At 37.7% G+C, this 72,089-nt stretch overlaps 1 protein-coding gene across 3 annotated transcripts; it reads left to right on the plus strand.

Annotated features, from left to right (window-relative positions):
• Nucleotides 1-5,165: 5,165 nt before the first annotated feature.
• On the plus strand, nt 5,166-48,652 carry LOC129744046 (protein TIS11-like). 3 transcript variants are annotated; one of them, XM_055736375.1, is made up of 4 exons: nt 5,166-5,662; nt 5,830-6,378; nt 34,173-34,846; nt 44,260-48,652. In XM_055736375.1, exons 2-4 carry the CDS (start codon nt 6,319-6,321, stop codon nt 44,987-44,989), a joined length of 1,464 nt encoding a protein of 487 aa, XP_055592350.1. In that variant the 5' UTR covers nt 5,166-5,662; nt 5,830-6,318; the 3' UTR covers nt 44,990-48,652. The 3 variants fall into 3 exon arrangements, with proteins under 3 accessions (XP_055592350.1, XP_055592351.1, XP_055592352.1); XM_055736376.1 differs by having other exon boundaries at nt 5,166-6,378; XM_055736377.1 differs by lacking the exons at nt 5,166-5,662; nt 5,830-6,378 and adding an exon at nt 32,978-33,282.
• The last annotated feature ends 23,437 nt before the right edge of the window (nt 48,653-72,089 follow it).

Raw genomic sequence — 72,089 nt, forward strand, 5'->3', positions numbered from 1 at the left:
TTTCATTGTTATCCAGTGAATCCCGCACAGGTACTCCTAGACTCCAATACACAGTATCTTAGCAGAGCTCGGCGATCGCTAACCACGTTTAATTTTTCTAGTAGTAACGGTTTGTCATTGGATACAAACAAATGAGCTTCAAATGTAGCTGACACAGGGATATCTTTTTCGGACGCGTATGTCTTCAGGGGACGATCTAAGCCTATATGGACGTTTAACATCTTTTTTTTTTCTCTGACAACCTGGTGAATTTTAGAGAGTACTGGTATTCCGGTGCCACCAAAATGTGAATTCTCATGAATGATTTGAAAATTTTTTTTCCATTCTTGCACACTGTTTCTTGGTTACGGATTTTCCTATGAGCTTCTTTGCTTCCCCGTTATTATCTATTCTGTGGATCCGAATTGTGTGTTGAAATTTCCTAGTAGCATTTTATTTCTGTACACCCGCTTTTCGTTGGCTTTGTCGGAAATGCCTCCGTCTACAACCTTTTAGATAGTTTTCAGTAACTCATCATGATAGGATTAATCCTCCTAAATGTGGACATTCTGTCATCAAGCGAACCACGCACTATCGCCATCGAGATCATCAAAGCCTGGAACTCCATGGCTTAGGTTCTGTACAATACATGTTTTCCACTTCTTTTGAACAAAAACTCAATTTTTCATCCTCAATTTTGACCTCCTAGGACTCCATCTGTAGAGCCTGAAAAGCCCATTACTTTTCGAAAGATTTTCACTCCAATGCATTGAAGGAGGTTTATGTATATCCTGGGGTACGAAAGTTGGCCCGTTGGATTCGAACTATTTCGATAGATCCAGCCAAAAGATCGTGTTGCTTCAACAGAGGAAGCAGATGTCCTTAGATCTCCCAGGTTTCAGTCCCGGTAGTCAGTAACAGGATGGTCCATTGCTCATGTAGCAGCAAATCGCTCTCCACATCGTGTCATTCTTGGCAAACTTTGAAAGTTTCTGCTTCCTTACTTTATTCGGAACATCAAACTGCAAGAAATTTGCCTTGATGTAAATCTTACCATGTAGGATAAGACAGTCGGTAGTCGTCAGAAACATAAAGATTACGCTTTCACAAAAAATAGGTTCGTGATTCTGAACACTAAAATAACATCTATTTCAACCGCATGCCTCCTTTCGTTTGCTGCTTAGACTAAATTCGCGACTTTGCTTTTCGGTGACGCCTATTTTTTTCAGTTTCCAAGGGAAAACACCCAATGGAATTCAGAATCAATAATCTGTTCCAGAGACAATTTTCCGCAATGGCGAAGAATTTGCATTTACGAAGAGAGATCGCCAAAGTCATAATTTAAACAGCCAGTAAAAGAACCACTTTTACTAGCTTCGATGAGTTGCTAACTTTCAGCTTCGATGATCGTTTGGTCTCCTGCTAAGTTTCGCTAACACATTAAGGCATATTTTTTCCAGTTCTCGGTGCTGCTGCGTCATCTTTCCTCATCCCGGTTGGTCGGCCGGCCAGCCGCACCTGCGCCCGATCATCGGCGTCGTCGCCTACTCGATTTCCGCACCAACGACTTCCATCCAAGCAAGCCAGCAAACGAGGAACGATCCAAGCAAACCCATCAGAACCAGAACCACAATCCTAAGTAACATCAACAACAACAGAAGCAGCAACACAGGTTCTTCTCGGGAGATTTCAAGTCCCGGCACACACAACAGAGAGCTGCTCGCTCAGGTACTTAAAATGCAAACTACTTCACGAAAAGATCCCATTAACTTTTAAGCAATCAATTCTCGCCACGACGCTCGCCGTTCCTCCGCTTCTCCTGGCTTCGTTTGTATGCTTATACTTTAGCTGGACGAGCGCCTCACCGCAGACAATCTTCACCACTCAAATGTGAAGCCACCACACCGGCGGTAGCAAGATGATGATAATGACAAAGCGAGCCCAGTCATCGCCGAGGAAGATCCTGGAAGCCATCGAAAGCCCAGGATTTTAGCATGTCGATGTCGAACTTTTGTTTTCGGACACCTCACAGGAGAGCGCACCACCGAACAGCAGCTCTCCTCAGTGGGAAATTTATCTTAATTTTCGACCACAATTATACAGCAATCGGAAGCCTGAAAAAAAAAATAAAGAACAAATTACTGAAAGTTCCAATAATGTGAAGAATCCGGTTCGAAGAGCCAGAGAATTAAAAGAAAATCCCAAATGAATATCAGATATTAAAAATAAAATTCAGATTCCAAATTCAGAACACAGAATTTAAATTAAATTTCAGAGTTATCAATACCAGATTCAGAATCAAAATTCAGATACACATTCAAAATTCAGAATTGGAATTCAGAGTCCACATTCAGAATTCAGAACCAAAATCACACATACACAGAATCAAAATTCGAATTCAGAATCAGATCGATAATAAAGATTCATACCAAGATTCTGACAAAAATTTAAAATTGGATTTCTGAATCCGGTTCGAAGGACCAGCCAACTTAATAAATTTCAAAGAAAACTAACACTAAAACTTTTTATTTTGGAATGGATATCGATGCTGAGAATCCAGATTCATAAATCAGAGTTTGAATTCAAAAATAGAATCCGGTTCGAAGGATCAGCCAATTCTCTCAATTGAGAAAAGTGGATTAAAATAAGCTCTATTGTTTGCATCGCCATCCCAGCAAACATTTATGAAGTTATAGCACAGGAACAACAGAATTATTCAAACAAATATACCAGATGGAAAGATTGTATTAAACTTACCAAAATAGCATATAGCTACAAAATTGGAGGCGATATATCTACAATGACAAGATTCCAACGATTAAATTTTCCCAAAAAAAGCAAAATAAACGAAAAAAAATTTCCCCGACCGAGATTTGAACTCCAGTCCTCCGAGTTGGCTGTCCGATATCTTACCACGATGCCAACTCATCAACTGATATGACCCACGCTATAGCTCTATGGGTGAGATTCTCTTTTTATGAGAGGAGACCAGAAAGAGTGTTAATTGAAGGACTGCCCATTTATCGTAAATCAGTTCACTCAAATCGTAAATGTTGAATTAGTATATTCTTAACGTTTTGTAGACATATTTACGAATTGACTAAACTTCTATCCGATTCAACTTTTTTTAGGCGAAGCTTGTCGTAAATGAATGATGGAAAATCACTCAATACCAACGTGTTTACGATGGTTATTGAAAATGTCTTAATATTCGATTTGAATTATCATTTCTATTACGACTTCATGTTGGCTGGGATCACCAGCATATCGTTGATGCCAGATTTGGATAAGTTCAATTACGTTCAACTGATCATTATCAACAATTAATGGCACTTATCAAAGAGAGTACACACATAATAACTACTGATTCAGTGGGTGGGATTGAGTGGGATTCAGTGTTCACATTCAGAATTTAGAGTTAAAATTGAAATTCAATATTCAGAATCACATAGATCACATAGAGATTAGAAATTCTTATTCAGATTTAGAATTAGCATTTAAAATTGGATTTATGAATCCGGTTCGAAGCACCAGCAAATTTAACAAATTTCCAAAAAAATAACACTAAAAGATTTTATTTTTGAACGGACATCAATGCAGAAAATCCAGATTCATAATTCAGAGTTTGAATTTAAAAATAGAATCCGGTTCGAAGGACCAGCCATTTCTCTTCATTGAGAAAAGTGGATTAAAATAAGCTCTATTGTTTACATCGCCATCACCAGCATATCGCTGATGCCAGATTTGAATAGGTTCAATTACGTTCGACTGATCGTTCTCAACAAATAATGGCACTTATCAAAGAGAGTACACACATAATAACTGCTATGGGATTCAGAGTTCACATTCAGAATTAAAATTGAAATTCAGAATTCAGAATCACATCGAGAATAAAGATTCTTATTCAGATTTAGAACTTGCATTTAAAATTGGATTTCTGAATCCGGTTCGAAGGACCAGCCAACTTAATAAGTTTCAAAGAAAAACTAACACTAAAACATTTTATTTTTGAACGGATATCAATGCTGAGAATCCGAGATTCATAATTCAGAGTTGAATTTAAAAATACAATCCGGTTCGAAGGACCAGCCATTTCTCTTCATTGAGAAAAGTGGATTAAAATAAGCTCTATTGTTTACATTGCCATCACCAGCATATCGCTGATGCCAGATTTGGATAGGTTCAATTACGTTGAACTGATCGTTATCAACAATTAATGGCACTTATCGAAGAGAGTACATAATAACTACTATGTAGAGGAATCAAGCTTCGGAAAGATCTCAAACCGCTTAAGACCGGCCTGGCCAATTCGCCCTCGAAAGAAAAGGAGAACCCAATCTCGCCATGCCAATAAAATAATAAACGATCAAAACACAAGAGGAGCAGAAAATACGCCAGCACAACACACCATAAAGATTTTAGAATCAACGACGTATGTACGAACATGCTGGTTGGTCGATTGTTTGGTGGCACGGTCGCCATATGAAAATAAAAAATAACAAACAAAATTGTGCTCTCTCTCGCTTGCTCGCTCGCTCTATCTGAGTCACGCCGTCGTCGTCGTCACTGCTGATTTTCAACGCATAGCGAGCGAATAACAACGCAACGCGACGACGTCCCATCGCGAAACAAAACAACCCTCTCGCGTCCCTTCTCATCCACAACGACGTCGTCATCATCGTAGCCGTCCATTCATTATCCATTCATCAACAAGCAACCAGAATAAGCTGAAAACCGGCTACCAATTCAGCATAAAGAACTAAACCACAGCCGCAGTCAGAATTTTGACGGAGGGGAAAAATGGCACAAACACAAAGTGTGCGACTCCCCACTCCAAACTGATACTCTTCAGCTAGGAGAGGCGCAAGTGAGTGTCGGCGAAAGGAAAGAGGCCAACATTTTGCACGGTTACCCGATCGACTCCGTTGAAGTTCTGTTCTGGCTCAAACGTGGTTTGGTTGAATCGAATGTTTTTTTCCAACTGGGCGATCGGTCGAAGTAGGTGATCGAGAGTTGTTTACACCGACTAAAGAGAGCAAAGAGAGCCTTCGGTAAAATCCGACGTCGGCGTCGCATTCTCTCGTTTTCCAGCAGTGCAGAGCGAGTTCGGTAAAATCTCCCCAGGCAAGAACCAGGCAGCCGGCAGTCTGTTGTTTTCTGGCGTTTGGCATATCGATGCGTCGTTCCAGCGCAGCTCGAATCAGTTTTGAATTGAACGGCGTACAGACTAGAAGGTAGCAAAGCAGCGAGCGCACATTCGCAGTCGTTTTTTATCGCTTGAAGCTAGCAGAAGTCAAAACAAGCACATATTGCTCCAAGTAGCTATAGTCATTCAAGAACAGAACACCAAATCAGGCAGAGAAGAGTTGGAGTGCGGTTCTTTCTTATAATTGTGTTACCGAGGAACTTCACTCAAAAAAAAAGCAAAGCCAACTCGAGCAGTTTTGTGTCCTAGCAATCCCTACGTTTTGCTACAGTTGAAGCAATAGACGGCTAACATCCCAGTCGCGATTTTTGACGAGCGTTTCGCGTTGCGGTCTTACTCAGTCAGTCAGTTCGAGCATTTGTGAAGAATTTGAGTTCTTTCGGACACGCGCGTCAGTCGAGAATTGTACCTGCCCTACTTCTCTTGTGGACGGTCAACTACGAAAGCGCAAACACGTACACACTTCGCTGAAACAAAGTAAGGAAGAGCGTTCTTGATTCAACTACGAAATAACCAACAACCAAGTGCCAGAGAACACGCCGTGAAGAATTCGCGCACGGTGCATAGTTCAAAACAGCATCAGCAAAAATCTTCCAAAAAAAAACCGTGATTTCTGATTTCTTTCTTTCTCTTTCTCTTTGCAGAAAAAGAAGAAAAGTGGTTCGTACAAGAGTTCAAATTCACGAAGAAATTGCCGAAAGTGCATGTGTGAGAAGAAGCAGAAGAGAAGAAAAAGTAAAATCCATCGAAAATAAATCAAAAGCAAGAAAATCATTCTTTGCAGTTTGGCAAAAGTTAGTGCATTTTCTGAAAAGCGTGCGAAGTAGAAGGTGAATGTTCTACTCGAAGATTTGAGATAACAGAAAAAAAAATTAGAAAATTAAACGAAACCAGTGCGAAACGAATTGCCTCGTAGCAAAATCGTATTCAATATTCGGAGAAAAAAGAGTCCACACACGAAGAAATTTGTAACGTGGAAGATCGTGGAACCGGTTGAAGAATAAAAAGTTTTCCAGCCAAAAAAAAAGTGTGCTCAAGTGTCTTTCCAACTAATCAAACCAGGAAAAAAAATTGCTCTGTGAAGTTGTTTGCAATCCCGAAGAAATTCGTGAAAACAATAACCAAGGCGAAGAATGTCGACAGCGATAATGCACACCGGGGCGTTTTACGATTTTGGTGATTTTACACTGAAGGTAAGTTTCCGGCGTTCGGTGCATTCAAATCACTTCCCAACTTTTAATTTAGGGAGAAAAAAAGCATGCCGCGGTCACCCCGACGAGTCACATGTTGTTCTCTGTTTATGCGCATGAGCAGAACGAACTTTTACGCGCCATCACCTGTTGATGCGCAGCAAACCCGAGAACATCCATCATGCTCATCTCTTCTGGTGGCATGTTTAAGTCTAACGTTTTTTGAAAAGGCAACAGATCTTAATTTGATTTTTCTGATTGACGAAGTAGGCACTGAAATTTGTTTTCTACTTTTTAAATATTCCAGAGTAAACTGTGAAACACAAAAAAAAGTTAATTTTGACCGTGTTATATTGTTAAAATCAAGAGAAGTAGGCGTTGACCTGGTTGCAAAACACGTGTTTTATATTTTTGCTGAAGACAATTATGTGAATGAGCAATCTCAATCAAGGGCAAATTGGTGAAAACTTTTGAAAATTGTTATGAAATAATGGCGTGACATACCTGAATCCAAACTTAGGACTTTATTCTCATTGTTGGATTCTCAATCCGAACTCTGAGCCAGATCCCAAATCTTAGATTCAGAATCTGAATTGCAATTCTTAATTCTGTTTCTGAACTTATATTTTGAATACTGGTTCTCACTTTTTATTCTGAGTTTTGAATTCTGGTTCTGCTTTTTGAATTCTGATTGTGGATACTGATTATGAATTCTGATTTTGAGTTCTAATTCAAAACTTTTCAATTCATTACTGGATTCTGAATCCTGATTCAATCCTGAATTATAATTTGGAAATCTGATTCTGATTCTAAATTTAATTCTTTTCATACGATTCTGATTATGAACTCCAAGTTTGAATTTAAAATCTTAAACCTGAATTCTTATTCTAAATCTTTATTTATTCTGAATTCTTTATTCACATTTTTAATTCTGAATGTGAATATTATTTTGAGATTTCGAAACGAATTCCAAATTCTGTTTCTGAATATTATTCTTCACGTTTTTTTTTTTATTTCTGATTTTTAAATTTACAGCTTATTCTTGGTTGCTGATTTTAAAATGTCGTAATTTTTGGATACCGCATCATAAATTTTGAATACAGATTACAAATTTTGATTTTAACTCTGGAGACCGATTGAGCCATTTGCCGTAATCATCAATTTTAGATAAATGATGCCAAACAAATCTGATTTAAATTTAATATTTTAAAGAATATTTTTTTAAAACTTTTTCTTATCTTAAGTAAACATGCAAAATTTCGATTTGAAGATCTGTTTCTGCCTAAGTCATGATTTTTATTTTTTATTTTGAAAATTTCACATTGAATTTGGAAGTTTGAAATTCTGTTCCCAATTCTAAAATCGGTGTGAGACCAAAAAAAAATTAAATTTATTCTATCTGTTTGTCACACATAGATGAAAAAAGGTCTCGAATTGGGCTGAGCTTGATCCATTCACAAATCTTCATGTTGAGCAATCTGACAGAAACAGGACCAAATTCGTACGATTGAAGAGAAAACTTTCCGAACAGGGAATCAGCAAAGTAGGCGTTGGCTTGTTTGTTGACACGTGTTTTTGAACATTCTTGATAGTTTTGTGTATTGTTTTTTGTTCTAATTGTAAATCTGTCGCAAGTGTTCGGGTAAAGATTGAATATTCCCTTTAGGACTGGCTTTATCTGTTTCGAATCATGTTGAGGTGTTTACCCCCTAAACCAACTTGAACTCGTAGGTAAGACTTAAAGTTCTCAAAACAAACTGGACAGGTAAATGCACACTGTTTTGATTGTTTCGAAACAGGCAGAACTAAATCGTTCGAAAAAATAGGTTCTGTTTAGTCTTCGCCGTTCACAAACCTGCGGCAGTCACTCTTACGCAGAGATTCACTAATGTCCGTCGATTGCCCCCGGACCACCAGAACTAATCCTTCGCGTGTGTAGCGACTTGTGTCCCCACATTAGTTACGGGGGAAGCCTCGTCTACCGTAATGCGCCGTGAAATTTAACTATTAGATCCAACTGACTGATGCTGAGCGCAATATTGTTCAAAAACAATCAGTTAAAGAACGATAAATGCTGTCAGTTTCGAATCAGTCTTGCTCTGTTTTTTTTTAAAACCCGGTGACAAATCAACCGTGAAGATTGAAAGATTGCAATAAGCAGTGGATTTCAGTTCAATTGACGCAATATCATCGATCGATGGTTTCGATTCGATCGAAAGCCACAGCTTCGAGAGAAGCCAACTAAGAGGGAGATTTTTAGTGGTTTTTGGAAATGTCAACCACCACCAATACTGACCGGGTAGTTAACCACCGCTGCCGTGCGATCCGGTCAGGCGGTTGTGGTTGTAGTTTTTGGTTGAGAGGCTAAAATTTGCATAATTTCACTGCCTTTTGGCTGTTATTTAACTGCTGATGTTGTTACCAAGAAAACAACAGACAATATCGGGGGCGATGGAAAGTAAAACTCTACCCAGGCGGCTACTGCTATTTTTGGCAACAGACGCCGCCATGTTTGTTATTACTTTTGCCTGGTGTCTGGTGTACTATTTTTAGCTCAGGATTAATGTTGTTTTTATTAACGACTACAATAACCGCTTGACAAGCGTGGGTGAAGAGTTATGCTGTCAGTTGGTTTTACAGACTTTCACTCTTCGAGAGCATCGCCTACTAGATAGTCAATCAGTGACTATCGTTTGCGAACCCCTATAGGAATCTTCCTGAGGACAACTGACAGCATTTTGCTTATATGGCTTAATTATAAAAGACACCGCCCATTTGAGTGAACTCCTAGGTTCGTAATCAACTAAAACAGGTTTTCTCACTTGATGGTAAAGCTCCTTTCGGGCTGGCTAAACAAGTTCTCTCGATAGAGACTTGCAAGTGCTATGCGAAGCTCATGTCACTTAATGTTACAAGATTCTGTATAGGCAGCTGGCATCCAGAACTAGCGACATTTGGAAAACGAAACCAAATCTTGTCCCATTAAACGGACATTGTCTAGTTCATAGATTGTTCCGCGATCGAGGATCTGCTCGATCGTCAACAACAACAACAAAAAAACTCCACAGCGAGGTCGTTCGAACAGCGATCGACCACCGTACAGCGCTCGCTCAGTTCGGCTCGAAACAACAAACTAGCCGCAATTGAGCTTGATGAAGACAAGTGGTGAAGAAAAGCGACCGCGACTGCGAGCCACTGGACTCGAACGGCTGGACCCAGTTTGAGAATTGAATTAAATGAGAAGAAATTGAGTCTTATTCAAAATCGCGTCAATTTCCTCGAGCCGGGCGCCCTCCTCACTTGCGATCGCCTTTCCTCACAAAGGCGACTATCCGGGGACCCGGAACTGTCGCTTGTCGTTTGGCGCAAGCGCCAACTGGCGATGGTTGTTACGAAGCCCGCAGTTCATGACTTCTTCGTCTTCTACGTCGCCATTCTCCCGGAGTGTGTTCCGTTGGGTCAGTTATTAATTGCTTTCTCGATCGCAAAACGCCACAAATCACACATGGCGACCGTCGTCGTCCGGTTGGCGCCATCTTGGTTGGTGCGCCGCCCCGAGTTCATTTAAATTTACACTCACTTATTACTTTAACAGCCAGCAGTGGTCCTCCGAACGAACGGGGAACTTTTCGATTCCGTTGACTCTTTTGCCAACATGCGACGAGCGATCGTCAAATGATTGTCATTCCCTGTTCAATTGAGGGGGAGGTTTACAGCATCCCCTCACTCCTCTTTGCGCGATCGACGCAGGGAGGGCTAATCGAGCAGCTGATTGCCGCAAATTTCAATTAGTTGTTGGGCTGAACGAAAGTGAAATTCTTATTTGCAACGGTTGCTTCCATATGACGCGAATGCTTCAGAGGTTAGGAAAAAAAAAACATTAATGTTTACAAGCGCACGAGCGTGTTTGTCATTTCAATACAACGAAAATGCAGTTCAGAATCATTGGTCCAAATTTCAATTCACTTTCGATCCAAAACGCTTATTTAATGAATGAAAAATGCACGAATTTTGAATTCAGAAAATCGGCACAAAATCGGTCGAAATTTAATTTTCTGAAAATATCTCGATCCAAAAATCCTCACTGGGAAGTTCCCAGTTGGGAAAATTGACCCGAAATTGATCTGAATATTGTCCGTTTTAATCGAATTTTAAGAAACGTCGCTGGTGAACTGACAGCAAATCGCAGACTTCCATAAGTACCCAGATCTAAAAATCGGACAAAAATCGGTCGTTTTTAGGTCCGGTCAACCCGTCAATCGGTCCGAAAATAGACCAGAAAACCAACCAATTTCGGACCAGTTCAGTCTACCGAAATCAATTTTGCCTGATTTGATACATTAATCGACTAAATGGGCTGTAAAAGGCAATCTAACTTATTACCATGAAACTCAGATAAGAAAGACAGACTCATGAATGGTAAACAAACATAGTTTGATAGCAAAATACCTAAATTGTAACCAATATATCTGGTCAAGCAAGTGATTAAAATTGAAGTTGGAAAACGAATCATTTTGTGGCCTTTTCCAACCCCCAGAATCTTTTCCTGACTGGGACACCGACCCAGTTCGGAAAATTGCAACGATTTTGGTGCATAAACAACAGACATCAACCTGATTGAAAAAACCTACATGGCTGAAAGAATTGTAGCTGGTCGATTTAAAATAAACAATAGAAATGCCTTATCCAGACATTTTCGATAACAACATTAAGCGTTTTTCCCCAACGGTCAGCGATTGAAAGATCTCGTGAAAGTTCCAACATTCCTTGGGAATCGAGACTTTCGGGAGAACTTGTTCAGGAATCACCCCACAACAACAACGTCATTGGAAGAATCAAGAGGAAAAAAAACCCGAGGGAAACAAAGATGGAAAGTGTTTTTTTTTTCGCTTATAAAGCTTGATAACAAATACATATTAAAAAAAAAAGTTTCAGAACCCAACGAAGCCTGACGAAAGAAGGCAGAACAACAACAACAACGTTGGGTTGAGTCAAGTTGAGAGTTGATGACGCTCGCAGGCAGGGTAAATCCACACTTGCGTGACTACCTCTTTGCTTGCGCCAGGTTTCGACAAGTGTGTTTAATTCATGTTTTATACCGGCACGGTAGCACGCAAAATAAACTAGTGTTACAGCTACACACAAAATTTTCGAGGCCGGAAATTAGCAAAATTTTGCTCAAATTTGACCAGCTAGAAACTTAGCAATCATTTTAGCAAATTTTTCGAGCTGAAATTTTAGCAAACGAGAGAAAAAATTAGCCGCCGCAATTTTTGCTCACTGTTTTTAGCAAAAACCGGTAGAAAAGATCTTATTGGATTTGAAATTCAATATTTTTTATTTTTTCGTTGGAAATTCGGGAGAAATATCTGTTTATAAAATAGAAAACCAAATGTTATTTTCACTTTTTTATTTGACAAATTATTTTTCAAATTTCACTACACTTTCTGCACTTGAGAAACAAAACAGCACTTGACCGCAGTAACTGGACCATCCGCCGAGCAGAAAACAGATGAGGCCAGATCGGCTTACTTCTTAAGTCGGTCATCCTGATGGCAGCAGCAACCTGTAGAAAAAAAAACAATGAATTTTTCAAATTCAAATCCGGACTTTCCATTGGCAAAATCGGTTCTTACCTGTCTGCTCCCGGTGTCAATCTTCATCCAATTGTCCATCACATGCAGCGATGTCGACCTGGCTTCCATTCCGTCGTTGTCAGCCCAGTCTTTGCAGGTTCCGCCAGCATCTAATTTGTTCAAAAGCACTGATTCGCGTCGAACTATTTTTTTCTCGAAGCCGGCGGCTGCTGTCTAAACGAAGCGGCTAGGTAGGCTGATTTTTTACTAGAACCAAGCAAAATAATTATTTTGCTATCGCGTTAGTAAAACAACTCTTTTTGCTAATCGAAAGTAACACAGTATTTTTGCTAAGTGGAGCCTCGAAAGTTTTGTGTGTAGGTAGTCAAGCCGTAAGAAGTTCGAAACCGAGAAGTTTCCACCGTTAAATTTATGCAATCTTTTGGCTTGGAAGAAGGCAAAAAACGCGGTAGCGATCAACCTCGTACAAGCTTGAGGCAATTAAACTCTTACTTTTTATTGGAGGCCTCTCTAACTTCAACTTCTAAAGGTTTGAGGCGAGAACTGTGCGGGGAGAAGATGTGGTTGAGTGCAGAAAAAATGAACAAACCACCAAGCAAGCCACTGAATTTTTGCGGAGCAAAACACTCCAAGCAAAAAAAAACTAACTTTTCGAGCAGCTACTCGATTCACTCGAATAAGAAGGGATAAAAGAGACGAAGCTGAATGAAATTAATATGGCTGCGATATTTTTTTTACGCCAAAGTAGCGAGAAGAGTGAATTGCGAAAAATACGTCCGACCGACCGACTACAGCTGAATCTAGGTTTTTTTATCTAATCGCGCATGGAAAAAATCGAGCTAGCTAGTTCGATCACTACTAAGCGACTAAAGCCGACAAATGACGGCTCAAGAAAATTATGCAATTTTTTGTGTGGTGGCACCACTGCGCTTTTAGACGGTAGAGGAAAACTAATTGAGGGGGGCCTCAATTCTGTTTCGGTTTCTCGTTTTCTTAACCGGTGCAGGGATTGCAAAAAAAGGTAGCAAGGCGCCTTTTTCGGGTCAACTCGAGCCATTCGACCCTTTTTTTTTTAGAAACCAATACCCTTCGAAGACAACTTCCTGCGTCTTTTGTCGATGGACACCTGTTTTCGAACTCTGAAGGAGGCATCTCCTTGCACAAATCACCGCATTTGTCATTCGAAACCGTTTTCCCTTATAGGAATTTTCCGAACTAGCATGTGTGTTTCGGCATTCTGGTTTCAATCGTGGGAAAGTGACACCCCTTGCAAGAAAATAACGAACCCACACATCTCCCCTTCAAGCAAAGCAACCAGTGAAAAGATAACAAACGACCAAAAAAAATGCAACCGGGTTCATCGAAGCAACCCGCATTTGCCGCGCCTACTGCTGTTGTGTGGAAAGCAGCGACCGAAAGAAAATACCCGCAGCATTTGTAACAGAATTTTCCCGCGTGTTTTCCCCCCTCAAAAATTTTGGGAAAGTAGCTAACGACAAACGACAAAATCGTAATCGAAATTCCAGCTTAGGGGAGCGAGTAGTAAACACACCCATCAATTCAAAGCCGCGGGTGAAGGTCGTAACCTTCAAAATGCGGGTCGAGTCGGCCCGGAAATGATTAAACCCAGCTTGAGCGACGGCGTGCGTATATTAAAATCGAACGGTCGAAGGGTCGACATTCCTTGACGGCGCGGCGCATCGCGTCAACCCTTGGAGAAAAATTAAAAAACCAAAACGTCCCCGCTTAAGTCCACCACTTGACAATATACATACATCGGTACTGCGGTGAGCCTCTGAATCATCAAAGTCAAGTTTTTCTGTGTTCAGTTGTTTGAATATTAATCATTCACCGATCGCCAGAACGCGGAACGCGTCACAATAACAGTGGCGAAATAAAAAAAAAATTGTTGAATTAATACCCACAACCGACTCGCAAAATAATGATAATGAGTGGCGCGCGCATTATTCGACTCACGGTCACGGACCGACTCACGACTGACAGCATTTTGCAAAGGCAAAGGCTCGCGGGTCAGCTGATTGACTTTTTTGAGTCACTTAATTAAGCCGGACTGACTCTCTTCCGCCTCTAGTGGCTTCTGTCGGTGACTTTTGTTTGCTTTCCCCAAACAAAAACAAAACAATTAAAAGATAAAACAAAACACACTGACTGACCGATCGGTGTCGTCGTCTCACTTCCTGCTGTGTGCTGTTTTTCCAATGTGACAGCTGTGAAAAGAGTGTCTGTGTGTGTGTTCGTTCAAGGTCGCGCGCGTTTTCGCGCGACAATCGAATAATCTGGAGGTGAAAAGGGGCGTATTTAGAATTTCATATTAACTAAGGCTACCTACCACTGACAGGCGTCGATCATCGATAAACATGAGTCAGGAAGCCGGCCGGCAATATCAGCAGCAGAAGCAGCAGTTTCTATTTTCAAAAACTGTCTCTAAACAGCCAACAACAACTGGTGGCGGTGGCTTCGAAAACAGAAACAAATAACAATTGCTCATTTGAGTTTCGTTCGACAGAGTTGGTTTTGGTTCCGAGTTTGATCTTGCTTGAGAATTTCGTTCAATCGAAGTTGGTCCGATTGAAACCAATTTTCCGAACTGGGTTGTTAAATCCCAGTTTGGAAAAGAGCTCGACTAGAACCGGTTGCCGTTAAGATTTTAACTACTGACCATACTGACATGAAACTTACAACAGAATTCCGTTCAATTTTTGGCTAGAAGCCTCCTACCGTCGACATTGCAGCAATTGGAGCATGCACTCAGCCGAAAAGAAAACGTTAAATTCACCTGGATTTTCACGTAGGCGCTCATTACGTGAATTTTTGCTTGACTTACATGAATCACTTAAACACTATTACAAATTCACTTGATCCGTACGTGAAATTCACATAGCCGTTTGCTGTCAAAACAAAGACACATTCAATTTACGTGAAAATCCAGTGATCCGCCAAGTACAAAGGGATTTGGTGCATTCTATGTGATGTTCACGTAGCTCTGAATAACTTATTCACGTAAAATTTATGTGAAAGAATTCAGTATCCAATATGGCGCGGATCCAATGGTTGGTGCTAGCAAAAAGAGAAATTATACGTGATTGAGATGCTGAATTAACGTGAGTAGTGAACATTTGTTTTTGTATTCGTCATTTAAATATTCTGCTATTTTTTACAGAATTTGGAATTGGGAGGACGGCCAAACAACTACTATGGAGCAACCCAAATACCAATTTCGCAACGATTTACTTTTTTTATATAGGTAAGTGAAGTTCAATAATAAGTGAAGTGCAAGTATTGTTTAAAATAATAATGGAAGTGCAAATTTTAAGTGAACATGAAAAGTGAATTTACTATTGGAAATAATAAAATGTCCTGCAACATCAACACATTTTTTTATTTATAAGATCCGAAAAGAACTCATAACGTTCATATTTAAATGAAATCTACGTGAATCGCACGTAGCAGAACGAATCCCTTTTCACATTCTATCTACGTTTTTTTCACATACAACTCATATGAAAGTTACGTGAATTCGTCTTGCTGCGCGAGCTCTGTTTGCTACCTGAAATTCACGTAGGTTCCACGTGATTTTCATGGTGGCAAAAATCCATGTACATTTTCACGTAGCGTTCATGTGAAAAGTTTTTTCGGTGTGGAAATTGGATTTAAAAATACCCTGTCGGAAAAAGCATGTTCTTCAGTCCGTTCGAGTAGAGTAAACTGATCGGTATTTATCAAATCTCTAATTTAATTTTCTAGCCGGTTTCTAGCCGATCGAAGCGCCACTAGTAGCGACATTACTCGATAATTTTCGAGCAGCCAAAAATCTAAATCGAGTGTGCAGGCCGTTCCGGATCTCAAAATCGGACAAAAATCGATCGGAATTCAGTTCGTCCAACCTGTGAATCGGTTCGAAAAAAATAACCCGAAATCGAAGCAAGTTCGAACCAATTCAGTGCCCTGGTAACAGAACTTTCTTGGCGGCGATACATTTTGACATTTTGACAATCGGTTCATTTCCAGACCAAAATTTATCCCTTTTCCGACTAAAATTGGTCCATTTTTCGAATAAAATTGATCCGTTTTCCGACCGAAATTGGTCAGTTTCCACACAAAAAACGGTCAGTTTTCGGACCAAATTTGGTCTGCTTCTAGAAAATGTTTTTTTTTATTTTTTTGTCAACAACAACCTTAAATCGTTTCAAACCGAGAACAATGTGTTTGAGATTGCTCAAAAACTCTTTATTGTACAAATATGTTTTATAGGTTTTCACCCAGATCGAAAAATCGGTCGGGTTTTGGTCCGTTCAACCCGTGAATCGGTCCGAATACAGACCAGAAAACCAATCAAATTCGGACCAATCCGTTGCCCTGGTGACACAAGTTTCCTGACGACGCGACGAGATGCCAAAAACAAACTGTCAAAACAATTGGTCTGGATTTCCAGTTCAAATTTGGTCCGATTCCAGACTAAAATTGGTCAGATCTCGGTCCGTTTCTAGGCGGTTTCCGGACCAAAATAGGTTCGTTTTCGGAATAAATTTATTTTATTTTACATCTACATTACACATAACTTAAGGCTCAAAATTGTAACCGGTAATCCCACTCGACAGAAAATAATGATTCAACGTTAAGTTCTTTAGATAAATTTGCGTAAAATACCAATTTCTTTATTAATTGCCTAACAAAAAAACTTTGAGATGCTGTTAGTTTTTTCAGACTATTTGCAAAATTTCCTACAAACTGACAGCATATATTTATACAAATTTGAAGTCTGACTATCGGTGCAGGTCCAACTGGTTTTTCATGCAATATTTAAAATCATAAATAAATCCACATTCCTGCATAGTTCTTTTACCAATTTCAACTGACAGCATTTCTAAGTGATCTCTCAAGGAAAGTTATTCAACGTTTTTCAACAAAAATCATTCTGAACGAGGTAAAAACCCGTAACCGGTTCATCGTTCGTCATCATTGTATATGACTTTTCATCCGAATCGGAGCAAAACTGTCCACGTTGGTTGTCGGAGATCCGTTCCTTTTTCAATGGAATGATTATTCCACAATATTTCCATATCCATAATTGTCGGCGGGTTGACTGACTAGCTAACTGATGCTAAGAGATTGTGTATACTCTGTCAAGTTGAACCCGGCTGACTAGTGGTGGAGGTGGTGGTGTTGGTGATAAATAGAGGTCGAACCACTCGCATTACTCCATACTGCATTCGGTTGTCGGTTCACCGACAGCATCATCTCAACGATCGATGGCATTGAAATCGAAACCCTCCTCCTGCTCCTCTTTCTCTTCAGCTTGAGATCCGTCGTCGTGGCTTACCCGAAACCGACCGGATGATCCAACAATCGGGCCTCATTTGACCCACATTTGTCACACACATTTTTATTACGACTTGCTGATGCGTATGATGTGAGTGGAAAAGCTCGAGGCTGTGGGTCTGCCCTGAACGCGAAACATAAGAAAACAAACGAACGAACGAACGAAAGAACGGAGGAGAAACACGAAACCTCGAGCAAAGTGCTCTCCTCGTCGACGTCGTCCTCGTCGTTTTATTTAAAGTTGGAAGAATGGAAGATTACGATGTGTGGCATTATAAATGGCTGCTTTTCATAACTCGTTGAAGTCTCACAGGGAACTCCTGCTGAAGTCGCAGCAAGTTAAGTAATAGTTTTTCTTTTGTCTCCTCGATCGACGAGGTTCTTTCAGAGCTCAAGTTTTGCTCTAACCTTTCGACAATTTGTAGGCACTTCAACAACCGCTTGAGAGGATTGCAAGGTGTGGTCAAGTTCTTTACAAACAGCCAGCCTCTCAGCGAGTACCTACCTAAATATTATGGTTCACCAAAAAGCTGGTGGGCGGCTGAACAATATTGCATAACTGAGTATCGTGCGCCGTGTTCCAAAAAAAAACCAGACAAATCGAACGCGATCCTGACTCATCCAACAACCCGCAGGTTTGTTTTTACATAACTACACAGCGCACTCCCAATTGAGGCTTACCGGCCGCTGACAGCTTTTGTAAGCGCGTCGTACACGCCAAAAACTGACAGCGTTGACAGCGAACGGAGGCGGGCGACTTCATGAAGATATACATTCTCAAGCGCAACTCCCGGTGCTTTGTGCGTGTATCGATCGATCGATCGATTGATCGCGCAAGAGTCATCCAACGCCGTATTTTATTGATTATTATTACCCGGCGATCCCGGCTTTAGGGTCTCTCTATTTGTTTCGCCAAACACCTACCCCGGGTACTAACAATAAAGTATCTCTACTTGTATACATCCGCTTGGATCTTTTTCTTCCTCGTACTGGTTTCTTTTTTCCTTCCATTTAATTAAATATAATACCTACGACTTTATTTCGTTTCCTCGGCGCGCGAGCGACGATTTATTTTCCGACTCGCGATCGCGCACCAATTTGCATTTAAACGGAGTGGCCAAGCCCCCACCCTTAACTTAAATACACTTGAATCTAGTCGGACCGTTTTCCGAACGGGGAAGCCGGCGGCTGGCTGCCGGGCGCAGCAGGCCATGGAAATAAGAAAATCGCACTTGATCGCGTGGAGAGTTTTCCCCCTGCTAGCTGCGCGCTGCGACACGATCACTGTTGCATACACATACGATCGAGAGCGGCAGCGTGATTCAGTTTTCAGTAATTTTCCGCCTCGAGCGTACGGAAAAGAGGTTTGTTTTTGTTTTTCCTTCGCTTTGCGTTCGTTCGCTTTTCGTATGGCGGGCGCGTTTTCCCCTTTCGATTTCCTGCAAACGCCATGATCGCCGCCGGTTTGTTTTGGTGATCTGGAGGTTGGGGAGTGCTCTACGGAGGTCTCTAGCCAAGCGTGGGACGGCCTTGCCGCTTTGTGAAAGTTTCTCACCGGCGGCGGCGGACAAAATACAAGACAATTGCACGGTTTGGCTGACATTTCCGCTTTTGCTTCTTTCATGTGCGACGAGATGCATTTCGGGCCGAACAACATTCTAACGAGCGTGAATCTGAGCGTCAATTAAATTGAACTCTTTGAACCCAGCAAAACAAACTGACTGCTAGTCGACTCAACGACGAGACGATGCTGTCAATTACTGCCTGTGGAAGAAACCGGATTGTGGTTTAATTGGAGGTTATTTTTCTCAACTTCTGCAATCAGCCTAGCGCTATAGTTACTCGTTAAACGACGAATCAGAATCCGTTTAATCGCACAGGCTCGGGTTTCCGCCCACTGGAATGAACTCAACATTACCCAACGCGTTTTTTTGTTTTGTTTTGACTCACATGACTCAACTCACCTCTCAAAAGGCTGTCTCTGTCATTAGGTCCCTTGTGATGATGATGATGATGAGCCATAGAATCACTTCCACAGTGTGCTGATTAGGTTTACTAAGTACATAACACACAAAGCCGTTCGTTGGTTGCACAATTTGACCACATTTGAGTCTCGACACCCAGCAGCAAAACCACACAGCACAGTCCCCGACTACCTTATCAATAATAAGTGTGGATTATTTTGCTGACTGGCTGACGACTAACCGGTTGACTAACCTATTGTGTTACACACATCGCATTGGTTAAAATGATCATAGCAACCTAAAAATATCAAATTAATAACTGACAGCATTTTTTCCCTGTAGGTTTTAAATTGGTTTAAAACAGAATTTTTTTCTGAAAAAAAATGTTTCAACCGCGCCCGGTTTTGTGCCCCAGACTTTGTTTATTTTCTCTGCTTGAGAAATTCTTCGTATGCCTGGGCGCTTCCCTGATACGAGTTGAGTGTTCAACAATTTATAACGTTCTTTATGTAGTTTTTTTTTTGTTCGACTTCCTACAAACAGGGAATCCACACACTTACTCGCGAGCGACTGCTGCTGTTATCGGTTCATTTCCGGGCTCCGGACCGTTGAATTGAGTTGTTGTCGTTCGGGTTGGTGGAAAATTTTCCCGTTCGAGCGAATACAACAATGCTGGTAGTGCTGCGTGGTTTGGGAAAAACGAAACAATTTGTATGGAAATGTTTTTCAACCGAGAACTAATTTTATTATCGTGGGTTGACACTAACTTCTGAATAGAAAATGCTGTGTTCTGTTGAAAGAATTCATCCTTATTGAGTTAGACAAACTCAAAATAGAAGAAATTGAACTGAAATTGTTTCCAGCTGTTTTCGTTGTCTAATCAAAACATAAATTAGGAATTTTCTATTTTAGTACAAAAACGAATAAGTATCGATCCATTTATCATTATTTTTGACGGATAATCTTATTTGACAAAGCTTCGAATGAACTTTAAAAAAATTAAAGCCCACTTTCACGATTTGTGTTTTTCAGTGTAAAATTTTCTTTTATTTTTACTAAATAAACTTTAAACGGACTGAATAAATGTTTTAATCGTTTTTAACTACATTACAACCGATTTTCTCGACTGGGAATAGTCGTATACATTACCCAGATTGGAAAATCGGTCCGGATTCGGTCCGGAATTGGTCCGAGTGCAACAAGTAAACCGGGCCAACATTGGCCGGTATATGGGCTCTGTTGAGACAATATACCGGACAACTATTGGCAAAATCATCGGTTTATTCATGGACAAAAATCGGTTTGTACTCGAACTACAACTGGGTTTTTGGGCCGAAACAGATGACCTGGCAAAAAAAAACTGATCGAACTCGAACCAAATCTTAACCGATCAGGGATGCAAAATCATAAAACATTAAAACCAATCAGTTCCGAAAAAAATATGTTGTTTTTGACTATTGAGTCAAGCTAGTCAGAAAATGGTCAAGCTTTGGACCGTTCTCAGCTGATTCTCTGACTGACATCTAAACAAATAAGGGTTTGTTTATCGGGAATGTATAAACACAGATCGAAAAGTCGGACAAAAATCGGACAAAATTCGGTTCGTTCAACCCGTAAATCGGTTCGAAATCCGACCAGGAAACGAACAAAATTCGGACCAATTCAGTGCCCTGGTGACACATTTTTCCGGACGGAATCCGAACGTGCTGCCATTCATACAGATGCTTCTATTAATATTAAAAATGTCATAATTAAAAAAAAACAGAACTTATCGTTTCATTGGTTTCATCGGTCAAGAAAAACTAACCGAATTCGAACTGTTCGATTTCTGTCATTTTTACACGGGAAAATGCACCGGAAAATCGACAGAAAACAGATAAAATCGAACAGATTAAAACTGACAACCATTATTTTAACAGTAATCGGTCCTTTTTTGAGGCTCGCTCCGATCCGGGAACACGAGAACAGCGTGAAACGAATCGGTTGAAAAATACCAAGTTTTGATTGTTTTGAATCCATTTTTCTGACTGCGAGTTGTACACACTTAAGAAAAATAAGTCATCATAGTAAAACAACTAAGCTAAATTTTAAAATGTAAAGCTGCCTTCGAACAAACGGCTACAAAATGAAGCTTTAACTTCATTATAACTATTTCCCATCAACAAACGGCTAATGGCATGAGTTTTAACTGCGACTACTTTACGATTCGCTACACTACCCCCGACCAACCTAATGTAAACTCAGCCGACTCGACCGTTCCAATCTGCATGAAGCGGCGAGCTTTCATATCGGTCGGTGGTCGGTAATGAACCTTGCCCGATTACGCAGCGCATGAAATACGCCACGCACATTAACTACCACCACGAGCGATGCCATTCAACGAAGAAATATGACGACGTCAAGCTAAATGAGACTCAATTATTGTATGTACCATGATTCTAGCAAGCTGATGCTGCTCAGTTACAACAGATGACGAGTGTCCCGGCATAGGCAGCCAACCAGCGTTTGTCCAGCAGCCTGATGTCAGTGTTGTGCTGTTGCTGATGCGGGGGCGTCTATATTTAGCACTATCAACCATTAACCGAACTCGAGTTGTGCTGCTATTTAGCTGCTAGCTAGCAAGTATAATAGAAACGACAAAAGTGTCGTTTGCTTCTAGCGAGAGTGAGTGCACAAAGCCATTCGAGCGATAATCATCATCGTTCATGTGTCATCACTTTTACGCCAAACTGTGCAAGTGCATTGATCCTAGTTGGCTCGAGTACCTTTTCGAGTCTTGCGAAACATGTTGTCAAACTCATTCACGCGCGCCAATCGAGTAGGCCTTGCTTATGATGTCGACTCATTTGAAAGTCGACTTTCCTTCTTTCGTTAAGAACCGATTGATGAACCGATTTACACGCTGATAACGATGATCGATTACACCCGGAACTGTTTCGTCTGTTTACTTTTACTCTAGTGGAGAATGTTTGTTACGAACATATGTAAGAAGAAAAACACTTCCAAGTCAGGCGAATCTCTACGACGATGAGGAAGCTTTTTTTTATTTAGCACTGCGCTGAATGGAATCAAACAAAACCCAGCCAACGTCGACGCTCACAAAGACAAGAAACAAAGACCGAATCGCGAATGGTTGAGGACTCGTGTGAGTAGTTTGCTTGTTTTTTTTATGCCTTCTCGTCTATATGTTATATTACCGGTCCCGGGTGCCAACCCGAGACAAAGAAATTAACTTTGACGCGTCTCTCTTGCCTCTCGCCACCATCTTTTGGTCCACCACCTCCATCATGCATGCGCCATACGCGAGGCAACTATTACCGAAATAATAATAATATAATAACACAACACAAGAGTCAAAAGAGTTGCGACCCCCGACATAGAAGAACAACGAGCATTGAGTCGAGTGATGCTGGCTGAGGAGGAATCGGGTAAACGCGACTAGGCGGACTGCCCGTTTCTGTGGAATATGGCGAAAACAGACACAGTTTTTTGGGGCTCGTCGCAGAAATCCGGTTGTGAAGTCGTTGTGAGTTGAGTTGAGTGTATACGCGACGACGACGACGACGACCAATGACTGAGCGCGTTTCGTCCAAGGTCACCAAACAACAACGAGCCGGCACTACTTAATTTGAGAAACGAACGAAAAAAAAACTGCCAACAGCGAAGCACACGATGGAGTTCCACCTGCGGTCTCAAGATGGCGCAACGCAGTCACACTTCTGTTTTCAGCTGGGGTTTTTTAATGGGTTGGAACACAATCGCCGGCTTTGGAATTAGAAGTACGTACTGCTTCAAGACCTCGACACGTCATGGCGCGGCGGCTTTCTGGCTGACACGATGAGGAGGGCATCTTGTAGAAGAATTCGGTTGAAATTGGAGAAATCCCCAAGCCTAGCCGATTTGACCGGGTCTTTCGTGCCGCACGGCAGCACGTTCCAGGGTCGCCACCGCCGAGAAATCCTTGATTGCATCGTACAAGCCTGAGTTGGTTGAGCTGCACTGCGGCAAGTGCTTTTCACTCACCAATCGATCACGATGCCTTCGGAAGGTTAGGCCGAAGGATTTTAAGCCTTTTAAACCGATTGGCTTGTTCGACATTGATCAACGTTCGAATTGGAGAGCCGTTTTTCGGTTGATTTTCCTGTCTGGGATAAAGTCCCAGTCAGGAAAATCTGCACAAAAATCGAACATCGAGCCGATTTTCCTTACTGGGATATACTCCCAGTCAGGAAAATCGGCCGAAAACTGCACAAAAATCGCTCAGATCGGTAGCGATTGTTCCATCGGACCGATAAATGTCAAAATAGAGGTTGTAATTACAATTAGGTTCGGTTTTAATTCGAAATCGGTCAGTTTTTCTTGACAGGGCTTCCGTTGTCCCAAAAAGTGTTTCATTTTCGCGCGATTTCGGACCGATCCTTCTGATGAACGGAAGAAAATCGAACCGATTTTCATCCTTTTTTCCGATCTGGGCGGTCATTGATCTCCATCCAAAATCCTGCTCGACAAAAAAAAATTGCTAGTGTGCCTAAAATTCTGATAATGCTCGTTTTTTTAAATCAGTTTAGTAGAATCGAATCACAAGTTGTTTTTCTTTCTTTTTCAATTTACTGTTTTGCCAAAAAATTAACCTTCTCAAAGCATTAATATTTAACGGTTTCAAAAACACTAAGTGTAATCATTCGGTCAAAATGAGTTGCATGTTCTGGTAAAATATGCAAGATCTGATTTTAAGGTTTCTCAATCTTCTGAGGCTCAGATCGAGCCAATTCCCTCGTGGGCGCAACTTAATTTGAATAGAATGTCAAAAAATGCAGACGATCAGCGTCGATCAGTTCGTTACAATATAATCGGTTGACTGATATTTCCACACGTGGATGTAATGCTAACCAGTTATGGGTGGGTTGTGGTTTACACAACAATAACCCAACAGGCTCTATCGTTGTGTTCTGATGTGTACCGGGAGGAAAAAAAATCGAGGAAGGTTCCCAAATTTATGGAGGAGACCTATTCAATTGTAACCAGCCCGAAAAATAAAACGATAATGCTCGAACCGTACCAAATATATGTACCATCATCTGTTTTTGTGTGTGGTAGGGACTTGTAAAAAAATTGTGCGGACGCGCGCGCACACCCGCAATAATTGCGCCTCTAGACACAATCGACCGCCGAGGTGTCTCAACTGTTGCGTGACTCTTCTAATTATGGGTGAGCCCCCCTTCATTGTCCTTCCTTCCCTTTTTCCCAGAACGAGTGACTAAGCAGCCAGCGGCCACAGATCATAAACTTCGTCATCGGAACTTGTCCCATGCACGTCGTTTACTGACCACTAATAGTAATCAACCGCAGCTTTATCATAATTGGGCAGGAATTTACGCTTTACTCTGCTGGTCAGGTTCAGCAACGATCGCGCCAATTTGAATGGCTGGACGAGTGTTTTTTTTTTTAATAACTGTGGTTTATTCATTTGGTGAGGTCTGTTTTGATGGATGAGTGACTGTTTTTCGGTAACAGGTTTCGATTTCCAATTGTGGACTTCTACTAGAAAACTCACGTGAATGGAAGCTTCGGATGTGCGCTTTTTTACTTCTAGTATTTCCAACCTTCGATGAATATATGCTATATGTGAATATATCCTAAGATTTAAACTCAACTGTTGTGAAGTATTCACAAAAACAACACCTAAAAAAATAAAGTGAATCGGTTGAACATTTACACGATCAGAGACGATTACTCTAATTTGAGTGATTTCACCCGAAAAATTGTTTTAAGTTAGTAAATTTGAGTTGTTGTTTCCGGTTGTGTTAACAAGTCGCTGAAAACTGCTCGAAAAATCATATGAAACTTTACGGACGAAGGTCATTACAATTTTCGATTGAAAATTGGGCCGATTGGCGAAACTGCTGAATGTTTTTAAATAAATTCAATTCCATTTCTAATTTCTTTTCCATTCAAACGCAGCTGAGCGTATGCATACGAGCTGTTGTAGACCAGTGGGCTGTCAATCAACTTTGTTTTCGAATCGCAACGTCCAGCTAGTAGTGCAAACCACCAATCGTTCACCACCTCGAGCAGATCTGGGCAAGGCGTTAGTAAATGATTTGTTTTGTTTTTTTTTTCCACAAACCGATTCGTTATTTAAATTATAAATACACGACTGAGAAACCAGCCGATTATAGTCTCGGAGGATAAACAAAAGTTTCCATAATAAATGGGCGCAAAGAAGTCGCAAACGACGGACGGTTTCCATTCAGATTCATGTTCTCGGCGGAAGTACGCTTACGCGTCCGATCGAGACGACTTTTATTTTCATTCATCGATCTGCTGGCACGATCAGCAACAACAACAACCACAATAAGGGTAAAAGCAATAACAACAATCGCGCGCCGATCGATGGGAAACCCGAGAAACATAGGGCGCGGAAAGTTCCGCGGGACCTGGCACGCAGGGGTGGCTCAGTAATTAATGCTGCCATACATAGTCAAAGCAAAAACAAACGTAAACGATCATCATCAGGCAGGAGTAGATTGTTGTTTTGCTGCGTGGCTGTTTTTGTTTGAGAGAAGAAAAACAAGAGACCTCTTGCTGCGCGACTTCTATGTACTACTAACGAAATCGAGGAGTGTGGGCACGTTACGGCTCACAGAGCTGCCAGAATAGAACGGGCATGGCAGCCAGCGTGTTTTTAGCCATTCGTATGCGATGGTGGCAATTAAAAGTACGGTTTTAGTACACTGGTTCCTAAACTAATCCTATTATCCGCTGTAATGAATTCCTAGGTTAAATTTATGAGTATGAATATTTCATTACCATTGTAATAAAAACATCTGCAAACTTTAACCAGCTTCAGCTGACTGTTTTCGAGCTGTTACAATATTTTCGAGCAGTTACACTATGAATTTTTAGAAAGAATGTTGAACTAGAATTTTCATGTAGTTTTCAGCGTTTGATTGAAGATCTTACAACGGCGGGCAGAAATGAAATCATTGGTATTACGTGAAATATCGGAATCGGATCTACAAAATGCATCAATCGTTGTGTCGAGTGTAAAATCGGGTGAGATTTTACGAAGGTCAACTTTACCCGACAAGCCGGTGACAATTGTTGATCGCAATCGGTTCCGAATCGGTTAGTTATTTTGAAACTATCTGTCATCCTCAGTTTATGAAAACTCAACCCAATGGAAAGAACCCAAAATTTGTGCGTTCACGAAAATTGGCAAACCACACCGCGACTGCTAATGAAGTGCGAAATATCGCACTTTGCTGATAACCATTATGAAAAATCAACTTCAGACAGAGAGAGAGAGAGTGAGCAAAAAAAAGGTGTAGCAACGGCTTCGACGCACCTGTATCTACAACGCGGTATCAGTTCGCAATAAATATATGCGAAAAACAATTGCATGCGATGTAATCACGCCGCTCTCGAGGAGCAGCAACAGCAGGGCTCAGTTCAATCAGTCACTGGCATTTGTTATCAGCCGGCAGCAGATTGATTTGTTGTACTCTGGGTACCTATATCTCACATGTTCCCTGTGCGATCACCACAGGCCTCCTCCTCATCGGTTATTTGACAACGTCGTCGTCAACCGGTCTTAGAAACAGCAGTAGGAGGTAGTGAAGATGATATTCCCATCCCATCTAGTTAGAGTTTACTTTCGATTTACGTGAGGCGCACCTTCACAGCACATCACCCCGGGGGGCTTATATTCTCAATCTTTTTGTTACGACATCTAATCGATACGGTGACGACGGTAGCGACAGCGGCACTTGGGATGGCGCACATCACCGACATCTTCTTGAGATTGACGTGATGATCTCATCAACTAACTCATTGCTTGGTCTTCTATAAATTGAGGATCGTCTCTCTCGTCGAAACAGTGTGGTCATGTAGTTGCTGCGGCACCCAATAAAGGTGGAATATCGCTGCTGTTCCTTTTCAGATTTCATTCGAAATTTGAAAGAATACCTTTTTAAACTAACGAGTATATAAGCTTGATAGTAAATTGAGCTTATATTCAAATTTCGTGGATTATTACCAATATTTGTTAAATAACATTGAAAACTTTTCTTTTTGTAATAAGTTTGTAAACTTTTCAGAAAATCTGTTCACATGGAAATTAAAACTACTTAACTTTGAGTAGTTTTGTTTCTCAGTGTACAACAAAATGCCACACACACAGTAAACGAAAATTACCGAGTTCGGTAATTTTTTTACCGAAATCCTAACATGTGTAAATCGTTAAACTGTTCGGTAATTTTTTCGGTAAAAAATAAACGAACATCGGTAAATCGATTCTTCATTTACCGATGTTCGTTTATTTTTTACCGAAAAAATTACCGAATAGTTTAACGATTAACACATGTTAGGATTTCGGTAAAAAAATTACCGAACTCGGTAATTTTCGTTTACTGTGCAACGTAAAAAACACTGACCACACTGACTTGACTCTTAGAACAAAAATTCAACTATTTTCTGTCTATTTTTTTGTTGTCAGCTTTTGCAGGTTCGCAATACCGACGGCAGGTGGCGAACATGAAAAATTGGACAAAAATGCCCTGTAGGAAAAATGGTCCTGTTTAGCCCGATTTTATCGTAGAAATTGCGTGTTTTATTTTTAAAGTTGGGTGGCATTTCCTAACTGGGATAGCATTTCTTCAAATCGATCGATGCTCACTCTGGAATCGACATTGCGTACTGTTGGAAAAATGTTTTTTTTTGTTTTTTTTTTTCTGGAAAAATTATCCAGAAAACGAAATCGTGTGTCCAGTCAGTATGGTCAGTGGTAAAAATGCACTCTCTGTAATGTTTTTCTAGAAAAATATTAACTGTTTTAAATAGATTGTCCCATTGAAACATGGATTAGTAGGTTCTCATCTGCTTGCAATCATCAGTATCTTTCGTACAGGAAGATTCCGATAGTAAATTTTAAAATCTATGATTAGAAACACTCACCTCCTTCATGTTGCAATCAATCGAAATCCACTATACTTCAGGAGTCACTTTTGTTAATCGCCATTCTTGTACACATCCGGCAACTATTTGGTCTCAATTTTTGGACACTTTGAAACAAATAACTATTGCAAATTATGTATTGAAATTATTGAATATTTGCAGAGACATGAAAATAAAACACGTGCGATGCCATTAGGTCAACGCCTACTTTTCCAGATTACGCGAACAACCCGCTCAGCGAAAAAACGGGTAAATTTTGTCTAGTACAGTGAAAATGCAATTTTACCAACAAAAAATTATTTTCTCACAAAAGCATAAATCTACTCAAACTAACTTTATGTTAAAATTTTCAAAGATTACTAATATAAAAAAAAGCTTGGAATCAAAATAATAAAGCAATTCTCGCTCTAATAAGATATTTAGGTCGATTTTTCAACAACCAAAAGACAGGTACAATTCCCAAACAATACGAAAAGCCCCTTTGGAGCTTATGAAAGTTTCCAACGGTAGTTATCGCTGAAATCTCAACTTTTTCAACCACCAACTACCGATTGTGTGGATTTGGCATTTCCATACCGGGGTCCAAATGGGCTAGGGCTTTACATCTGCGATCGCATCGGACCGTCTTCAGCTGGCTTGCATAATCCAACGTTCACGGCGTGACCGCGCATTCACGCGTTCCAAGAGACCTTGGAATGAAACTGGAGAAGCCGCTGCCAAATCGGCGAACCGGTGGTGCAGCGCACTAATCATTCAGGTTTTTTCGCTACTGCTGTGTACCTATATTTATTTATAGTGCGACAACGCCAGCTCTAGCTGACGACCTGATTTGTGATTATCTCACGTCCATCATCATCTGCGGCCTCTGGAGTGTGGCAGTAGTAATATGTAGTAGTAGTAGCGCCATCAAAACGTCGTCGTCGTGCTCCGTAATAATTAGTTCGCCTCGATCAGCGCGCAGCCTCCAAAAAGCTCCGGCGACGCGATCATTCCACTTTTCGCACTCACTTACCACGGCGACAGTTCAACGACAGCAGCGGGAATCGACGGCCTGAACGTTGTTGGATGTGGAACCGGTTCCGAGGCCGTTCACCAATAACAACGTGGTTGTTGTCCAAAAAAGGGGGACACAAACAAAGGCGCGAAACGCGGCCAACAGTCCCTCAATCGCGTCGATCGCTCTAAGGCCGGAGGAGAGTAGGTACTACTCTCACGTGGTGTGCCCCTTTCACGCGAACCGGTGATTATACAATATTGCAGCTTTTTTTTAAACTTTTTTTTTTTGGCGGCTGAGATCGCCCCCCAAAACTAGGACACTTTCATTCCGCTACCACAACTTCGTCGCTTCGCTTATAGCTTGGGAAACCCCCTGGTGAAGATCGTTGGCGTCCTTCAGCAAGGTTGCCGCCATGAGGTGGCCTGCTGGTGTGGTTGTTGTTTACGTTTTTGGGCAATGGCCGCAGCTGCCAGCAGTGGCCAGGGAGTATGACATAACCACGGCTTGATCACGGTCGGCTGGTAGGGTAGCAAGACTGGGTCGCTGTCCGCTGAAAAAAGTGGCACAAAGCCGTTTTTATAGCATTTTGTTGTTGCTGTTTTCGTACACCACCACCAGATGATGGCAGTCGCGCAGCATCAATCGAGGTCATTGAAAGCGAGAGTCCACCGTCCATTCGTAAATACAAGCAGAGATTGCAATTTTGCTGTGTTTTGCTCGCGGTCGAACGATCGACGACGATGTGGGCTTTCGACTCAATGCACTTTTTCGCTTTTTGTCTCTATTTCATATGATCGATGATTTGTTTTGGTTGGGCTTCGCTAGACAGACGATGAAGGGGTGCACCACGTGGTGAGCCAGTAATCGCCGCTTTTGGGCTTGTTTGGGAAATTGTGTGTACCTAAACGGCGCAGCGCGATTTTCGGTTGGATGGTTTTCAGTCGATCGCCGCCGCGCTCGTTTGCCGACGACGAGGTCTTGTTTTTCCACCACTGACCCAGATATAGGTGGGAAATTACGAAAATTGGTCAACCGGCCTTCAAATTGAAATTGAATGGTTTTTGCGAAAACACAAAAAATGCCACTATTACATTATCATAAGCAGCAGTGCGTATCTTGATTTGATTCATGCTAACGGCGATTAAGGCTTAAAAATTGCAAGGTAATTAATGTATAACATCTACATTTTTTCAAAATTAAACAAATTGAGGCAAATGAATTGTTTCTAAACTCACACTGAATCGTCACATAGTCGTTTAAGAGTAGCGCATGGTTCAAATCCAGTTCGAAGGACCAAATGTTCGAGGTTTTGTTTTATTACTCCTGGACGAAATCAACGATTAGTTCCATTTACTTGAATCTCTTCTCTTAAGATTATTCTGTACAATTTGCGCAGTATGTATTTGTCTACAATTTCTAGTGTTATCGCTTTTTTTTACACGTGTTCGACCGGTGAATTTTTTTTTAACTCGAATGGACTTGATTTAAGAAAGCTTTAAAGTTTCTGTTGTTTTGGCCTTAAAAATCATCTCAAACATCATCAATAATTTGTTGGTGGCACGACATCGAGCACATTGTTTGGTATAGTGTGAAGACCATCTTGTCGCCAGAGCGAACTTCGAGCCAGAGGGAAACCATCCAACATTCCAGTGAGGGATGTTTTTGTTGTGATAGACATGGCCTACATGTTCGAAATCTATCTTTTCCAAAAAAAACTATTGATCTTCGTCTATTATTCTTCTTATTTTTCATATTTCCCTATCTATCTTCTTTTTTTGACACTAAATTTAATGCCTCTTATGAAAAACATAAACAAATCCCGCATGCTAAAAAACCATATCTCAAACAGTCTGTACGATACATCTACGGCTTTAGAAATAGTGATTGTATCTATAAACGTAGCTCTACTTCTAAACTTTACTTCACCAACGATAAGAACGAAATATGAACGTTAATGTGAAAACGTGATGGTATGAACGATTTCCTTCAATTTTTCTATAATCGTAAAACCGAATTTAAACCGTTACACGTACCGTTCATCCCTTCTGTCATTCACGTCAAAATGAACGAAACGCCAGGTCAAAGATGCCAGATGGTTTTGTACAAAAATCAGTACACATTTATGAAAATAGTTTTAAATTTTTTCACTATCATCATACAAAACGAGGGTCATAGCTCTTTGATTTACAAGATGCTTTTGACAATGGTTAACGCTTTATGCAAGATAATGCAATAAAAAAAAAGAAAACTTTCTTCTCGAATCTATGGAACTCATTACGATTTTATGTCATTTGTCATTGAATAAAATGCATGTTTAAAAACCACCAGCAAACACAAATTTGATGTGTTACATGTGAACGGGCGACATAGAAACATCAAAGTTATAAATCTTTTTTATTTTCACATTTTAATTTCATATCGGTAAAATTTTGAAAAGTCGTTTTGGTCGGCACCACTGCCGACAACTGGAAGAGAAGAAAACAAAGAAAAAACAACTCTTCGTTTTTTGCGTTCCACATAGTAACTTCACACCAGCAGAGCAACAAAAGTCCCCTCAGATTGGGGTCCGACGGACGGACAAGGATTTTACCGAAAGAAGGACACCAGCGATGTTCGCAACAGGTAAGTTTCATGAACATTATATGTATACGGATTCAAATATACGAAAAAGTTTTTTTTATTGCAGCAACGCGGGAGCTGGAGGAGCGAACTCGTCAGGCTTTCAAGAATAATGTCCGGTGCGACTTCTGGATCCAGCTGTGACCAGGACCTACGTCAATATCCCGCCCGTGTGTTCTGAATTTGTGTGTTCCTGATGAAGGAGCTAATTATAATGCAAGTGAATAAAATGAAAATTGATAAAATTTAATAACGAGTTTATTTTTGGAAGAAAATTTTCTTTTGTGTGTGTGCGTGCTACATTCCCTTACTATTCAGAATACGATATGAATAACGTCGGAAGAACGTTTTATCGAAACGTTTTACAACTATTACTGTGAATGTTCAGTTACAAGAGAACTTTAAGAATAACTGTAACAAAAACAGTTTTATGGCCAGAATACGTTTTCCATTAGCGGTTTTTGAACGTTATCTTAACTGTTTGTAAAACAGTTCTTCCATATAAGTGTTTTAACAGTTTTAAACAGTAACATAACTTAACGCCATATTCAACAGACCGTCGTTTTGGAATTCACAATTAGTGGAATGTTTTTTACGATGTCAGTTATCATTTTCTAAAAGTTTTTTTACGCTGTTCTGAATAATTGTGTGACTATTATAGTTACTGTTTGGTAACAATATTTTTTTATTCGGGATGATTTCAATCATTTCAATTTTTTTTAAACTTTTCCTTTTCAATGTTTATTTTGTCGTTTTTTTTAAATTTTAATTATAGGTAATTGTTACTTTTATTTGTAAATTTTACCATTTTTTCGATAAATTCTCTACCCAAATCCGGAACCTAAATTAACCTTTCTAACTGGTTGTTTCGTTGTTAAAAAAATCAGTATGTTACCGTACTTTTTCCATTTCCGAGACGATTTCCGACGTTTGAAAATTTTCTACAGTAGCGGCCCCTCCTCAGTGATGACGTCACCGATCCCGATCGGAGAGCTCGCCTTGCGCGAGAGAGAATTTGCAACGAAACGAGAGATCGCGCGCGTAATTTCCGAAACAAAACGGTACTTTTCGTAATCCCCAACACGCATAAACAAACACCTACAGGCAAGTGCTCCATCCCCTCATCCAAGCAAACCATGAGGAACCTCCAAAGGATAACGAACCGAGTAGATGTGACAGATTAGAGAAAATTTTCGATGATTGCGGTTCAGTTTTTTTTTCGGTTTTCTACCCCGTTTCGTTTTGTTTTGTTTTTTTTTTGGGCAAACCAAATTTCTAGTTTTCCGATCCGTGCCGATACACCTGATCCCGTTGGAAAAGTTAAAATTTTACGGAAGAAGTGCATTTCAAAATTGGTTCGTGTTAAAATTATACCGTTAGAAAGATGCCTGCGTCGGAGCTTGTGGAGAAGGACCCAGCGGAATGTCCTCCGATGGTAAGTGAGAATCGACCTCAGCGAAAGTGCCAAATTCGAATGTCTTATTATTTCCAATAAACGCAGTTTTTTTTCTCTTCATTTTGAGTTCAAGCGAAAAGTAGTTCACTTTCTTTATCAGCGAGGTGGCAATTATAATTCTTATCGAACCCCTTCTGAGAACGGTCATCTTCCGCGGGGCGAGGAACAGAAACAATAAAACGCTGATAACGGCACCCGCCCGGGGTACATTCAATGAAGCTTGAAGCTGGTCCCAGACGAACTGGCCAAGATTACTACCGTGTGTACTGAAGTAGGGATGTAGAAGATAGGGGGAGAAAATAACAATTTTGAAGCTCGAAGCTTTCCGAAGTCCTCTGGTTGATAAGATAGGGCCAGCCGTTCAGGTCTTTTACTCATAATCATCGAAATGATAACGACCCGGCCTCAGCAGACGAGACGGATGTTAATGAATGGGCGAAATTTCCCTGCTGATCGAGGCTTTTTTGTGTAAACTAAAATCTTCGAACGGCGGGTTATAGGTCAAACCAGATTGCGATACAATGTTTTATTCCTCACGGCAAAGTCTCACAACAGCTGCAACGCTTCAATATTCATTAGGATCTTTGCTTCGGTCCCACCGGATGGGTAACAAACTGAACAACTGTGACAAACCGGGTATCCGACACACGATTAGAATTTTAAACACTACGAGGTTATTGCTCGGGTTGATCTGTCCCGATTGATTTCGGAATCGGAAATAGGGCCACCTATTTTACTATTCGTCCCGATTTGTACCGTTTGTTGAATTTTATTTTCAAGAGTTTTTACCTATTTGATTTTCTATTTTAAGACCTTTTTTGAAATTATAAATGTGTTGACCCCCTATTTTTTCCTCTCTTCCCTTCCAGAGTCAGACAAATTCCCGAAGCAACAGCACAAACAGCACCAGTAGTTCAGTCAGCAGCACCAGCAGCAATGCCTCGTCCACCAGTAGCAGCAACAGCGGCGCCAGCAGTCCCTTAATCAGCAGTCTAAGTCACCATCATAATGGCACCGGCTCCAATGGCAACGGTCCCATTCTGTTGCAGCAGAACTTCAACGTTGTGACCCACCAGCAACAGCAGCAACACAACCACCATCAGCACCACCACCACCACCAATCGAGCAAGCAGCAGCAACACCATCAACATCTGCAGCACCACAGCATCCAGCAACATCAGCAGCACGCCAACCGACAGCTGCTAATCCACAATGCCCTCACCAGGACCACCTCCCATCCGGTGTCGTCGTCGACGTCCTCTTCTAGTAATAGCGAACGTTCAACGACGACGACGACGGCCGCCACCATGGAATCGCTGATGGAGCTGCTGCGGATGAGCCAGGCGGCTTCGGTCCTGGCGCAGACACGTGCCTCGGCATCGACGCTGGTCCTGCCGGGTAGCAGTGGTGCGGCGACGGCGGCTGCAGTGGCAGCGGCTAATCACGTGGTTGCCGGTGGGGGAGCTGGTGGTGGTGGCGGTGGCCACCGGAAGCTGGAGCGGACCCAGTCCGAACCGTTGCCGCAGCAGGTTAACACTTCGAGGTGAGTTTTTTTTTTGCTTATCCATTTTAATGCTGAACCCTTGATTGACTCATCTGGTTTCATTCAAATTCTTATCGTCAATTTCGGATTTTAAATCGAACGCCGATTGTTGTCGATTCACAGTTCTGGCTTATCAGATTCTTCAGACTCTTAAAATTAGTCATATATTGATTTGCCTTTGAGAAATCTGGTCAAAAATTCCTAGACAGATTGACCGTAACTTCTTGATATGGTTCGGATGCTGTGTTCATCCCGAAAGCTTAAGAAACTCATGCCCCGATTAGTCTGTAAAGTATACGCAATAGACGGAATTCTGAATAAGTACACAATTACGTCATTCGGTAATTTAACTTTTTGGTAGATTCGTGGCTCTCTAATTCAGTAAGATGTTCGTCAACTAACTTCTCGCAACGCAAGAAATATGGAAATATTCGAATAATCAACTTCAAAACACTCTTAGGGTTGTTTAACCCACTATTCTCAAGTATACAAAGTACTTTCTCAGGCCCACTCTGGACGAACCTTCCGTTTGAGCACTTAATCTCGTCGCCACTGAAATATTCTATGAACAGGTTTATAAATGTTCTAAGCACTCAACAAGTGCTATGTAGAAAGGATTTCACAAGATAATTAACTCACTATAAGTTTGAAATAAAACAGCTTTTAGTAGACTCCACTTTTGCCCGTGGTAAAGATTCAATTGAACCTCTTTATTTTAAACATAGCGATCAACACTCTCTCTTATGCGTAGGAAATCAATCTTTGGACCTTTTTTTTAAAGGGATTTTAACTCCGCAGGAGGCATTCGTCCCTAGATCGAACGTTTCACTTTTAGGTTTTACAGTTGATGGAGTAGTTTTGTGTTTCGCAGGAATACTAATATTTTTTTCTCTTCATTGGGACAGTTACTCAGGATTTCCCGTAGATTATTTGCAAGGTGGGACTGGGGTTTATACGTAGGCGCGTCAGGGCTCTTCTTTCGATGTTGTTGTTCCTATCGGTCCATTTCTCTGTAGAGTTTTTCTCCTCTCTCAGCTTAGACTCGTGGTTTAGAGGTCTCATTTGATGCTCCATGACAGTTGAAGCAAATTTCGGACGAATTTCGAGGCGTCTATATTTCTTATAGGCGTTTATATTTCTACGAAGTGCTATTTTGGCTATTTGTGGGATCCAGGGGTGTTTAGTGTTACCTGCTGATAAAGCATTTAGCACGCTGGCAGAATCGGAGAATATGATGGAGCTGGGTTTGATGGATTGTGTAGCCCTCAAGTATGGCGTATGCTTCACAGCTGAAAACAGAGCATTCAGGTGGAAGAGAGAGGCTTTTGTTTTGAATATTGTTACCGCCGTATATTCCGCACCCTGCTTTGTCGGTGTCCGTCTTGGAACCATCAGTATAAACGTGTGGGTGTGTTTTGTATTTTTGGGCTGTCAGTTCCATAAAGTGGGGCAGAATGATGTTGGGATGGTCTCCAGCCTTTATTTTTAGTAGCAGGCTCAAGTCAACTTTCGGGATTCTGTCGTTCCAGGGTCTTGTACAGGGGTTTTGTCTGGGACAAATTGGTGGCAAGTTTTGGTCTGTTAGGTCGTACAGGAGGGAATCGGTTCTCATTACCGATGGTGATTCTTTTGGTTCCCCGTTGGCGAGCGCTCGTATGGCTTTTGTGGAGAGCCATCTAGCGACAAGGTAGGTGAAGGGTTCCTGACCACTCTCGGCCATCAGAGAAGTAGTTGGACTAGTGTGGTAAGCTGAACTAATGGTTCTTACACCTTGGTTGTAGAGAGGCTCCAGTTTATTGATGAGATCTACCTTGGCTCGGCTGATAAAATGTAGTCCGTAAAGAACCGATGGAAGTAACCAACCGTGTAGAAAGCGGAATAGCGAATCTCGATGGGCCATGCTTGTATGGTTGGAAAGAATTCGTAGGATGTTCATTTTGTTTGTGGCATTTTTACGAACGTTGTTGAAATGCGATTTGAAATTTAGGCGGTCGTCTAGTCAGACTCTCAGGAGACGGGTAGAGTGTACCTACTAATGGGATTTTTTGACTATACATTAAGAGCGGATGTAGTCTGCCGAGTCTCCTTCTGTTGGGTCCAAATGGAGAAGACTGGATTTCTTGGGAGAAAACTGGAAACCCATACTATTTAGGTGCCCAGTCAGCTACTATGTTTACGACTCGCTGCAGCTTTCTTCTGGCCATCTTAGGAAAAGAGGATGTTGAGAGGAAGAGAATGTCGTCGGCATAGGTCATTATTTGGATGTCGTTAGGTATGGCCTGAAAAATTGAATTCATAGCAACCAGGTACAATGTTGGGGATGATCCTGACTGATCCTTGTGGGACTCCGCAGATTACAGGTCGGATGTTAGAGCGGGTGTCATTGATTAGGACTTGGATGTATCTATCAGAGATAGGAAGTCTTGGACGTACCGCAACATTCGCCCTTGAATTCCCCATTTGGTAAAGGTGTTGAGAATAGCGGTGCGATCAACCCGATCGAAGGCCTTGGAAAGGCGAGTGATAAGCATTCCACATGTCGGTGATTGCTAAGTGTCAAGAGTTCTTTCGAGTAACTCGGAGTAGTCATCGGTGGATCTTCCGGGTCGGAAGCCAAACTGCCGGTTGTCGATAAGGGTTTCTTATTTGAGGACGTCGTGTAGTCGGCGATTCACCATCCTTTCCAGTATTTTGCCTGCGCAGTCTAGGAGAGTGATGGGCCTGTATTTATCGAGGAGCAAAGGATTTTGCTTGGGTTTGGCTATGGAATGACTAATCCGAGCTTCCAACATTCGGGAATTCCGCCTTCGATCCATATTATATTGAATGTCTTCAGGAGCGTAAGTTTCCCAAGCAGTGAAAGGTTTTTAAAGAATGGATATCCAAGATCGTCTGGTCCTGCAGAGTAGCCGCTCGCTTTTCGGAGGCAAAATTCCAGTTCTGCCAGAGTAAATTCTTTATTGTACTTTTGGTTGTTTGAAGTTGTGTCGTTAGAGGCAAGTGTAATCGTTGATTGAGGATGGGGCATGGAGATGGAATAGAAGTGCCCTCAAAAAGAGTCAGCCAGAGTTGAAGGAGTCTTTACGGGGTTCCCCATTCAGCCTTTTCAGTTTCTCCCACAGAACGTTAGAAGAGGTGATAGGATGGATCTCTTCTGGGAACTTCAGCCAACTATTTGCTTTCTTTTTTTTTTAAACGAACACACACATATAGGATCTCAGTGAAACTTCATGTTTCTTTGAAGAGATCTAATTTACTTAACTCTAAGGCGTACATCTTTCAAGGATATTATGGCTAGTATCTTACAAATGATAAAACCACCAGACCACAGAAAGAGTACTATGTGTGCCGGATATACTGACTCGTGCAATAGTTAAGAAACTCTTCACTCTTCAAATGGTGGTCCATTATCGCTTCTTATTGTTTGGGGGTAAGACTGGTCATAGGAAACATCATCAAGGGCTTCAATCGTCTTGCTAGCATTGGTACTTTTCCTTTTCTACCACTTTGATATACCGACTAATGTAGTAGTCTACGATGACGAGGAGAAAAGTTGCGCACTCCTTGGCTGAGAAAAGTCGATGGCAATTTCTTGCCAAGCATGATCTGGCATCTGCTTGCGATTCTTCGGATCCGACGGCCCTTAAGTGCTGGCTGCAGCACATCCGGAACATTCTTGAGCTTTTTCTATGACATCTCGGTCGATATTTGGCCATATTTATATTTCTCTCAAATTCCTCCTCATTGTAAAAACACCGGGGTGACCCCGATGGGCTATGTTGGAAGCCTTTAGACTGGACTTCACATAACCGAGACAAAACATCAGAAATGTTAGAAACACCAGGAATATGTTTCACCGAAAAGTTTTAGGGTTTAATGAAGGCGTAAGGCCCATACTTCTGCTCAAGAGCAAGCTCTTTTCCCGTGCTGATGTTTGCCTCCATAGATAAATTTCCGAGTGTTGTGGTCTGTGAAGATAGTGAAAGTAGCTCCGAAAAGATAAGGGTAAATTTTTTCAAACGGACCAAACCTCACGTTGGATTTCTAGACAGACTCTTTCTGCCTTTGTCAATCCTTTGGAAGCAAAACTAATAATTCGGGCCGTACCAGATGCATTTCTTTGGGTGAGTACCGCTACTAACCCTACAGAAGATGCGTCATCATATAATTCGATTGCATCTTTTGGATCGAAAAATTCTAAACAACGAACAGTATTTACCAATGAAATGTCCCACACAGTTCACAAGACCTAGGAAGCTGCGAACCTCCTCGATTAATTCTGATTTACGGAAGTTTTGGAACCTTCTCTTCCGATGGATTTATTCATATCCTGCTGAACTCACTTTGTATCCAAGTATTTCCAGCTCAGGAACGGCAATTGAGAATTTTTCATTATTTTAAGTAGCGTTCAGCTTGGTCTTTTCCAGCCACAACGACGCCATCAAACTACAACCCCTTCATTCCAGCTAAAATTTCAGACATTACCCGCTGAAATATTTCGGGGGCACAGTTAAGGCCGAAGGTCAGACGCTTGAATCGCATAAGGCTTCTACCGGTCATAAATGTAGTCACTCCTCGCGAGTAGGGATGTAATTCTTTGTGGTGGATAGATGACTTGATATCGAGTTTAGAAAAACATTTTGATCCTCTAGGCCATAGGTCGGCAACCTGCGGCTCGCGAGCCGCATGCGGCTCTTTAGATATCAAACTGCGGCTCTTTAGCTCACTGCGCAAATACCATGCGCCAGTATATATTTTTGAATGAAATATTTGAGAAATCGTGCAAAACCAATAATTTATTCTTGTGACCTGCTGACACTAGAATTTTCATAGGTCAAGAATAAAATTTTAAAAATGCATCTGCTGTAGGAACTAACGGAAAGGACCAAATGGCAAAATAGCATTTTAAGAAGTCTAATTTTAAATTGTAAGCTTTTCACTGTTTTTGAAGCCTCAGCATAGATATCAAGATTTATTTTATCACTAATCGTAAATGCAAAGAATAACTGTTGTTTTCAAATAACACAAATTAAAATCAAATAAAAAACAATATGTTTATATCCAAAAAGCGTGAATTTTTTTTAATCAATCGAACACAAAAGTTGAGCTGAGCAGGATAATAAAAGTTTATCATTAACAATAAAGAAGTTCTTAGATAGCCTCTGATTTGTTATTAAACAACGTAACCCACAGAAAATTTTATATTAAAGCACTCGCAATCACTTTTTTGTATATTTAAAACTTTCACGTGTAACAAAATAAAAATATTGGATAGACTACCTCAATCCAAGCCTATTTATTTGAAGGTGAAAACTATAATTTAATGTATCTGAATATAGATACCTCATAAGCATTCCAGATTGCTCGATTTCATCCGGGCTTGCCCGGATTGCCTAAGAAAAAAATGGGAAATGCCCGATCCGGTTGCACGGAGGAAAAACGCCAGATTTTCTCCCAGATAATTCACAACTTTTACGAACTTCCACAATTTCAACTTGTTTTAGCGAACATAAATTCGAATGCATTTTTTGAAATTGTTAGATAAGATTTTACCTATTCTCAATCTCATTCTCAAATCAAACTAAACTAAAAAACAAATTGTGTTGTTTTTTTTTTTAATTTTATTTCATTGAAATGAAAGCCTTAAAACGATTTAGAATCTCCTGATTCTAAATTTTGATAATTTTTTTTCAAGTTTTTTCTTGATTTTTGTAATCACTGGGTTTAATCCAAATTTGCCCAGATATTGTACGAATTTTGGTCGACAATTTTGATATCAAATGCCTGGATTTTGCCAGGTTTGTAGATAAAATAGCTCGGATATGTCCGGCCCGGATGCAAGCTGAAAGTTTTTTGAATTCCTTAGCAAAATATTTGAAATTAATAACCAAATTGAAACTAAGTTGAAACAACAAATTTCAAGTTTTGTTAACGAATATGACCTACTTCATAAATTCCAGTCTGGTTTTCGCGCACACCACAGTACAGAAACAGCATTAATTAAAGTTCACGACGATATTGCTAGATGCATCGATAAGAAAGGAGTGGCAACCATGTTACTTATAGATTTTTCGAAAGCGTTCGATCGAGTGTCTCACTCAAAACTGTACCTTAAATTATTATCTTACTATGACTTCAGTTCATCTGCCGCAAATCTTATAAAATCCTATCTTAATGAACGTAAACAAGCTGTTTTTCATGCTGATACATTATCGAAATTTTCAACAATCACATCTGGTCTTCCGCAAGGATCGGTTTTGGGACCCCTTTTATTTTCAATGTTTATCAACGATCTTCCACTGGTCTTAGATTTTTGTCAAGTCCACATGTTTGCTGATGATGTACAAATATATTTTTGCAATACTGGTGAATATGATCGTTTTTTGGTAGCTGACAAAGTGAACAATGATCTATCGAAACTTTCTGAGTGGTCCGCTAACAACATTTTACCGATAAATTCATCAAAAACTAATGCCATCTTCTTTTCAAAAAGTAAGTTAGATTTGGGGCCTCCCGTTCTATTCGTAAATAATGAAGAAATTAAATTCACTGATAAAGTCAACAATCTAGGAGTCATATTCGAAAAAACTCTCTGTTGGAATTCACAGATTAAACAGCAAACTTCAAAAATCTATTCTACTTTAAAAAGACTGAACATAAGCACTAGACACTTAGATTCCACCATGAAACTCAAACTGTTCAAAACTTTCCTTCTACCTCACTTTACTTATAACTGTTTTACATTCTCCAACTCGGATGTATATCATTTGAATCGCATCAAAATAGCGTTAAACGCTTGTGTAAGATATGTCTACGGTCTCAATCGTTTTTCTAGTGTAACTTTTCTTCAAAAGCATCTCCTTGGTTGTAGTTATGCAAATTTTTACCACTTTCGCAATTGTATGATGATTTTTAAAATTATCAATAGTAAAAAACCTCCTTATTTGTATTCATTGCTAACTCCCTAACGTAGTTCACGCTCTTCCAATTTTCTCATCCCACAGCATTCATCATTGTACTATGGTAATTCTTTCATAATTAGGAGTATAAAAAATTGGAACCAGCTCCCGACGCGTATTAAGGTCAATTTTTCAAAAAAGGGATTCAAAGAGAATTTACTGGCTTTACTAAACGAAAGTGCATAAAACCTAGAATAGTATTGTTTCATGCTACATAACTTCAGGAATAGTTAAATCAGTTTGAATACGGTTGATCTTATAAAAACAAAATTGTAACGATTAAAAAGATCTTTGATCTTATGTTACATGGAAATAATAAATAAATAAATAAATAAATAAATAAATTAACCTTTACACCCCGAGCCAGATTTTTTTTAAATAATTAAATTTAAGTATTAAAAAAATATACCTTTGAGTCTTTAAACACATTAAAAATTTCAAGTGTTGCAGCCTAGATTTACCAAGGCCACACAAATTTTGTTCGATGTTTCAGTAAAGGACCTATTTTTTTTTATTTTTGTTTAAGAGTTAGGTAATAACCGTTGGTATATTTTTATTTATTTTTGTTCCGTAACTTTAAAAGAATCCTTGAACTGATCTTGCCAGTTAAAATGTACTGTTTCTTTATTATTTTTCTCAATTTTCCAATGGAAGCTACAAAATCACAATATTATAGATTCATACTGGTTTCAACCACTGTTTTTATTCCAGTAATCTGAGCTTAAGCAAGCATTGATGAATAATCTACAATGTGTTGAATTACGTTCTTCATTCAATTGGACCTACAATACTGAAGAATAGCATGTGACATAAAATGAGATTTTTTTTTTATTTTTCCTGATGCATACAATTTGGAACGTTCGAATTTTGAAAATTCTAAATTTGAAATGACATATGTAACCAGTTATCAGGAGCATAAGTTTTGAAGATTTACATTTTTGGCTTCATTTTTATCAGTTTAATTTTACCTCGTTCTTTTAGATGTTCAAAAATATTAGCTAAATCTGGAAAAATTGTCATAAACAAGTTTGACAATTTTAAGAAAAGCTATTCCCCCTTACTTTGTTTTTTTAAAAGCTCTTCTTTGCCGAAGAAATTTTAAATATTCTGTTTATATTAAATGTTAAAATCTTTCACTTTAACACTATACAAAGTATTCATTTAAGCTTGATAAGAGTATTAAATTTTCATGACCCGATGTTTGAAAAACGCATTAAAATTTATAAAAAAAACACCGTGTTAGAAGAGTTGACGATTTAGAAGAGAATCCGTATACTTAATGATAGTCAGAAACAAATTTAAAAAATTCAAAGTATTAGAAAAAACTCTAACGATGTTAAAGTTTTTTTTCGTAAAACTTATGTGCATGGATCATTCATTTATTTTGTTTTTATTTTAAACATAAATAATAAATCTTTAATGTGGCTCTTTAAACTAGGAAATTTTGAAAATTTTAAGTTTTTGGCTCTTCTGACTCAAAAGGTTGCCGACCTCTGCTCTAGGCCTATTTGAAAGAGTATCAATCAACGGAAGCGGAAAATGTTCCCATTGAATGGCCTGGTTGGGATTGTTGACGCACAACCTAATGTCATTCTTTCCCTTCGGTACAACTACCATGGGTGAAATCCAGTCTTCGTTCTTCGTTCAGCATTTGTTGAATTTTTCGATCAACTTTTTCTTCTAACGCATGAGCTATTTTCCTTGGCTGAACGGATGGGTCTATGGCTAGCTTAATCAAAACAATGGGGAACTTGAGAAACGGGGTTTGTTCCATTCCAATATTTTGTACGTCCAAACCCACTTTCAAGAACGTGAGATCTTCTGCAGTTCTTTTCCCGAGTAATGTTTTTTGAGCATCCCTAATAACAAAAAACTCCATGTAGTTTCTTCACTTAAATGTTTGTCATTAAGGTATGAAACGGGCCTGTGCGAAATAATGTAAGCTAGCGTGGATTTTTAATATGTCATGTACTAGTAAATAATTACAATTGCTACAAGATTTGGGTTTTGATTATTTGTGTTGTGTGACACACTGGAAAGTCAGTGGTGCTCAACCTGTTTCAAGATTTGGTGATGTAACTATTCAATTTCGGATGATATTACGCACCTCGTATTAAAAAAAAGGGTGAACTTTCGGGATCCTGTCGTTCCAGAGTCTCATTTAGGGGTTTTGCAGAGGAAAACTAGGTGGCAGGTTTTGACCTATGAGATCGTACAGAAGGAAATCGGGTCTCATTACTGATGGTGATTCTTGTTGAGAGAAATCTATAGCATTAAGATAGGTAAAGGGTACCTGGCCGCTCTCGGGCATCAGAACACTGCGATTCTTAAGTTTGGTTTAAGGGTATCGACCCTTATCCTTCATTCCGAAGGCTTCCCCCTTCCTTTTCAAAATGTATATCACCAGCTACAACGAAACACCCCTTTTCTTTCTCTCTCTCTCGCCATTTGCAGGTACAAGACGGAACTGTGCCGACCGTTCGAGGAGGCCGGTGAATGCAAGTATGGCGACAAGTGCCAGTTCGCGCACGGCATCCAGGAGCTGCGCAACCTGCAGCGTCACCCGAAGTACAAAACCGAACTGTGCCGCACGTTCCACAGCGTCGGATTCTGCCCGTACGGGCCGCGGTGCCACTTTGTGCACAACGCCGAGGAAGCACGCAACCACAACCGTTCGGTGGCTGCCTACCATCAGGCTCAGCTTCTGGCTGCGGCCGCAGCTGCCTCAGGTAAGGGAGGAGCTTCGTCGCGAGAGGGTGGTCAGCTGCAGCAACAGCACCAGCTCCCACTGAGCCCGGCACTCTCGATGTCGACGGGCTCGGATCGGGCTTCACCGATCGGATCGTGTCTTTCGCTCTCGCCTACGACCTCGATGGCCAGCTTCTTCCCGGAGCAGGGAAGTCCCACCTTTGCGCCACCTTCGTCTGCGAACGGTATGCAGGGAGGCACGGCCTTCAATTTCCCGGCTTCGCCGCCGGCCAGCCCCGTCGACGGAGGCCTATCGCCCATGGCTGGAACTCCTCCACCCTCGTCCCCGGGACTTGTGGCCGCCATGCAGCATGGAGCCGGAAGCAACAAGACGACTGTAGCATCAACGCTAGCCGGCGGTGATGGCGATGCCCGACTTCCGGTGTTCAACCGGATCAGCTCAACGGTGGACGCTTTCACCAATCTCATGATCTAAGCAATAGTTTAAGCTAGGTTTTTGCGGGGTCCCTTCGTAGACGAAAGATGGAAAAAAAGCGTTTGATTTTCAAGCACTGTGCGTTCGTGTTCCGGTGAGAGTTGAATGTTCCCTTTTTTCTGTACGCACGCACCCCAAACATCACCCCAAAGTTGGTGGTATCTCTCTCACTCGTATGAGCATTGAAAGTAGAGAAAAAGAACGCAAAATTGCTTGAAACAAATGGATGCACTCAAAGAAAGTCTCAAGACACAAACACACATTGAAAAGGAAGGAATCCCCCCGGAAATTGGTTGCTGATGAGGAGCGCAGAAGTAAGCATAACGTTTGATGGTGATGATCAAGCACAACAGATATTTATTTTTCAAAACCAACAACAACAACCGCACTCTGGACTGCACACAGAAAACTGCGATAAACCCCCCACTCCCCTGGCTAGTTTGCTAAGCTAACTAACTAGCTAGCTAGTTGCTTGTGTTATATATATTTTTGTATAAAATTTTTTCCGTGGGTTTTTCGCAGAGACTAGGTATGTAGTAGTACTAGTTTTCAATTACGCTCGCGAGCGCGCTGGGTATGGATGCAATGCAGGCACATGTTATAGGAACAAACTAAAAAAAATATGTATATCAAATCGTATATGTATCGTACACAAGACGCCTAACACACATACAAGTAAAAAAATCGTAGGAATGAAAATGCGAAACAAACGAAAACAGCAAACAAGCAAGCAACAAGGACACTAGAAAGAGAGACAAACGAAAAGGTGAAAAACTTATTTAATCTTATTTATTTTTTATCGACTATGATTGTAATTTTATTTAAAAAAAAAAAACAAATCAACAAATTCAAACGTACGACTAATAGAAGAAGAAGAAGAACGTTGAATGAATTCATAATTAATCAAGCACAAATCAATAAGTTCCAAGAGAATGTTGGCAGGTCTCGAAATGAAAGAAGAAAAAAAATGAAAAATCAGCAATCGCAAAAATACACAAAACTCTTAATGATAGTTTTTGGACTGGAATATCACGTATTTTTTCTGTTTTGTTTTTCCTTCTGTGTATTCGAGATATTTATATATATTCTGATGAACTTTGTTCGTTGTTATGTTACTAAACCCACTACACATATTTGATCAAACTGCTTGTGAGGGACCTGACCAATAGATTGCGATCTAGAGCGAGAAAGGGACAGTTGTCGGCTAGGAAGAAGGAAAGTGTAATTTATTTAGAAAAGAAAGTACCGAAGAGCTTCCAGTGAGAATGAATTTCGATTTCAGTTAACTAATTAGTGAAACATATAAAAAAACACACGCGGATCATCTTATTTAATTAACTTTTTGAGTAGTCAAACGCGAAACAAACAAACCACACGCGAGACATTTCTCTCCTTTGTGTTTCAACTCTACGTAAAAACAAGTAAGCTTATTATTATTATTATAATTATTATTATGATTATTGTCAAACCCCTATCATTATTATTTCTTAATTTATTTTATTTATTTTTCTTCCACTGCTTTACTTTTTTCTCAAAAAAAAAAACCAATGCGATACAAATATACGACTATTGAAACAAGCAAGCAAACGTTAGGTTTCCTACCCCCCTTTATTTTAAAATACAATCAATAAATGTAACGTTTTTGCATAATCACTCAACTATTTAAATAACTAATTAACAAAAAGAAAACATGAAAAGTACACACGAACACACGCTTAAAACAAACAACCAATCAATCGACCCCTTTTTAATCCAATCCAAAACGGGAAGGTGGGTAGAAGACAATTTCTGTTTAGCTCTTAAGAAGGAAAATTTCGTGAGGAAAAAACACTAGTTAGCCTACCCCCTGTATCTATCTATCAATCTATTTGTGTATGTATAGTTTAGTAATTTATATTCAGTCGCCTAAATTTGCAGATATTTCTCTTGATGATTATTATACCTAATTTAACGGTTTTTTTTTCGAGATAGTCACACCCCGGGAATCGATTTGTTCCGGAGGTTTTCTCCGGCTGTCCTTTTTTTCCCGCGGTTGTTGGTCGTCACCAGCTAGTGCCTTAATAGTTTTCGAGACTATACCTAGAGTTCAGTAGTTTAGTAGCTTTTGTGGGAATAGAGTAGCAGATAGAACTACTGCCCTTCTTCAGTAGGGAAAAGAAACGACGTGTAGAAGATGTATTTCTCTCAGCTTTGCTACACACGCGCGTTTCCAGTCATGTACAGTCGAGTAATCCGTTTACAATTCACGTGTTTTTTTTTTTGTCAGTGTTTAACTTTTCCCACGCTTAACACCCCCACATCTCCCTTTTTCATAGTTTATTCTTATCTCCCGAGTGTTCAGATTTGTGAGTGAGAGTACTGGGGAAAAAATCAGAACACAACTCTGAAACTTTGGACTAAATCTGAACAGACTTTATTGACACTCGTATCATTAAAAACATACAAAAAGAGGATGGTAAACCGCAATTTTGAAAGCTTTCTTCCAATCAAAACTATTCTTCCATTTTATACTGTGTTAAGCACGCATTCAAACTGCGAATAAAAAAAATGTCAATCAACGAATGTGTTGAAACAAGTTGTAAAAATACAGAGATGATTTTAAGGTGCCGTCTTACGGCACAGACGAACACAGGAGAACCGTCCCTCGGGTCCTTTGCAATGTGCATCTTAAATTCTTGTCTTCGTAATTTACCATAATTGTTTCCCGATGAAACAAAATTAAAGACCAATCGTCTAAAATCAACATTGAATTTTTTTCTCAGTGTAGACGTCAAAATTGCTTTCTACACTCAGGAAAAAATCATCTGAAAACATTGTTGCATTTTTTAGCTGACAATTCTTGGCTCAAAAATGGACCATTGCTTGCTTATTATCATTTAAACAGAGAAAAAATAGTTTTCGGTAACAAAAAACATTTAAATTCAGACAGGTATGCACATGTGAATGGGAACACGGGGACGGATCCCGGAAAAAACTGCTTTAATTTCCCATTGTGAGGTTAGATTGTAAGGCATAAAAGACACATATTATAAAAACAATAAACGACGGAAAGAAAAATCCAATCTATCTATCTATCTATATATATCGCTTCTATATATTTTTTTCCTTCTATAATATTTTTGTATAAATCGAACATCGACGACGAAATGATGAACGTAACGTAAAAAAACACTCAATCTTCCATTAGATTTAAGGAAACTGAAAACAAATGATTATTATATATGGCATAATTATTATTATTATATTATCGTAATTACTATTATTATTATTGCTACTATTATTACTACAATCAAAGGTGAAAAAAACCGTAATCAAACACAACATGAAAATTATCCAATAGCTTTTGTATATCTTATTTTTCCCCTCAACCACAATGATGAAACCAACAAAACAATCAACACAAGCTATTATTTGTGCTTCAAAACAGTTCCACTCTTTTTAATATAAACACAACAACACATGATCAATCTATCAACTCGTCTATCTATCTATTTTTTTTTTTTTTTTTTGTATGTGTCAACAAACAGCTAACATTAATTTAATTGAAAAAAATATGATTTTCTTGTGATTTTAGTACGTATAGTAAGCAACAACAACAACAAACAAATCAACAAAACACTTGAATAAAAAGTCATTTTGTGTAGTAAAAAGTAATAATCAAAATTTTGTCGTCTTTTTTTTCGCGATGGAACAAAAAAGAAAATTCTTTGTGCAGTGTTTTAGTTTCATTTTGTTGGGCCCTTTTCAAATGCTGCGGAGTGTTGTTAAGAGACATGAAAAAAAAGATACAGGTAAGTTTTATGGTTTTTAAAATATTTTTTTTTTAATTTAGACATTGAATCAAAACTATCGTACTTGAACTTATTTTTCAAATAAATTTGGTAATTTTCGTTACCAAGCTTTCGAGACAGCCGATGTCCCGAAAAAAAGTGGAATTTTGAAAAAAAAAAATTCCAAGATAACACCAGTTCTCGACGTTTCCTGCATTTCTAAGTCATTCACAGTAAACGCAAATTGCCAAATTCGGTAATTTTTAACTACTTAAAAATTGAGCTGAAAAGAAGTTGTATTAGCATACTCGATTAAGCTGGTCAAACCTGATAGGAAATGTTTTCCGAACTTTTGGTTGCTTGGGTTTGGCCTCAACATTAAAATTTCGATTTTCGGAGATTTCTTTGAACGACGCTTCGGAGGTTTTTTAATTTTTTCAGTCGATTTTTGACCACGTTTTGCGCATTTTTAAGTCATTTCAGGCTTCATTTTTTTCGATTTCCTTTAATCCTCCCTTAGATGATTTTGAGGGTCTAAAAACCGAAGCTTTGAGCCCCACCTTAAATCATGTCCGATTGAACTGAAATTTAGCACAGGCTTACAGGTTTTGCACAATTCGATCATGTAATTTTTCCCGTATATCCATTGTCACAGTTCTATGCAGTAGCAAACTAGAAAATTTTCATCATTCGTACTCTGCCACGAAAGAAGAAGTCGTAATAAATATTTTCAGTCAACATTTTCCTTGTTTCACTAATCGAAGAGCCCCCTCTTACTTACCCACCCTTATTCTCGTTTTCGATCGAATGACATTCGTTCGAAAGTTTTGCTATTTCTTATTCTTGTTTTCGTTCGAAAGAATGGAAACAGTTCGATCTTTCGAACATAGTTCGTACGAACAAAACGTAGCATTCCGGTTTTCGATCGAACGTATTTTTACTACCTACCACTTAACAAACGCAAGTCTACTGCTTCGAATGCCAGGCGTTTTATGCTAAAAGGATCCTTTACTACCAATAAAATTAATGAAAAGTAGAAAAGTACCGTTGGGCAATGTTAAAGAATGAAAATAAACGATTTTTAAAACCATTTTTTTAGATTTATGCACAATTATTTTTATTCCAAATGTTTCTTTTTACATTGGATTTCTGCCTTTATTTCTAATACTCAAATCTCCTTCGGTGGGGCAGCTTTTTTTTCATCAAGGGATTTTAAGCATCCATGGCTTATTCTTCCCGATATGGGGCAGGTTTTCAGAAGCAGCAGCGACTGCACACCTACCACCGATTGGAATCAACTCCGCTTCGTTAAACAATCGAAGCTCAAATTTGACCGCTGCGAAATTTTTCTGGGCCAGAACCGATGGCTGTAAAATGTCCTAGTTTCTCCGATCCGGTCTAGCCTGCCAGGGTTTGTTCAGCTCCATATTCTTCTGAACTTCTGACTTCAAATGACGAAGGATGATTCTGATTTTTCGTGTCCGCCCGTTTCCTATTCAGTTCAGCACTTTAGCCGCCAAAGCCTTCAAGACAGCGGAACAAATATTGGAGCACCTATTCCGAATCGTTCGTCATAGTTGCCTTTTCTTAGGAGTGGATCAATTCAACTGATCAGGATTTGGAGACCGGCCCGATGGATCGAAAGTGAGACTTGAGTATTCCGCTTCATACAGATTACAAATCCGACCTCCCTAAATTTTACTGAACTACAAAAATAAACAGTTGTTTACGTTGTGTTGTCATGGCGAAATTTGTTTGTTGACACATTTCTGTTCTTCGAAATTTCTAGTTCGATCTGGTAACACCAACATCGAACGTATCGCGTTCGAACGAAAACAAGAATACCTTTTTCGAATTCGATCGAAAGTATCCGTTCGAACGAACGACAGATACGTCGTAAACAAGAATAAGGGTGACCAAAAAATACTCCCGGCACTTAAAAATTTTATAAGAAATCCATTTGTAAATTAAATTTAAAAAAAAGCTTATCGAAGAATACAACACACCCATTTGGCTCTGAGGGGCTCATTTGTCATAATTTTTACACACAAATCATTCTTGTATGTACTATAACTTTCTCTCTCTCTCTCTCTCTGGAGCCACCTTGGAATAATAAATGTATTCGAAAAAATGCAACACTTTTTTTGTAAAACTTTTGAATCTACATTGTACATGTGCAAATTTTTGTGACGTTCGGTCCAGTGATTTTTTAAACAGTGCCATTTAAGAAGTTTCTCGTCTTCATTTTTTGGGCCCCGCTTGGGCCATCTATACTGTATACTAGGAATACCCTTTTTTCAAATCAAGGTATTTTTAGTACCGTTTTTGGTTTTGCTGAAGCCTGACCACACCCATGTAACTTATCGATGATTCTTTCTATACGCTCAGTGCTGCTCCCTTCTGAGAAGAGGGATCATAACAGGCGACTAAAATAGCTTGTACACCCTCCATGGGGGTCAATAGTAAAGCCCTAAAAGGGGCTGTAGGGCTTTAGTCAATAGGGCGTTTGCTACACACACATACAAGAGGTCTGTTAGTTGGGCACACATTAGAGGTTTTTATATGCGAAAAAAGCAAAATTCAACCAAAATGTTGGTTTTCCCTTAAATGAATGCTCAATTTCTCTAAAAAAAACATTCAAAGAGTATATTTCGGATCATTTGCTAACATGTGGAAACGATTCTGCGATTATTTTATTGGATATCAGTGGGAAACCAAGCAAAACAAAAAAAGAAAAACATTGTAAAGCACATTAAACGGTTCCCCCGGATCCTTTGTTCGCGTTTTTAGGTCTATTATATAAAATTTAGAACCAGGAGGATGATGTTAAGAGTTTTCGTCACGAAATTGATTAATAAGCTTGAGCAATATTTGTCCTGCTTTCACTAAAAACGCTCATATCTTGTACAAAGTCTTCATTTTTGTTAAAGAAATTCACTCAAAATTAGAAAAAAAATCACAAACGAGTCAAAAAATGATCTAGCTTTTGAAAAATGTGTTGTACATAAGAAACTTTTCAATAGTTTTCATTAATTCTTCAAAAATATCTTTCTTTAATCGAGTTGCATTCATTTAACATGGGGCTGTCACATTTGTTTGCCCAACGGCTTACTTATACTAATGCACTGTGCAAACGCCCTATGGTTTGAGTATTCAACAATTTTCCAGTGAGAGATGTGCTGGGTGTGAGAGACTTGGACTACATGTTCGAAATATATCTTTTCCTAAAAGCTATTGATCTTCGTCTATAATTTCTTCTTATTTTCATATTTCCCTATCTATCTTCTTTTTTCTTTAAAAGTGATCTAGATATAAGCACACAATTGTTATCAAACAAAACGAGTTTGGCTCCTTAAAGCCTAAAGGTATGAGCCGTTTCAAATAAAGAATTTACAAAAAAAAAAAAAAAAAAGTATTCAACAACGTCAACGTCAGATAACAAACAAAATTATCAAAGCAAGCGTTGTTCGTATACGCACTGTTGGTATCAATTTTAACATGCTTGTTTTTATGAGCGAAAAAAATCCCAATTGAGCATTCAATAGATGATTTCTTCTCGAACACAGTAAAATAAGAAAAACTGAGTTTCGGTTTTATTCAAATTCAAATCAAGTGTTTCCGGATGGCAGAATAAGGTTAATAATTCGTCCAAAAGATCAACCAAAATATATTTTCACCATTTAAAGCATTGTAGATGGCTCTGCAGTACTCACTTCCAACAGATATACTTTTAAAGCTGATTTGTTTTTCCAAGCCACACATTATTGCGCTTAACCTCAATCGAATGAGCCGTGTAAACGCAGGGTCAAAAATAGTTATGAAATTTCGGATAATATGTATGAGATTTGAAACGAAATTACAATTTATGGAAAATTGAGGGGTCCTATTGCTCAAATAAGTAATCAGTCGCATTCTTTAAAATAACTTGTGTAGCAATTAGTAAAATTTATGCTCAAAAGCAATCAATATTCTGATTACGAGACAGTTTTTTTTTGGCAATTTAGCAGTATTTCAGCCTGTTGTGGTATGAGCCTACATGGTTGAATGATTCAACTGAATCAAAGCAATCGAAAGATTCCTTTTAATTCAACCACGGTAAATGAAAAGTTCATATACCAGTATTTCGATAGCAACTTACTACCTTCATCATTCGAAAACGTTCACTGAAGAAGGTAGTAAGTTGCTATCGAAATACTGGTATATGAACTTTTCATTTACCGTGGTTGAATTAAAAGGAATCTTTCGATTGCTTTGATTCAGTATTTCAGCAAAATGTTAGAATTTCCTAAAGCATTTTTTTTTTCAAATGTAGTTGTAAAAATATGCTGAAAAATGACTTGTTACAAATTGTAATTAATGCTACTTTATTTTAGATCCAACAAAATTTAAAAAAAAATCAGCTGTAAGGAATTTAGCAAAATGCTATTTTTGTAACTCAATAGAAAAAAAATTACTTATTAGATACTTTGGCAGGCGCGGTCCTATTGGGGGGGTGATCGGGGTGATCACCCCCCCCAAGCGACAAAAAACCGTTACAAAATACCCATAAATGCTCGAATTTCTTCAAAAATTTTGAACTTCCCCTAGTAGATGTGCTTTTGATTTTTTTAAAATTTTCCACTCCGTGGGGGTGTTTAATCAACGAAAAACTATGCTTATAACTTAAAAGCTCAAAATTGAAGAAATTTCGGTCTACCAAACTCAAGCAACTGTTACTTGCAATTCTCTGGACCGAATTATACCAATCAACTTCTGTTGAATTACTTTGAGTGTTGACTTTGAATTTGTTAACCTTTTATCTATTTAATATTTTAGTAAGGTAATGAAATGTAGGGAAATTTTATTTAATTGTCAATAATATCCCTCATATGCCTAAATTTACATGAGCAAATTGTTATAACTCAAAGCAGACATTTTTCAAGCATCATAGTTCACATGGTTGTTGATTTTCCTTCATCGTCACGTTTCAAATCTCATTTGACTACTAATCAAGCTTCAAGGGACTAGAAAAAGCTTTACTATCGTCATGGATTTCTGTTCACGTGACGGATGTTATTTTTCAAACGACGGTTGTCAAGCAAGTTGACGGCGTCGGTTCAAAGCATTTTATGTACGATTCGAAAAATTTTGTGTATTTGGATTGTTTGTTGGGCGATTTGCCAGTGTCAAAAACAAATAAAATTCGGATTCAAAAAATACTACCAATTGCGGAATTACAATATTGTAAAGGAATTTTTATATAGATAATTATGAAAGGCAATTTTTTTGCGCATAGTCGATATTGTCCTTCTAGTCCCTAGCGAATTCTCATCGGTTGTGACAGTTGATGTTACGTTCGAAAATGTCCCGGTCCCGAACTATCCTGGACTGATCTTCAAAAACTGAAACGATGATCGTTGTTTTCAAATTTTTTTCAGCCATGAACATAAAGAAACTAGTGTTTTTCGGCGTCGTCATAAGATGTTTTTTTTATCTGAACATTATTCCGTCACAGTCAAAAAGACGACGACGGGCTGAAGGCGACTATGTTTTTACCGACGCTTCATTTGACTGAAGGTTGAGGCGAGATTGTTTGCTTGGTTACTCATTTGAAGGCGTCTGTTATGAATGCGACTGCTTTAACTTTTTTCACAGTCACAGTTTTATGACAGATGACGGTGAATTTTGTATGCTCTGCATGGTTATAACACTGAAATACTTGAATAATTTTTCTTCTGAAGTCATACATTGATTGCCTTTAGATTGGCAATTTCCTTTAAATTTCAGAAATTAAATTGTCTTATTACCTAGTAAGAAATTTAAATTGTAGTCAAATCCTCAATTGGAGTGATCAGATTTCCAGTAGACACTTAAGAAACGTGTGCCTTCAATTAACTGTCTTTGGTACCTTCTAAGAGCAAACGCACCAATACGGGAGTATACGCGGCCCGATTTTGCTCATTTCAGCGGACCGATTTTGGTATACACACTCATTCGCGCACCGGGCGGAAGCATTATTATTTTTGAATTGTACATTGCACTGAGAAAACTTTTGCAGAAAATCTTAAACTAAATTTATACTGATCGTGCAAATTTTAGGAGTCGATAGTTTTTTCGCTTTAATTTTGATTATTATCGTAACTATTAATAATTTTTATAATGCGTGGTGATTGTTGGAGGTTATTCGACGGGTTAACTACTATCCGTTACGTGACGTCAAAGTCGACATGTTGGTTGAACATGCCATACAGCAGCAACAGAGCCAAGCAGCTCGAGCGACCAGCAACCGGGCCCGGTGCCGGAGGCAGCAAGAACTTCTGGGAAGTAGCAGCCGGAATCATCCGAATGTCAGCGGAACTTGTGCAAAATATGCCAGCTGCTGTGAAGTTCCACCATCAAGCAGGAGGTTTTCCGCCGCTGGTCCCAAGACTTCACCCTAAAAGAGTCGGAACCGTTTGCCCTGGTGCAGCGCAGCGAGAAGGAGGACTTCATGCATCATTGCCCCGGTTCAAACCTATCTGCTAAAAATACTGCTCATGGACCCAGCTACAGTTTCAGCGACTTGACGACCGATAAGTGCAAAACGTTACTCATACGGTCTCTGTCAGATTCAGATGAAGTGTGGAACGACTAAATACCGGATTGTGAATCTTCACCACCGGCCCAGGTTAGATTATTCCAATCGTATCTATTCTAAAAGAAGAACCATTTCGAGTTAAGCTACATTTTAACGTTCATACGATAATACACCATTTTTATTCTAAAAGTTCTCGTCTTTATTTGAATCTTTTTTTTTTCTCTTGACACTTCTATTCGTAATTTATTGCTGCAGCTAACGTACTGCCAAATCTAGGAGGTATCCGTGGAATTGAATCTGAAAAAAAAGGAAGAATGAATAAGATTTTTGCTTTGCTTTTGTCAATCGAATTTACATTTTTTTTTGTTAAAAACAAAACTAATATATACAACGACTGAACTTTGAGCTTTTCGTAGTGGGCGGATAAAGCTCGAAGGCTCACACCTATGAATGAGACCGCGGTGCCAGCTGAGTCGGTGGAAGTCTTTTCAAATTCGATCCTCAAAAACATCACCGCTTCCGGTGGCAGTACGTTTGGTCAGCGAACGTTTCCTGAAAAAGAACAATATCGTCATTTTTAATTGAAAATAGACAAGAAACATCCTTACCCAGCTCCTTTTTTGCCCGGAATGACTGGCTCCGGTTTCTAAGCCTGTGTTGAAGTTGGTCACTGTTTCGTGTCATTGGCCTTAGCCGAAAGAAAGCCACTATCAGATATCCGCTCCAGCCCTGCGAACTGCTTCACGGCTTTTTTCATGAGCGTATCCAAATAGGAGAGAGTTTCCACCAGCCGTTTGCGTTTGAACGGCCAACATTGGGAGACGGATGAAGGCAAAACGAGCTCGACTGTTCGAAGGTGTCGTTCGACTCATACTTGGAGCATACGAAGGGGTTCTTTGCAGCACTTGTCTCCGGGAACTCTTGGTGCACCGGAACACTGTGTGAGCTGGCGGATCCTTTGTGAATACAGTGCTTGGTGTGGTCAGGCGCGACGATTCAATATTATAAAATTGATTCGTATAGCAAACTGAACTGAACTGAATGTCAACAAATTCTACACGCTGAACGTAGTTTGTTCACTCAGCATTAAACGGGCGAATTTTTTCAGTGCATGTTTGCTCTCGCCCCTATCTTGTGAGCAAATTTGGTGATTTTGTCGGTCCCGACGGCAACGGCCCTATTTTACTCACCATCATACTAACCCCCGGTGCGGTATCAAAGTGATTAAACTCGTGAGCATTTTCACTTTGCTCGCGATTGCTGCGGATGCCCTAATCTTTCTGTTTGACACCAATATTTCAAAAAATAAATTCAATCGTAATATACAACATGTTAAGGCCTCATTAAATCAATTTTTAAGGAAGATTCAGCAATGAAAAGTTCCTCACTATGATTTTTTTTTTTGTAGTTTAAAATATCTTAAAAACCGAAGGAATCGGGAAAAAATATTATAATAAAACACTACTTCATGATAAAAGGCTAAGACGAATCTGAAATTAAATTATTTTTTTTTTGTTTACATTTTTTATTGACAATTTTGAATCTTTACAAAGTGATGTCTAACTCATTCCAAAATCCAATGCACTACTATTCTCACTTGCGTTTACAAGGAATTCATAATTAGATTACACAGTCAAGATTCTCTTGCACGAATTCATTTTCCCCTCGATTTGACATCATTCAAATATGAAGTATGAAACTTCAAACTATTAAGAAATTAAAAAAAAAAAAAAAAAAGATCCAATTTAATTTAATTTGGTTTGAACTCTATCACATCAAACATTCATATAATGGATGACCAGAAAACGATTCACTACCAAACAGAAATTGAATATGAAAATTTTAAATTTTAATAGTTAAAGTTTAAGATTTAAAAACTTTCAAAAGATTTCTAAACTCAAGTTATTGCGTTAATAAAACACAACAGATTCCAGAGAAACAAAAAATCAAAAGTAGAAATTGTGGGCAGTGTTTGTAATTTTTGCGTTTCCTATGAGTTTTTAGAGTCAAAAAGGAATAAAAACTATTAATAAAAGCTGTTTCAATATGAAGGAATTGGTGTTTTGAGAAAGAGTTTCAAATTCATCTTCAAAACTCAAAATCTGCATTCACAATTATAACACAAGGAAACAAAATTCACATTTTCCAAGGTACAAAGAATTTGAAAACTGACTTTGACTTATTTAAGGATACTGAATGCAAATTTGTATTTTTTCTATCTGCTCTGTTTTTCGGTATAACTTTTGAAAATTAAAATTAATTGAAAAAATTAATGTACTTTCTAGCAAAAGTGTACAGTATCAAAAAGATTTAGAAAAAAAAGGTTCTAACTTTTTCTCAAGACTGTGAGTAATTTACCGTGACTTCTGGACGACATAGTTATAGAATTAAAAAAAATTAAATATATTGTTTTCAAATCGTTGTTTTTTAGAACAAAATCTGTATCGTTTTTTTTTGGGAACTAACCATTTAGTGGCATTCTTCCCTAAAATCTGCATCGATGAATGAATAAAAAATAATATATAGAATCAAAATAATTATTTGTTGTTCATGTAGGTCAGTTGCTTCATAGTTATCATTGATCGATGGAACTCTAAACTAATTAGTTTTCTGACAAAAAATCTGGCAAAAAAATCGAGTTAAGGAATGTTTCTAAAATCAGTGTGCCTATGTTTTATTTTTTCCCTTGTGGATTAAAACTTTCCCGTTATCAAATTATTGTTTTTCGGCAACAAGGCAATCCATCAAGCTAACATTCGAAAGTGCTTTTTCTGACTTTTGACTTATACTGCTGGATTTCAAGGTCTATACCAATTATACCGCCGAAATCTTATCTCATCTACATAATTATTTTGAAATTTTAAGTTAAAATCCAGTTGAAGGTTTGAAACTCTACATCTGAAAGTTTGGTTATTTCAAATGCAATTGATAAATACTCTTCACTAAATTAACCTTTATTTTTTTTTATTATAAATCAATATTATTTTAAGAGTTTGGAATAATGAATAGGTACCCACATGAAGAAAAAAAAAACGATTTTTCACTTTCTTTATAATTTATGTGTTGCTATTTCATTTGTTTCAGTACAATTCAAATTGAAATTTTGTATTACTACCTTAAATTCAAGAGCAAATCAATAAAAATTAAATTCAAGAAGCTTCATACTTCAGTATCTGATTTTAATAATCTTATTTTCAACAAAGTTTATAATTAGAGTGTTGAATTTTTATATTGAGAATTTGTAAAATCAAAACCACAGTTTTGAACGAGGATTGTGTTTTTAAATTGAAAATAATATTACGAAATTTCCGAATCACTATTCAGTAAATTACTCCAATGAAAAATTTAATAACCGTTAATCAGTTTGTAGTTCATAGCAATAATTAACTGAAACTTATCTCAAAACTATACTTTTTTTTGGTCTAGCACTAAAAAATATTCAATGACATAAAATGAATGATATAAAATAACATTTATAACAAGAAATTCTCTAAAGATCTTTGAAAGTGACAATTTCAAACTACCAGATAAACAAATTATGACAATTTTCTTTTTATTTATTTTTTTTGCAGTGATTGTTAAAGAATTTCTTGTTGTTCTAAAAGATATCATTATTCTTCTCTTATTTCATATTTTTCGAAATACATCTGATTTTGTTCAGTGAAAATTGTACTCATTTGAAAGTGGAAACCCTCAACCGCCCCCCCCCCCTCCTAAAGCCACCCTCCCCATTTTTTTGCTTTTTCAAAATGATCGTTTTTTTACCAGATATTACGTTCCTTCATATTAACTGATTTTTGAAATTTTGAAAAATCACCCCCCCCAAGAGCCAACTCTAGGACCGCCCCTGTACTTTGGTGAACATTTTAAAATTTTTTGCAGAATTTTAAAGTCAGTAATTTTGCAAGAAAACTCATATTTTAAATAATTTTTTATACATTTCTGGGAAAATTCTATAACTATTTTCTGGCAGGCCTATTAATGCATATGCAAGCATCGGAGTAGTATACCTAGAATCTAGCTATCCTGGGTTACCATGGCTAGATGCATGAATTTTGTTGCCGGAAGCCGGAACTCTTAAGATGGCGTTGCGAACATCGAAAGTCCGTATAGAAGAATTTATGTTCGCGGCAAAGCCTACTTCTTTATCTTGAAGTGACGGTATCTTTGTTGAAGTGCTTGCATTTGGAGGCAGTCCTCTTTGTATATTTAGCCATTCATCGTGTCAATCGTGTTTAGTTAATTTTACCAGTGGGCAGCTTTTTTACCTTCACCCATAGAAGAGGTTGCAAAAATCCAATGCCTATTTAGCAAATCTCTGTGCCGATAATGCCCTGAAATGTGCACTGTGCCGAAGACGGTATGTTTGAAAAACCATAACTGGCATAAGGACTCGGCTCCCAACTAAAATGATGCATGACCACTACATTCAAGCGAAACAAGAAACACATTTTATGGGATTTCGTTCCTATTGGATAATTCATCCCAGAAACAAGAAAATAAAAATATAAACCACAGCTCGTAGGAAGAATCGAACTCAAATCACCAACCATATGGCCTTGCCAGACCGACATCTTAACCAGTGTACTAGTTAAGCTTCATGCTGGACGAGGGATATTTGTCATAGGCATTCTGCCACCGATCAATCACAAAAGAAACGAACGACAGTGGCTTCCCGGCGTTTGGCCTCCTTTCAAGGTATTCATTTGTCTTGCGATGGAAACAGGAAAGGGAACGGGAGGGAAGGAAACGGGAAACCCATTGAATGAGAACTGTGCTTTGCTTACTGCCTGCTATTACATACACACGCTACATATACACAGCTGCTAAAGCCGGGCAGCTTGGCCGGTGCTTGTTTGCCGGTGAATTGAAGGAATATATTCTTGTTGCTTTTGCTACATACACACGCACAGCTTAGCCGTGGTTGTTTGCCGGCGAATTGAATTGAAGGAATGTTTTTTTATTGCTTTTGCTACATTCACACGCACAGTGCTCGGTTCGCTGGCTGCCTGGTGTTGGCCGATATTTATTTCCATCCTTTTTCGTCTTGTGATGCGATAGGGAGGGACGTGAAAACGTTTTTATTTTGTTTCTTTCAGACATACGCAATTCGGTCGCTCTAGGAGGTTAGTGCCGGTGGATGCAAATCGAATCAGCACCGGTCGCGTTATCTTCTTGTACCAATAATGCTATGTAATTGATTACACGCCATTGGCACAGAGGCTGAATTTTGGGTGTTGTATAAATGAAGTTAGGCCTGTTTATGAGTCAGCAAGACGAACTAGTCAGACAAATTTTTGTGTTTCATTGGGCTTGGGCCTGCTAAAAAGAATAAAGCTTGCTCTTTACTCTTACACAGATTTCCATAAGAATGACAGCTAATCGGAGTGAAATTGGAGTGAAGGCTATTGCTTTCTCTGTTCAACACATGAGAAATCGTATACCAGGATTGCGAGCGCGCCCATCGCCCATCCTTCTGATATTTTCTGGTCGCGCTTGATAAATCCTCTCTCATTTTCCAACTCCATGGAATCAATCAACTTTTATTCAAAATTTTGCTCACTGTTAGATCCTCTAGGACTCCTTAAATGGTTTACTTCATGAATTTTGGTCGAATAGTTTATTTCCAGCTGTTTTTGGGTCTCCCACTTTCCTGGACTTTACGCGATCCTACCAAATAAAAAAAAAATGTCTATGAAATTCTGTACTGGACGCTATCTCAAAAACCACTTGACAGATAATCACCAAATTTCGTTTATGTAGGTACCCATCACGTTACTAGGTACTTTCACTTAGAATTTTATCAACTTCCATCCAAGCATTCAAACGATATTCGCAAATATTAATGTTGCATTTTTTTTCGAATGCACTCCTAATGTAATTGTATTCACATTGTAAATAAATATGTATACTTCGATTTCTGCTCAGGAACTACGCTACTTTTTTATTGAAATTTGGCAAAGAGATTGTTGATATTTTCAAAAAGTTCTGTCGATATCGAGTTACGCGAGGTACAATATTTTAGGCATGAACCCAAAAATGCGATTTCTATAGAATTTTGGACGATTCATGAGAACAATATCGTTTCCATCCACAAATCAGTCGAAAAAATTGTCTGGCAAAAGCAATTAAGAAAAGAAAAAATGGAATAAATTATCCATTTGTGTCTTGAAATCAGAATCTTGCAATATTGTTTGGATTTTTTAGTTGAAATAGATTTACTCAATCAATACAATACTGTTTCCTTCCTTTCGTTCAGTTGAAAAATCAAGTCAAAATTTGAACATATATTCTAGTTCCGCAAATTGTGACTTGAGGAGTTCGAAATTCTTGATAAAAATTTGAACATAGTTAGAAAATAGACCAAAATTATTTAGGCAATAAATACACCATATTTTGCAATTGTGGTGCCTTAGATGTAATAAAAGTTTCTTGTTTGATGTGAAACAGGGTAGAAGCACTAGTTAATGAAGAGGTACCAGACATTGAACACTAGTAAAACATTAAACAATTAAAACAATGATGTACAGTAGAAAAACTAAACAAAAATCGTAGTGCCACTGTTGAAGCATTTTCTACCTATGTTCAAATTTTTATCAAGAATTTCGAACTCCTCAAGTCACAATTTGCGGAACTAGAATATATGTTGAAATTTTGACTTGATTTGTCAACTGGACGAAGAAAACAGCCTTGCATTGATTGAGATGAAAATTGGATGAACGACCAATAACACTCTACGATAATGTATACATTTACCATAATATATTATAGATTTATGCATGGTTAGTTTTAATCGTCGTTAAAATTATTAATTTAAGTATGTTATTGATACGTGCGGCGCGATTAAATTCTAGGTAGAAGAAAATACAAAGGGATAAATAACAGGCGGATAGGCAAGCTTCAGATGATGCTTGCCTATCCGCCTGTTTTTATATCTTTTGTAATTTTTTCTTTATTTCGCATGTGTCTATACTAAAATTTAAAACACAAAATCTATATACATTCAGCACTACGATTGTCGAATTTCCTTGTTCAGATTTCTTCCCGGCGTTTCCTCAGAGTCCAGTTATGTGATTCGCCGAATTTTAGATTTTGGTCCTAACTCTCGTAACCGTTTTAGACACGAAAGAAAATCAATTCCGAAAAACTTCTATAACTTATCGAAGGTAAATCCGAAATGACGATTCTGGCCTGCAGAGCACTTACTGGAGTCAAAACCACGAGGTGTTGAAATTTGGCGACTCACTTCACTATCACACATCACGATCATTTTTGAGCAAGTCAGTTTACACATTTACAACAAACGTTTTTTATGTTTTGTTGAATTCACACTCTCTGGAGCCACTAGCTATGAAATGTACTTACTTCCTTACTAAAGGATCGACCAATTGGAAGAGTGCCTAACTTAAATTTTGTTTTTGTTTTTTATTGAGGACGGCGCAACATTTAGTAGGTATCAAATCAACTTCAAATGCTTAAAACCGATTGAACTCGTTCTGTAGCCTTTTTCCGGTATTAAGCGTGTTTCCTTTCTAAATAGTTAAAACGCCTTTTCACGTAGCGAAAAGTTTTGTGGTCCGCGCGAGTCATCGCCTACTCGAACTGCTTGGAAATTATGGATTTTTTTTATTTATTGCTAAGCAATTATTCAACCTAAGTATTCAAAAAAAGAATTTAAATAAAATTTCTGTTAGTGTAAAAAATTGATTTCTTAACTCTCCCATTTCTGACAAGTCTCTAACTTTTTTATTTCTCTCATTTTAGGTTAAAGTGAATAAAGTTTTTTTTTTCACTATTGCCAATTTTGTCAATTAGAATTAAACGTATCAATTAAGATTAATCGCCGTGAGGTTTTTTTGATAATTCGGAGTCAAGCACCTTTCACTAACAGCCATCTTGCCACTTGCCGTCATTCACAATTTTGAATCACGTAAAGTGATCAAAGTAACCATAGATCTTTTGCAAACGAAAAATCAGAAGCAGAGCAAGTGTGCTAGTGAATTGTGTGCCGAGGTAAAAGAGTGAATCGTTTAAGCAAATATTGTTTGTGAATCCTAATTTTTCTTATTTAGTCGGTTAGTTTAGCTACAAGCAGTTGTAGGTGGTAGGAACATTCTCTAAACCATAACTTATATGTACTACAATCAGGTAAATTTATGCAATAGCAAAGATAAATCACAACCTAACCTAAACTAATCTTCCCAGCTCACGTGCTGCGAAAGCATACAGTTCATCGAGGTTATAGAATTTTTCAATGTTGTTAGACTTTGGATTGCTTTCATCTGCATAAGCTTCTAAGTTTTTTTTATTTTTTTTTTCTAGAGAGAAATAAACAAATTCCTCTTCTAGGAAAACAACACACATCGAAAAGTGAAATCAGAATAAGAAAAAAAACCAATATTTGACCATCACCCGGCTAGATTCATATAAATAGTAGGTGCCTAATAGGTAAATGCACATGTTCACGTGCACTTGTCTCGACTTTCGTTCGGCCAAACAAAACCCAAGCAGGCGGCCAGAGCAGAGGCAACAATGAATGCATCCCATCAGCATCACATGCATATGCACTTCCTGTTGGTCATTCTATTTTTAAGGTCACCATAACAACTCACGTATACGGTTTTGTTTTGTTTACGCGTCGTGCCGTAAATCCATTGTATATTTATACCCATAATTCTGTACCATCAAAAAGCTTGAAATGAAGGAAAAAAACGCCGAATGGAAATCATCTTCTCTTCTTCCTCACAGAAACGACGCCAAATTAGACGGCGAAACAAAGATCGGCGCTCCGTTGATCGTCGAATCGCGGTTTGCATCTTTCGGCATGTGTTTGTTTGGTGCGGATGCTGCTTGCTGTAGAATAAAGATCGGGTTTGTCTCAAGAGTTTGATGCAGTTCTCAGTTCAAGACTTAGTAGTGATTTCTTGTTTCTTTTCTTATGGATGATTCATCGGAAAAACCCGACTCCGGACTCGCCCCCACCAAGAATTTTTACATAAACAAAAAAGAATGTGAAACCCGGGACAATAATTAGCTGATTTTGGACATTTATAGGTGAATTTCCTGGAAAACTCGGTTATTTTTTCAAAAACTCGATAACCATGCACAATGTATTCGGTATCAATGGAACGGGATTCCAGTGGCCATTTGAAAGTCAAAGCTACCTTAACGACGCACGATAAGGCGGTTACCCGGTGTGTTCCAAGAAACCTGTATCACCGACGCCTTTTTGTTGGTTTGGTTGTTGGCACGTTTCGCGCAACCGAAGCATTTCGGATGTGGTACGCGCTGAAATTTCAGCTGACAAGAACCGTTCCCATCGAATATAGCCCAGAACACACACAGAAATCGGACACTTTAAAAGGTGCTGATTAGTAGCAATAAAAAGTTGAAGGAAAAAACATAACATAAACTCCAGCCGTAAGTCGCAATTCATGCATGGGACTGGATCGTCTTCAACTTATTATCATATTGCTGGTCGCCTCGAAGTAGCGATCGAATGCATTCGCCATACGCCAATCAACCATAAGCTGCATGCGTCAACGAAATTGGGGAACTTTCAGGTAAGGTACCGTTTTGTTCCGTAGAATAAACAAACGTCCGTCGTCATTTGGATGCAATCAGCAATTTTTTAGCTTTTGATGCACTGTAATTTTCCATCCTTGTTTTAAACTCAGGTTAGCGCTGATTAATCGCTAGAAAAATTGAAAAAAAAAAATAATTTTTCGTGAGTAGAGATAAACCAGAAATATAAAAAATCTAAAATGGACAATTATGAGAAAACGGCGTTTTTTAGAGAAAATTTTGTTTCAGCGAATGTTTTAGACTCGATGGTAACAATTAAAAAATCTTTTTTCTGTTATCCATAAATTTCAATTTAAAACAAAGATTTTAAGTGGTAATTTATCAAAATCGGTTGAAAGGGACTTGGTAGGCTGTGTTTTTTTTCGGCTGCAAATTTTTACTACCGAAAGTGAATTGAAGAATTGAGATTTGTGCTAAACTGCGTCAAAAGGACTAGCGCTAGGCCTTCCGGACTGGCCCAGGATCATCTTCCTAGGTGAAAGACGGTAACCTTTGGAGGACTCATTAAGATAAGTGTTGTTTTTTTTATTATCATTTTCCTTAGTTTGCAATGGACATTTTGTTAATTTTCGGTCATGTTTAAAATTTGTTGGATTCGAGATTATTTTCTGAAAAAATTGATCATGTGAAAAATATTTCTTTTTGCCCTTAAACGTAGTGCTTTTAATTTTTGTCATTTATGTCACTAAGGTCATTTAGGTCATTTAGGTCATTTTTGTCATTTTTGTCATTTTTGTCATTTTTGTCATTTTTGTCATTTTTGTCATTTTTGTCATTTTTGTCATTTTTGTCATTTTTGTCATTTTTGTCATTTTTGTCATTTTTGTCATTTTTGTCATTTTTGTCATTTTTGTAATTTTTGTAATTTTTGTAATTTTTGTAATTTTTGTAATTTTTGTAATTTTTGTAATTTTTGTAATTTTTGTCATTTTTGTCATTTTTGTCATTTTTGTCATTTTTGTCATTTTTGTCATTTTTGTCATTTTTTGTTCATTTTTGTCATTTTTGTCATTTTTGTTATTTTTGTCATTTTTGTCATTTTTGTCATTTTTGTCATTTTTGTCATCTTTGTCATTTTTGTCATTTTTGTAATTTTTGTAATTTTTGTAATTTTTGTCATTTTTGTCATTTTTTGTTCATTTTAGTCATTTTAGTCATTTTTGTCATTTTTGTCATTTTTGTCATTTTTGTCATTTTTGTCATTTTTGTCATTTTTGTCATTTTTGTCATTTTTGTCATTTTTGTCATTTTTGTCATTTTTGTCATTTTTGTCATTTTTGTCATTTTTGTCATTTTTGTCATTTTTGTCATTTTTGTCATTTTTGTCATTTTTGTCATTTTTGTCATTTTTGTCATTTTTGTCATTTTTGTCATTTTTGTCATTTTTGTCATTTTTGTCATTTTTGTCATTTTTGTCATTTTTGTCATTTTTGTCATTTTTTGTTCATTTTTGTCATTTTTGTCATTTTTGTCATTTTGCATTTTACTGACAGTTTTTTTTCACTTTTTTCTTTTAATTTATATTTATTCAATATTCTAAGTCAATTTCCAGTAAATACAGTTTTCGTCAGAATTCATTCACTTAGATTTTTTTCCGCTGAGCTTTTTGTCACGTTTATCAAGAACTCATAAAGAGGGTGGGGAGCACATCTGGCTATTGATTGTCACGTACGAAGCAAAAAAAAAGTGTATAGCTACGCAACCCAAGCCTACTGTGTCTGCGTGCCACCATTGCAAAGCAATCTACGCCTAAATGCAACTGCAACTTGTCGAAAAAGCACGAACGCAAGAATCTCCATCCATGTAACAAAGCTGACTTTGCATCTGCAGCCTGAAAAGTTGCATCGCATTTCAATATGGCTTGCTGCGCTTTTAAAGAGGACGAATTGATGCTTACATACTTGCACTTAATCGTGACGCAACTTTCCAGTGGGAGCAGTGCTGCCGTTCGGTTTCAGCTTCAACTTTATTTCTGCTCATAAAAATCTGGATTTCGAAGTAGGTTTTGCCAGTGGGATGGCGAAGCGATGCTTGTTGATATTTGAATGCAACAATGTTTCCCGCGCAAAACGGGAAAACGATCAAACGTGGCTAATTGTAAGACTCGTGTCGAACTGTGCCTAACTAAGAGCTAGACATGACACCCGTGCCGTGTTTTTATTTACAGTGTTGTAGTTTTTTTCCTGTAACCCATCAAGTTTTTATAATCTATGGGCGATGGGCGCGCTCGCGGTCCCGGTATACGATTTCTCGTGTGCTAAACAGAGAGAGAAATAGCCTTCACTCCAATTTCACTCCGATTAGCTGTCATTCTTATGGAAATCTGTGTAAGAGTAAAGAGCAGGCTTTATTCTTTTTAGCAGGCCCAATCCCAATGTACTGTTTGACAGAAAAAAAAAGTGTAACTAGATGGAGTTAGTGCAGGGTCGAATGGTGAAAGTTGGAATCACTACAAACGCTGTCTGAAAATAGATGTTTGTCTTCATTTAGGATGCGAAGAATTATTTTAAATGAGTATAGGAAGATAAGTATACATTTTTTTAGCTTCTATAAAAAACTGGTATGAAGTCTATTTAATCCATCATAATCAAACCAAACAAAATGCTTATATTAAGGCTCGTTTCCAATTTGCGAAAGATTCGACGAAACGTTTAACGATTTCCAACAACAGAGCGCGGTAGTTATACTTCTCTTAATCAAAGCTTCGAACCCCGCTTAGTTAACAGAATAGACAAAACGTAAAATATGGTTCGTGTACAAGATCGGGAATCGATTTAAGCTTTTCGATTTTAATCGTTCATCGAATGTCTCGTGTTGCCAAATCCTAAGAAAAAATGCACCAATTGGCTTGAGTAAATTATTAGTTCTTAAAAAAAATCCTGCATTGCTGTCCCAATATATTTCTAATTAAATTTCTAATGAATAAGGGCTATACACATCTAAAGTGCTATAAAAGAAATCTTTTGGTTTCGTCATTTACTTTATTCATATTGGATACTGTATTAGCATAGTTTTAAAATTTGTTCAGAATGATTCTAATTTGAAGTCAAAAAGCTAAAACAATTATTTTTTCAATTCAAAAGATCTTTCTACACTTAACGTCTTATTATTTTTTCCTTATAGCCTATATCTACTGTGCAATTTATTTTTTGTATAGATTGATACCACAGTATCATCTATACATCACAGTATAGTATCATACCACAACAGAGTAGATTGATAGTTTATTATATTAATATAAGGCATAGATTAGCAACGCATCGATTTATTTTCATAAAAACTCATTCACAATAACCTTTATTCAAATTTTGAAGTATTTTTTTATTTATTTGATCATTGGGATTTTAACATCTATGGGGTCATTCATCCCTCTTTTTGAAGTTTATAAAATGTATCAAGATTTTTTAATGATGATGATGTGTTAGAAGGCATTTAGTGTTTTACTTGTAGCAGTAAAGGAATTCTCATCAAAAAAAATTTCGAGAATAAGATAATAAAAAATCACACTAGTCAAAAGTGTCTCCTGATCATATCCTACCACCCAAACCTCCAAACCAAAATTGTTTTGCTAGGATGCAGAGGTGACCTCGGTCCTAAAGCATGAGTTATGAATCTTTCAATCCTTTTTCTCTATTTTCCTTCTATCTATTGACTACTAGGACGTGGCCGGCGCCGTTATTGATGTTCAAAGAGAGAGCATCAGTTTTGTTCATTGTGAATGTGCTGTCAATCCCAGACACCATTCTTTTGACCTCTGGACAAAATTGATGGCCTCGGTCAATCACGGAGTAGCAACCATTGGCGATGTGGAACTTGTTCCACTGAGCCACGCCAGCGATCATGGAATTCGAAATGTTTATATACTTTAACAGTGTTTTAATTCCAATCAGAAAATAAATCTTTTGTTTACAAAATTGTGTTACGTTGAATAAAATATTGCCTTACAACTTTGTTACATTCATTTCGAGTTCAATGATTTAAGGTGGATGTGAGTAGTCAATCAAGCTAAGCTAAGCTAAGCTCTATGTACTGTTTGACAGAAAAAAATTCTTTGAAACATTCAAACGTTCAAAATCTGTCATCCGGAATTCGAGTAAAAATCAACTAAACTGCATCTTCGCTTCTACACATCGATGTAAGACCAAGTTCGAAATTGGACCTCGTTTCTTTTTATAACCCCGCACTCAATAACTTCCAATCATTGACCAATTAAAAGCAACCGACGACGACGAAGCTGGATATTGGTCATCGCGTACCGAACGTCACCAGAACGCAATGTCTTTTAACGAAACCACCCTTTTCGAATCCAAGCCAATTTGTAGAAGCTAACTAGTTTATTGCCGTTTTTGATTATGGTCAATAAATAACGACCTCAGCCCAGATGTTTATGTTCGTTGCTGATTTTACAAGGGCCCTCTAGAGAAAATTGATAAAATTGAACAAACGTTTTCAAAATTGGTTTTTTTTTTTGCTTATAAACAGCACGAATAACAAAAAAGAACAAAAATTGCAAAACATACCATAAAAAAAAGAAGTAAGTTACATAAATATAGAAATGACAAATAACAAAATTTTCATTGTCATTGCTAAGAAGTAAAGTTTTAAGAAAAAGAAAGTTATTAAAACTGACTAAATATACATACATATTCGAATAACACGACAAAAATGACAGAAAAATATGTTAAAAATGAAAAACAAAACAAAACGACAGAGATAACTAAAATGTAAAAAAAATATTAAACTAAAAAGAATTAAAATGACAAAAATGACAAAAGTGACAAAAATGACAAAAGTGACAAAAATGACAAAAATGACAAAAATGACAAAAATGACAAAAATGACAAAAATGACAAAAATGACAGAAATGACAAAAATGACAGAAAATTACAAAAATGACAAAAATGACACAAACGACAAAAAATGACAAAAATTACAAAAATGACCAAAAATTACAAAAATAACAAAAAATACAAAAATGACAACAATGACTAGAATGAAAAAAATGACAGAAATTACAAAAATTGCAAAAATTACAAAAATTACAAAAATTACAAAAATTAAAAAAATTACAAAAATATCAAAAATTACAAAAATTACAAAAATTACAAAAATTACAAAAATTACAAAAATTACAAAAATTACAAAAATTACAAAAATTACAAAAATTACAAAAATTACAAAAATTACAAAAATTACAAAAATTACAAAAATTACAAAAATTACAAAAATTACAAAAATTACAAAAATTACAAAAATTACAAAAATTACAAAAATTACAAAAATTACAAAAATTACAAAAATTACAAAAATTACAAAAATTATAAAGATTACAAAAATTACAAAAATGACAAAAATTACAAAAATTACAAAAATTACAAAAATTACAAAAATTACAAAAATTACAAAAATTACAAAAATTACAAAAATTACAAAAATTACAAAAATTACAAAAATTACAAAAATTACAAAAATTACAAAAATTACAAAAATTACAAAAATTACAAAAATTACAAAAATTACAAAAATTACAAAAATTACAAAAATTACAAATATTACAAAAATTACAAAAATTACAAAAATTACAAAAATTACAAAAATTACAAAAATTACAAAAATTACAAAAATTACAAAAATTACAAAAATTACAAAAATTACAAAAATTACAAAAATGACAAAAATTACAAAAATTACAAAAATTACAAAAATTACAAAAATTACAAAAATTACAAAAATTACAAAAATTACAAAAATTACAAAAATTACAAAAATTACAAAAATTACAAAAATTACAAAAATTACAAAAATTACGAAAATTACAAAAATTACAAAAATTACAAAAATTACAAAAATTACAAAAATTACAAAAATTACAAAAATTACAAAAATTACAAAAATTACAAAAATTACAAAAATTACAAAAATTACAAAAATTACAAAAATTACAAAAATTACAAAAATTACAAAAATTACAAAAATGACAAAAATTACAAAAATTACAAAAACTACAAAAATTACAAATATTACAAAAATTACAAAAATTAAAAAAATTAAAAAAATTACAAAAATTACAAAAATTACAAAAATTACAAAAATTACAAAAATTACAAAAATTACAAAAATTACAAAAATTACAAAAATGACAAAAATTACAAAAATTACAAAAATTACAAAAATTACAAAAATTACAAAAATTACAAAAATTACAAAAATTACAAAAATTACAAAAATTACAAAAATTACAAAAATTACAAAAATTACAAAAATTACAAAAATTACAAAAATTACAAAAATTACAAAAATTACAAAAATTACAAAAATTACAAAAATTACAAAAATAACAAAAATTACAAAAATTACAAAAATTACAAAAAATAACAAAAATTACAAAAATTACAAAAATTACAAAAATTACAAAAATTACAAAAATTACAAAAATTACAAAAATTACAAAAATTACAAAAATGACAAAAATTACAAAAATTACAAAAAATTACAAAATTACAAAAATTACAAAAATTACAAAAATTACAAAAATTACAAAAATTACAAAAATTACAAAAATTACAAAAATTACAAAAATTACAAAAATTACAAAAATTACAAAAATTACAAAAATTACAAAAATTACAAAAATTACAAAAATTACAAAAATTACAAAAATTACAAAAATTACAAAAATTACAAAAATTACAAAATTACAAAAATTACAAAAATTACAAAAATTACAAAAATTACAAAAATTACAAAAATTACAAAAATTACAAAAATTACAATAATTACAAAAATTACAAAAAGTTACAAAAATTACAAAAATTACAAAAATTACAAAAATTACAAAAATTACAAAAATTACAAAAATTACAAAAATTACAAAAATTACAAAAATTACAAAAATTACAAAAATTACAAAAATTACAAAAATTACAAAAATTACAAAAATTACAAAAATTACAAAAATTACAAAAATTACAAAAATTACAAAAATTACAAAAATTACAAAAATTACAAAAATTACAAAAATTACAAAAATTACAAAAATTACAAAAATTACAAAAATTACAAAAATTACAAAAATTACAAAAATTACAAAAATTACAAAAATTACAAAAATTACAAAAATTACAAAAATTACAAAAATTACAAAAATTACAAAAATTACAAAAATTACAAAAATTACAAAAATTACAAA

This window comes from Uranotaenia lowii, chromosome 2 (genome assembly GCF_029784155.1).
Source record: "Uranotaenia lowii strain MFRU-FL chromosome 2, ASM2978415v1, whole genome shotgun sequence".
Taxonomy (NCBI): domain Eukaryota; kingdom Metazoa; phylum Arthropoda; class Insecta; order Diptera; family Culicidae; genus Uranotaenia; species Uranotaenia lowii.

Bases quoted from the DNA above. Each gene is read 5' to 3' on its own strand.
- LOC129744046 (XM_055736376.1), top strand. From the start codon at position 6,319: ATGTCGACAGCGATAATGCACACCGGGGCGTTTTACGATTTTGGTGAT. The intron at 6,379-34,172 runs GTAAGTTTCCGG...CTTCCCTTCCAG, and splicing joins TTGGTGATTTTACACTGAAG to AGTCAGACAAATTCCCGAAG. The intron at 34,847-44,259 runs GTGAGTTTTTTT...CGCCATTTGCAG, and splicing joins CAGCAGGTTAACACTTCGAG to GTACAAGACGGAACTGTGCC.